The sequence below is a fragment of the Mercenaria mercenaria genome, chromosome 18 (assembly GCF_021730395.1).
Source record: "Mercenaria mercenaria strain notata chromosome 18, MADL_Memer_1, whole genome shotgun sequence".
Taxonomy (NCBI): domain Eukaryota; kingdom Metazoa; phylum Mollusca; class Bivalvia; order Venerida; family Veneridae; genus Mercenaria; species Mercenaria mercenaria.
In genome coordinates this window covers 14,161,759-14,233,847 of record NC_069378.1, presented here as the reverse complement: position 1 = coordinate 14,233,847, position 72,089 = coordinate 14,161,759, and the positions used below count along the sequence as shown (strand labels likewise).

The following is a 72,089-nucleotide window of genomic DNA, read 5'->3' as shown; positions in this document are numbered from 1 at the left end:
ATTGAAATAAAAGCTTTCTGCTCATTTCAGCCATGTCGCCAAGTATACTGAGACAAATAATAACTCTGTTGATAGCACTGGTGTACATCTGTGCGCCAAAACTACATGCAGTATTATGAAAGAGGGTTCATTATAATTGCGGAAGGACATTTTCATTAGCATAAACACAAACTGCATTCATCCCGGTCATAATTATTACTGTCGCCTAAAACAGTTCTCACCTACCGTAACAATATCTAATATATTAACAAAGTATTTTGAAAAAGGCATACATGTGACAAAAGTGACACAAACTGTCGTCAAATGATATAACTTTATTAAAATAACACCCTTGTTACTATCTCATAAGTAAATATTTCTGATATTATTGTTTCCAGTTCATTTTTATTGTGTCGCGATTTAAAATCTCTCCTCCGTAACGGGGACTTCTTCAAATGTACGTGATAACAATGCTGTTTTCCCTCTGTGTCTGTATCATTTACCTTGACTGCATCAGTAAGAAGGCTTGTTTTCAGTCTATGCCATCAAGGTATCGAACAGTTATCAAATATTGAAATAATTTTATCTCTTCCGTAACGTATCACTTCCGTAACATAGCATCTTAGCTGTTCTAACTGTCTACTGAAATGCGGAAAGCACAAGAAAGTTTTTCTCATGCGCCACTCGAAGGAAGCAGAGGCTGATCTGCAAAAGCTTTTAAGTGTAATTTTAAATTATTTGTGGAACAGTATTTCAAGTAAATGAGATAAGTTCATAGTTATATACAAAAAAAGCGTTATACTACATGACGTTTATGAGAATATGTTTAAGGTGTTTGAATGTGTTTTCTCTGCTTTTCCAATTGAGTTTGAACGTAAAACTATACATAAAATGTAGCGCTGAAATAAATATGCCTCTTTAAACATGTCCGTTACGGAGGCGATAACGTGTTCATAAATTACAGTGCGACATTCAAATCACATACATGAACATTTGGTCAAAGAGATATGTCAAAACGGACTCAGAATCAAGAAATATATATTTTTTCTGACTATTTTATCTGAAGAAAAGTGATATAGAGGTTGATTTATCCTACAATAGCGTTATGGAGGTGAGATAGTTTGTCTGACTGCATTGAACTTGCCCTTGTTTAGTCACTGCACCCAATATGATCTGGTTTCAGTAATGTTCTCGTCATTATGTAATATTTAATATCTTACTAACTTTTTTAAAAAGAAATGTGACTTCGGCGACCACATGTTTTATTTTGTTACCGAGAAGATATTATGTTACGGAGGTTACATAGAAATTTTGTTATTTATATTGTTGAAATAAGATATTCTTGGACTTGTTTTATTGTAATTAGGTTTCTCTGAATTTCCTTTTCTGACAAATTCCATGTGCAAAGAAGATGTAGTGGCACATATGACTTACAATGATTTGAACGGACTTAATCAAACCGAGTCTACTATTATTTTAGTTGACTGCATTCTTTGCTTTCGAAGAATCTTTACAGAATTTATTATCCAGTAGAAACTGTTGTATGTTGAACGTCCGAAACATCGATGTGACAGAATGAAAAACAGAAAATATTAGTAAGGAAACGTATATTAACATTATTTAGTGAGTTGGAAGTGTTCAGAGAATGGTAGACAAACACACTAATATCAGAAAGGTAACCGAAAAAATGCAAATTTAACTGTTGCTTTCAAATCACAGAAATTTGTGTGCGAGGAGATACATCTGGATGGCTGCGTAATTTAAGACATGGCTCCTGATAAAGTTCTGATTAATTTCCTTCCTGAATCTTGAAAATATTGTAACAAATGCAAAGTCCCATTCGTCCAAGATGTAAAATGAATAAAAGAAATCAGACGTATACAAAATAGCTGATTACACACGGCAGTTTGATTATAGGCTTAACTATACATGTAACACAATTTCCGTAACGCATTATCACTTCCGTTACTAGATGCTCCAATATTTGCTGTATATACAGATTTTGTATAAATGCCACACATGGTAGTTAAGTTTAGTTGATGTTTAGTCTTTTGCAGGTTATTGTTTGAAAATGTACATTTTCAATGGCTGTCTCTTTAATGAAATGTATTGTTTTTTTAAATTTATGTTAGGTGACAGGTTTCTAATACTTAAGCACTGCCAGAACTGTAATATGTCAACTTATTGTGTTGTGTTTTAACCAGTTCTTTAAAGCATTTGGTAAAGTTCCAAAACCATGTTCCCATGGTAGAAAAAAACAACAACAATATATTCTTTAGGCTTTTGTTTTCATTTCGTTGTAAATTCTATCACTTCCGTAACGGAGTTGTATGTTTTTAGAATCGCCATTCCAACACCGTGATATACGTAGCACATCCGCAAGTTTTTGTGTGGTGTTAAGGACATTCTAAATTGACAACGGGTTGCCAAATTTCTTCTATCCGATGCTAAATTTAATAATTATAATGAGTGTAAATATTCAAATTTTTGTTCTAAGAAATACAGCTTAAAATTGTCAATCATATACCTTTATTTTCTCTCGTTATTGACGGTAGAAAATGTCATATTGATTGGATTTGTGTCTGACGTGTTTATCAATTATGTTGCATTAAAGTGTTTCTTTTGAATAAGTAATTGCGTTATTGTTTAATTTCTTAATGTCCAAAAATATAAATGCTCACTAAAATCTACCCTCCGTAACATGAGTAAATGCACATATGTATCAACATTCGATATTGTTTAAACGCTATCAATGTTGTGGTAGAAATTTTTCAAAGACAACCAGGAGGTGTTGGACTTTTAAATAATACAAATTAAGAACTGTTATTTAACATTCACATTTTTAAGATTTTTCAGATTGTAAGTGGGTCGAATTTTTGGTTTTGGCTGTTGGGATCGCACTCACAACCCCTCGATCCGAAGTTCTATGCTATCCCTAGTGGGCTCTGATGTATATATTTGGCACTGTACCAAGGAAATATATTAGGTCTTGATAATAACAGTAGGGGCCTGTAACTTTACAAGGTGTGTATAATGCACAAGGCCATCGGTTGGAAAAATATGTACTAGATTAATACCTTATTTTATTACACCTTTCAAATTTGTTTAATTTGGTGATGAATATAGGTTTTCTTTAAAATTTAAAGAATTTTAGACATATATCTACTATCTAAAAGTGTATCAAAATTGATCAACTTTTACAGCATGATGTGTGTACAATTTTAGAAATTGAAATTAAAACATCGGAATTTATTCCTTATTATTTAGATAAAAGAGTACCTATTTATAATTTCAGTAAACAATAAATCATGTTGTTTTTGAAGGAAAGCAATCTCTATTAGCGAATATTAATATTTTACATTTTAGAGAAATTTTCCTGTAGTGTTAACGACAATTTATAGTCTGTTACAATTCTTAGACTATCAAAAATACACTGGCTTAAAATAATCGCAACAGGAGGTAAGTGACGTTAGTAATAATACGACGAATGCAGCCCCCCATGGCGGTAAAGCTGTCGACGTTTTAAGGTCATTAGGTTAAAACACCATTACAGTACTATAATAGAAAAAAAGTGGAAAACAACAGGTTGCAGGCTCGGTTTGATTGAGCCTGGTCATGGACGGTAGTGAAAATGAAAGCTACCATCTACGCCCTCTAGCCCCGGGTTGAGCAGGACTCAACATATTTTAGAGACACCCGCAGATGTATTCGTGCGAAAGAAATGTTATCCGCCCTTACAAAATCCAGGAGGTGCGGGTCCAGGTATTGTTTTAATGAGGCATGTTTTACATACTTCTACCTATATCTACTTGTATCTTATCAAAAATATTGACTTACTTTTAGGCAAATATGTCTAACACTCGTTTGAACATGTTGCAATGGTGTACATACTGACGCATAAAACTTTAAGACACTATCATTTCATCATTTCCGACGTCATATTTAAACTATGTAGTCGCATAGTCGTAGTAAAATCCGTTAGCAGCTACCATTCGGTTGTGAAATACATACAGTAAGCTGTACTTCAGACCGAACATTCATAGGCTTAAAATAAAACGAAATTATATATGAAATCATTTACATCATACTTTATTATCTCTCAAGAAAACGGCCTCTAGAAATACCTGTTTTCGTTACAAGTATGATCTCAATAAATAGCTAAACAAATACCTAAGGCCAGGAATAATACTAAGTACGTATACTTGTGCTTTGATTTGGATATCATTCAGCAAGGACAAGGTTATTGCCCTTGACTTAAGAAATATGCATAAAAAACATAAAAGCTTACGTCGAATGTATTTGACCTAGAGTTAATAAAAATTATAGGATTATTATTCACAGTGTAAAGTTATGCACCTTTCATCTCTCTGTAAGGCGTGAGTTATGACCCTTCATTTGCCTAAAATATACATCAATGGCCTAAAAGTTGTGCCTCGCGTATTGTAAAATGTTTTGATCCGGAGCCATGAATCTTAATAGGAAAGTTGTTCAGCATGTGAAGTTGTGGTTTTTTTTTATATAACTATTTCTCCTTCTCTCCCTGTCCCTAAAAGAAGTTCGTTTTCCTTTTCCTTTTATTTTATGTTTCCAAAAGATATTTTGTAGTATCCCTATCCCCTGATGACTCATTTTCCTAATCGAGGGTAATATAAAAGTGTTTGTCTTTCATTGTCAACAAGTAACACATGGCCGTACAGTGAACAAGTAACACATGACCGTACAGAGAGAGGAAGTTTGAGGCACCAGTATCCTATGGAGACACATTTAGATTAGAAATCCTGGGTAAGTAGAATACTATATCCCTTGCGATTTCGACAGGTTGTTGTTTTACTGTCCTTACAAATCTAATCTCATATTTTGACCAAAATGTCAACAGACTTAAAGACAGCATATGCCAGAGAACACAGTCAAAAAGATATGGTGTTGTATGAGTAAATATGTAATAAAGATGTCTAATACCAACCTTTCATTTAAATATTTTGACCTTCATATATTTACATCATAATATAGAAAATCCTTAGCAAATGTGTTTAACTTAACTAAATATATAAATTTATTGTGTATGTGGATATTCAATCGTTATTAATTAATTGTCATGCATGCACATATACTAAACAGAAAGTACAATTTTGTTCTGCGTTTAGCTAGCATGTATTGAATGTGTACCTTTTTATATATTTTACATCGTAAAGTCTAAAAATCAGCTTGAAATTTGCTGGTCTGTTTCATCGTGTGCAAATAATTCAAAATCAAGCACACGGACATATATACATTTTATTTCAGACACAATATCGTAGTATAAATGCAAGAATATTCAATGAAACCTAAACGGTAGATAAAATTATACCTGCGTACATGTTATCAAAACTGTGGTTTTCCCATAGACCCAAATAATGAAAACTTGTCCCAGTTCCAAATTTTTCATATCAGCCTAGCACAAAATCAAGTACACAATTATATCTTATTTATTTGCAGAATCCTAGAACTTTTTTATCCGAGCGTGCATAACTACTTTGCGAGGAAAAAAAAGTCAGATACCATCATTGAAATTAAAAATATACATTTTGAAATTATATCGATGTCATACGTCCTGGAGTATAAAACAGTTTCTTTCCTTTGTTATGACAAGTTGTATGGGGTTAGCTGTAACCTGATTTCACCTGACTATGTCTAAATAAAACACCTTTATTGTCAGTTTAGTTTGCCAAAGGGACCAGAGAGGCAATACCACTACATTTTCATTAATATATGAAATGATGCGGTAAAACTTTGGGGTGGTGGGCGGACTTGAGGAAAGGTTTATTGAATAAGTGTTTAATAGAAAAGGGTCAAGTATAAATCTTTAACAGTTATTTGACCTATCAAAATCAGGAATCTTTCGAGGTCAATTTCTCGACTCTAGAGGAATAGGCGCTCAAGTCTCGGGACGCAGTGCCAATGGACTACAGTGATAGTATAATGGGAATCCTTCAGAGAAAACTGAAGAAGTGCAATATATTCGAAATACAATTGTTTCCTTCAAATTACATTATAAACCATCTATAAAAAAATTTTCAGTAGATAATTAATACATTATAAAAGATAAAAAGGCTTTATGTTTACATGAATCGCAAATTTTAAACAGAAAAAAAAAAACAATCTTTGTCTTAGGCTTGTTCTTTAAAGTAACAGTACGTTTTATGTTTTATGTCAAATGTTAATTATACTCGCATATGAAGGGTTGTTTTCACATTCTCTGTATGCATTAGTGCAAAACGTCTGTTTAAATTTAATATTTAATGTGAATGTATTCAAAGTTCTACATCTCCCAAGTCCGTAATAAAGCATTACAAAAATTGAAAGAGGAGAAGCTTTCTCTGTTCTTTTCGTGCGAGACGTAATTCATTTCAACCTCTCTGTTGTTTTGTGCTGAGATTTGATTTACACTTTTGTAGACCTGGATTAGATAAATTAGATTTCAATTCCTTAATCATATTCAACAGAAGGTTCTTCGGAAGCACAAAACGCAAAAGATTGCGTCTGTGCATGAGTGGCAACGTCCCTCATTCAGCTAGCCCCGGTTTAAACTGAACTCTATTATTTCACAACATTGGATGGACTCAGTAATTCATAAGGGCCAAAAGATAACACTATTTCCATTCTCACAACTAAAATCGAGGTATAATGAAATAATCTAAATTGTTTTGTACAAAATATCGAACTTACAAAAGACGAAAAGTCGTTGAATGCAGAGCTGTACATAGAATCTAGGATATTAGAAAGGAGCATGTACAACTTTTAACTCATCCACTTTTAGCACTAAATTAAAATAGAAGTTTTGCACTGATGTAGAGAAACGACAGAGAACAACCCTTAATTGCCAAAATAAACATTCCAAACGTCGCAGTAATGTTCCTTTCAATGATCAACGAATGTTTTTCAATGGAGAGGTCTGTGTTGGCTTTCAAACTAGGAAAATTTAGACTAATCTACTAATTTAACGGCGTTAGATTTCACTATCTAGCGCAAATTTCGGTGAGCCAGTCTAAAATGACCCAATCCACTTGCGCACAAATAAGGTTTGAAATCCCCTTAGACGAAAATAATTGTTTTTTAAAATAAAGAAATATAGTGTAATACTACTGTTACAATTGTTGGAAACGGTTCAGTTATTAATAACAAAATATATACTAGTATACAGATATATATTTACTATCCTTTGTTCGCAGTATTCAAAGGTATGCATATGCATTGAATCGCGTTAAAATAATATTTCGTTCAATTAAATAAATTTATTGTTTAACTGGCGGTTCGTTTGCCCCGTTCGTTTGGGCTACGGGAGATATCTCTTCTTGTTTTGCAGATTCCTGTTTTAATCTGAATCTTTAGGCAAAATGGCTGTAGCATTCTTCAAACTGCCGGAATAAGAAAAGCTCTTCCAAGATGTTCGATTGTGCGTCTTCTGGTTTTAGAAGATTGTCTGTGTCTTCCACCCGATAGTCGGAACTGAAGTTATTACCGGGTAATGTTATTTAAAGTGAAGCGTACGTTTTTTTTTTAAAAAAAAAAAAATAAGATAATTTGAAAAATAAAGTTTTTACTGGTCTGGTAATCTAACCTCAGGCGAAAAATTATGACACGAATACCGTGTTTGTGTTTTCCAACCGATAGTCGGAAGAGGTAGCAGAGATGTTAATCACGTGATCAAAACAAGGCAGCATTTCGACATATAAAACTTACAAACTGAGTAATAAACTAAAACAAATAAAATGTTTATAATTTCGTTTTCAAAAAGCACATTAACATTAAAAAGAAAAGAATAATATATTTCTTTTTTATTTCCGGCAGACGTCCGTTCGATTGGGATTGAAAACATACCGCAATATTTTCAGAATTCATGTAAGTTAAACACTATTTCCTTTTACTTTTAAAACGTATTTCGGCAAAATTGTTTTAGTCTGGCCCCTAATTCATTAAAATCAAAGTATTGAAATGCTAAAACAGACTTCACGTATGCATTAATGGCAAGCCTTGATGATATCGCACTTTTCTCTTATTGTTTTGCAGATCCCTGTCTTTAAACTGAATTTTACCATTAATAACAATAGAAGTGTTTATAAGTATGATGGTGCATGCTATGGCCAATTTGCCATTTTGCTTTTCCAAGTTGTCTACAGTAAGGTACACAGTTTCAGTTTTGTTATCTTGCATGAGTTGCTACATTTACAACATGCTTTTAAAATTGAATGTATACCTGTTTTACAAATATTAGATTTACACCATATGCATGATCTATGTTTGCAACTGTTTCACTACCATACACAGAGGCAGAAAGCACAGACCGGTATGCCTTTTTTTCCCCGATTAAGGTACCTTGTACTTTTGTACTTGTAGGTGCGTCTGCGTCTGGCATAGTAGTGTTCAGTCTTATCCGCTGATTGTATGTACTTGTAAAAAGGATCATCGTAATTCACCGCTATGCCCATATTTTGTGCCATCTCGAGTAGTGACATTCCCTCGCCTATGTTCGCTCCCAGAGTTACCGAGTGACACAGACCGGGAAAGTTTCTACTCTAGACAGTGTTCTTAGGGGCGTACTGGAAAAGGCGGCTATGTAATGACTCGCATGCATCAGTTGAAAAAAAACCTACTAGTGTCCTTAATCTATTGCTTTCCAAAGTATTTATCAATTACTTTCTGTAAAGAGTTCTTCTCTGACAGTGACAGTTTTATGTACTTTTTTTTTGGTCTGTAATATTTTTCCGTTACAGCTTCTTTTTGTTGTGGGCCTACTTTGCATATGCGTTGCTCTTAGTGCTCCGTGCTTCCAAGAAATCGTGTTTATGAATATGACTTTCTTTCAGATGAGCTGTTCAGATCATTGGAGCACTTCTGTGCATTGAATGGTCATTGATACTGCAACTAAGAATATTTGCCATACACTATTGAGCCTGGTGCATACATATTGGTCCATATTTCTGCATGCAAGCTTGATGTTCTTCAGCTAAGCCCGAATTCTAGAGCGCATACTTGTAGCCATATGCTGGGTATACACAGTTTTATCCTTCCTAGTAGTTGACTTTAGTTTGACATCTTTCAAGTGTTTATGTAATTTGCGCATGATGTGCACAAAGCACTTGTAGTGAAGAAGCTTTGCTGAGGTTTTGGCATTGATTTCACGAACCGCTTTAGCAAGTTGTAAACTTCCGTCTTATGTAATTGTTCGTACATTTAATTTATTTTGGTCGGATATGCTTTTTATTAATTCTTTCAAAAGTGTTGTCTCCGCTTGATTTATAGATGTGTAAGTTGCATAGTTCCTTTGGCATTATTTGTTATTGTGAGAGCAGTTCCTAAATGAGCAGTTTATTTGCAATTTGGATGTCAACTGGTAAGTGTTTAACTGTTGCTTTTTTTTCTAGCAAACCACTGTTTAGCTGTGGTCTCGCAAGCTTTCGGACGACTGGTGTACGAAACATCATATTCAATGTTGGTTCCGCCTGATGACTCTGCCAGGTACTGTACCTTTTTAATATACCTCTGGTTTTAGACCAGTTGTTCTTCGTTAAGTGACTGTACTTGATCAGAGACATTGTTTTCTTTGCATCCTACGCTTGTTTGGAGCACGGATGTACAAGCAGGAGAGCACAAGCAGTCAGTAAGTCCATGTTTTGACTTCATTACTGGCATAAGTACTGTGTTATTGATCTTGCCAGATTCCTGGCCCTGTTTCGTTTTTATTGAATCAAACAGAGGTAAATGTCCGTCCGGTAGCGAAGTCACAATTCTGGCATTTCACCTCTAAAGAAATACATAATTCTTTTCTGTCTGCAACAGACGTCATTATATTTGGCTTTTCACACGCATGTTTAGATACCAGTTCGAAAGCACTTTTAAGTCTTTTTATGTCGACGATTGTGTTTTCGTTTGAATCCTGTGCTTTATTTATTCCTTCTTCTGTCTTGATTTCAGTTTGATTGCTGTGTCGTGCAGGTCTGTGTTTGTATAGTAAATTACCAGGTGTACAGGTGGCAGCATTGAGCACATCAGCAGCTACATAGTTTTCAAGCCTTGTAAAAGTGTTCACTTGTGAGACTATGCCATGTACACCATCTTGTGTTTCAACTTCAACATTTGAGGCAGTAGATGTGTCACTAACACACTGTCTGCTTACATTGACTTTATGGACCTTTTTGAACCAATTTTGTCTACTTCTTTTAGTACTTATTCTAGATTTTTCAGGATATCCCTTCATATTGCACTGTTCTTTCAACAAAGCTATCCAAAAAAATGGTCAATGTGTTGTTATCATGAAGTGTGGGCTTATCAGCAGGACAAAATGTCATATTTCAGTGGAGCTCATTAATTAGTGTTTTTTTTTTTATTTTTGATAGTCTCTGCAGGTAGAAATATTAGTTTAACATGGTTTAAGGATTTGCCTCCCTTGCTCTAAAGACTAATTTGCTGTGAAAGAATGGGGTTGAATTCTCTGCTATTGTTGTTGTTTGTACTTATATGGATTATTTATATTAAGTATTAAGGTTTTTGTTTACACTTCTTAGAGAAAATGATTTTGACCTTACTAATATATTTATGTATTATAGCATTTTTAAGAGGATATGTGTCTTTCCGAAGGGTCGGCTGTGTCGAACAAACATTGTAAAGTCACTTTTCATTCTGGTATAGGTTACTAATGAATGACTGGTATTTTTGTAAGGCTGCTATATAACGGCTTATAAACAGGAGAAGATTTTTGCCATTCATTCCTTTTCAGTTATTTTTTTTTCAAGAAATGGAGCTGTATCTAACATGTCTAAGCATTTTTAAATCACATTTTTTGTTACTTCCCTTGATTTGTAGTATACTTGAATATGATGAAATACACAACAAATTAGTAAGATTTACTGTTTTAGTCAGTTTTATGCTATTCATAACATATTCTTTTACCAAAATACAGAGGTATAGATATATGAACAAGAAGAACCTTAAAAAATTGCTAGGCCCCCATTCCATTCATACCCTCTAGTTCAGTAGGGCCTGTTTAAATGATAAATTAATTACGGCAGAGGAATCATGGCAGGCTGTCTGAAAAGTGCTAAATTGGTGATTTGGCGTGTTATTTTCAATGGATGGGGTATAACTTTTGTTTTGATAAGTTTCTGTATTCTTGTTTGAGAGTACTGATATTGTCATTTATTAAAAGCACAAAGCATGCACACAATTTATGAAATGGCCGCCCTGCTCCTGCACATTAGGGAAGTGCAATATTACGACTCGCTACATGTACGCCTGGTCGTTCCCAAAATCGAGGGGTAAGTGCCAAAACCCTCTTTGTGCATTTTCTGAAATTTTACAGGAGAGCGTTTTTTTCCTCTTCTCTTTAACAGTACGGGTTTTTGAGATATAGATGCCTTTTCTTTGCTGCAGAAATACGTAGCTTTCAAATTCATCATTAAAATCAAATTTGAAATATTCCTCCTTAGTATATCTAAACAATTTTTAAACAGAGTACCTTGGTTCCTGTTTCTGATTTTTTGTACCTTCATATTGCTACTCTGTTATTGTTTGAAGTCTACGAGGTCAGTGTAACTTAAACCGTTTTCTCATCTGGCCATTTCAATAACTATATCTCATTCTGACGGAACAAATATCCGTGTACTGAACTACATGGTCTATTTCTGGTGGAAATGACTGGTGATGTAACTACCTCTGATGCTCTTCTTTTTGCATCAACCTCAGACCAGGCAAAGCATGTAGTACATCAGGCTCACCAAACATGGAAGATTTAACACTGACTGGAGTTCATATCATACTACATGACTGTTACATTGAGATTCACATTTCTGTCTATCGTTAGCTTTCTGTTCTCTTGATCACTTCTTTCTTTGCTGAGGTTTGTCAAAAGCATTCTTTTGTTCATCAGTCATAGTTCCTTCTTGCTGCGCCATGTAATACTGATTACATACGTTGCACTGGTCCTTCGTAGGTACAACATTAATCTGTATCCTTCCAATAAAACTGGCTGTGTTTTAATTTTTCACTCCTCCAGATAGAGGTCATACATTTTTGACAGTGTAAGATGCAAACCAAGGAATTGTCCCTTTTTCTCTTCTCGTACATAATGTGCACCTATGGGTGGGAAAGATTCAAGATCCTTGCCAATTTATTTGAAAAAGCAGTTACCGTAAGGTTTGATTTTTTCTCTTACAAGATCATTTCCTGACAGTAGTAAATCTACTTTACCTTTAATAACTTCCACTCTTTCTTCTAAAACATTTAAACTGGATGAATGTTCAACATTCCATTGCAAAATACAATATCTGCCACACTCTCTGAACTTGATAGTCCGTTTTCATCACCTAATTCTTGAAAAAAAACAGTGAAAGTTGACACTGCTTAATAAACCTATCGTGGAATGTCTGTTTCTTGACATGAAAATGACATACAATCTTACTACCGGGCCTTCAACCAGAATCTTCTATCATGACATAGCGCAATATGGCTGTTGCACTACTGTATAACATCAGTAAGATTTACGTCCTATCTTTATATGACCTTTTCTGGCTCAGTTTGGTTAATGCATTATATGTTGTTAACTGCTCTGCTTAAACGTGCTATCTTCAGATATCATGTTTTGGATCTTTTAAAATCCTCCACAAGCCTTAAAATGCAGTTTGCCAAAAGCAGCTGTTTGTGTATAGATTGTTTTAGTTCGTTTTAAATAAGATGAACTTATAGGGAATCGATCCTACCGATTTTCGTCGCGAAGCGACGAAAATCGGGATCGATTCCCACTACGGTAACATACGAGGGTATCCAAACAACACATACTATCCAAATAAAAAAATATGGAGTTCCGGTTTAGACCATGGGCGTGCGACGACCCCGATGAAATTCGGGATATCACGGTCTTCGTTAATGTTAATAAGCGTCCGTCAGATCAGTAGGCGAAACGCAGTATCCGCACAATAAGATGTCTGCGACCCGAAAGAATATTCAAAGTAAGCTGTTAATTTTGTTGCGTCAGAAGCTAATCAGCCGGTAACGTGACTACACTGATATAATTTGCGATACAAACATGCTTTATTCAATACTGAGTAGCATTTTTAAACGGCGACATTTTGAATATCTTTATATTTAGAGTGAGAGTGGATACAGTTGTTCATGGCGGAATTTTGAAATTGAGAAACAAAAAAATTCCCAAGAGTTTTTCGCTGGGGAATGAGAGAATGATTCCTTTGTGTCGCTTTTCGATCGTTTTTATTCCTTTTCCGGTATTTAGTTTCTTTGAATTTTTGTTCTCCTAAGCTAGCCCTGAAAAATCTTTTTTTTTAAAAGTTCTTTTAATTGATTTTTACATTTTTTATTTTCCATGCGAAAAAAGGCTTTGAAGTAAAATGAAAAATGTCAGAAATTGACTGTTGAATGTCAAATGAAATTTTTCAGCAAATTATTTGGACTATCCTAGTTAATTTTTGAAATTTTAAAAAAAAAATGTTTTTTTACTTGAGGATGATGATAATGGAATTTTTTTTTTTTATATGTTGGACGGATCAGTCGATGTGCGGGTTTGGGGCCTGTTGCCCTTTTTTAGAAAGTGAGAAACTAACTTCTTTGGAAAATAAAAAATGTAAAAAACCCCACCTAAAAAGCATGAAATTTTATTGTCCCCTTTTGAAATATAGTTAACGGTGGCTTTAGAAAAAAATTTATTTTTTAAAAAGGGGGTACATTGCCGATAGGTTTCTCTTTTTTTGAAAAAACAGTAAAGATTTTTTTTTAAAAACTTGGTTCAATGCCGAGCTTAAAAAAAATGTTTGGAAACTTGAAAGGATATAGAGAAAAATCTCCCCCAACTCCGTGCAAAAAACGAGATTCGTTTCGGAAAGGGGCGCTTTCCCACGCGTTTGTAGGAAAGAATTATTCATCGGTAAAAAATTTCACCTATGACCACGTTTTTTCGATGGCAAAAAAAAAAAAACCGTGACTTCGTGTTTTAAAGGTAGTTCTGCAGTTTGAAAAACCCGGAAAGTGATGCATGTATTTATCCGGAAAAAAACGTAGAAAAAACCCGGATTCGGCGTGGGGAAAAGAAAATTAATTTTATAAATTATGGAAATGTGAGTTTTTATCACGTGGCATGTTGTGTATTTTAAATTAAAAATTTATGTTTTAAAACTCAAAACCGAAAAAAAATTAAAAAATGCGAAAATTAGGGGGAAATGTCGGTTCCTTTTTCGGGGGCGAATATCTCAAAAAAGACGGCCTTAAATTTTATTTCCCCAAATTTAGAATGTGTTTATTTAAATGTGGAAGTTTCTCATAATTCAGTGGAAATTAAAAGTGTCCGACACCCCGTGGCCCAAATTTCAGCTGGGTCCGATTTTCCACGGTAAACCCTGAGATACCGTTTTTTCCCCTCATTTTTTTAAAAAAAAAAATGAAATTAAAAACGGTATGCATTTGTTTATCCAGATGAGAAACGTTTAAAGGGAAATTTTGGTTTTTGCACTCTTCGTTTGTAACAACACGTGTCAAAGACGAAACCGCAGCGTAAGGTGAATCCCAATCAATCTAGCGACGGTAATTTGTTTAGCTTTCACACTTCTCGCGAAATTCAAAAGCCCCTGCAGTGGGGAGCTTAAAGTTCCCATCGCGGTGTGAAAAATGTGTATTCACCCCTTCAGTTTTACTCTTAAAAATTGCAACAGTCGAGTTGCAGAATTGGCGAGTGCGGCCCTAAAAATCGGGAAAAACATTTTAGTTTTCGTTTTGGAAGGAGTGTCGTCGATGCTTTAGGATTGATGATGCTTCTGGCGGGGTTTTTTGGGTTTTAAATAACAGGCAAACATGTTGTTGTTTTTTTTTTATTCAAACATGATAGAGTGTCTTAAAACAAAATGTTATATGGTGAAAAAATTATGTTTTTTTGGTGTTAAATTTTTAAATAAGTTCGGGCTGGGAAAATTGGTGTGGTTTGGAAATTTTTAATCTGGTGCCCGAACGGGCTATTGGTTCAAATCTGAATTTCGTCCTGTTTTTAAATTTGTAAAAAAAGTTTTTTTCGCAAAAATGTTTGGAATTTATGTTTTCCATGACTCCATTATGAAATATTGCGTCCAAATATTGAGGTCCAAATTTTCAACATTTTAGCAAAAAATCAAAACACACGCCCTATTTTTTTTTTTTTGCTCTTTTTTTAGGTTTTTTGGGTTTTAAAAAATCGGTTTAATTAAATCTACATTGCAGAAAAAATTTGAACCAAGTGCAGATACCTTAAGCCCATTTCAATAAAATTATTTGTTTTAAAAGCTAAATGTTTTTTAAAATGAAATTTTTAAGGGTAAAAAATTGTAACCCCCTGCTCGCCGTTTTTGTTTTTGTAAGTTTAAAGCGAATCACGCTCTGACACGAGCTGGCGAGTTCACCCAGTTGCCTTTCTTGTTTTTTTTACTTCTTTGATAGCAAAAATTGAAATAAAAAAAAATTGGTTGCCTTTTTTTGGTAAAATTTTCCCCCCTTTTCAGTTTTTATGCACAAAATTTTTTAAATTTCCCAAAAAAATTTTTGTTTAATGCATTACTTTTTCTATTTGCGTTTGTTTTTTTATTTTTTTTGCATCTTTTGACCCGTGCAGTTGAACTTAGATTTCCCAATAAGTGTGTCAGCCTAAATATGGGAAATAGATTGGTTTATAAAAAAAAATTAGATTTTAAAAGGTGGTAACTTGCCTTTTGGCTTTGACAAAAAAACTAAATTTTTTGAAAATAGTAAAGTATTTCTTTCAATTGGTTTATGACACAATTAAAAATTAAAAAATTGGTTCCCTTCAGTTTGTGGAATTTTTCCCTTTTCGATTTTTTGACGAAAATTTTTTGAAGTCCAAAAAAAAATTTGGTTATGCTTAAAAAATATTTCATTATGCTATTGGCGTTTTTTTTTCAAAATTTACAAAACTCTTTTGACCCCGTGAAATTTCAACATTGGGGATGGTTGATAAGGCAGTTGGGGAGACGCATTTCGTGTCTTTCTTGGTTTTATGTAATATGTTTACATGTCATACTGTACAACCCATTTTAAAAAAAACCCGTATTGATATGGCCACATTTTAAGATTAGTCCTTCTGATCCCTAACAAATTCATAATTACAAAAAACAGCCCTTATCTGGAGCTTGAAGATGCTTGATTAGTTGGTCGAATTATGAAGGAACTGAATTCAAATTTTCAAAAATGCAGGGGTTTTAAGAGTTAGTCGAACTAATCTGCAGAAGTTTAATTACTTTCAAAAATCAAGGGCCCCCCCAAATTTTGGGCCGCAAATGAAAAGTCGTTTAGGGAATGAATTTAAAGAAAAAAAATTTCACAAATTTTTTTTGCAATAAAAAATATAAAAATTGTTGCGGTTTTTTTTAAATGTTTGTAGTTCGTTTATTTGAGGAAAACGAAAAAAAACATTTTTTTGGTTACCCATTTTTTGTTTGAATGGATTATGTTTTATTTTAAAAGAAATGTAGAGGTTTATCTTTAATTAAATTAGAAGGGGCTATCTTTACTAATTTTCATGTATACTTTTTGAATGGTATTTAAAATTTAAGTACGAAAATTTGCTTTGCCGTAGTTTAGCCAGTAGTTAAGTTAGAAAAGTGCGTTCCGAATTACTTTGAGGGTCATTTTGAGTTTAAGAAAGGGAAAACGTAAAAAAATATTGATGTTTGATGTTTTTTAGGAATTTAACATTTTTTTTGAAAGTCAAAAATTTGCAAGTAGATTTCAGATTTAGCAACAGAAAAAAAAGTACGTGCAAAAATTTGCAGTATTTGGTAAAAAAGGGTTAAATTTTGAGTCTGCAAAGAAATGAAGGTACATTTTTGTTTTCCCGATGATTAAATTCCTTTTCTTCTAGGAATCCCAGTCGTATTCCCAAACTATGATGAATTTTTTTGAGGGTATGACCCAGCCCGTTGTTTTAGGGTTCAAATTAGCTTTAAGTTCGGCTGTGAAAAAATAATTTTGGTGTCAGGCTTGGAAAAATTTTATCGGGTTCCCAAAAATGGGTTATTAAAATTGGTTTTTTTACATGAAACATACCAAATTTTTTAAGTTTTTTTATACTTTTTGAATCATGACGTAAAATCCCAATAAAAATTGAGCTTTTTGTAGTCCTGTGTTCAATAAAAATGAGGAAAGGCAGAAAAGACTTCTAGCTGTTTAAAGTTTTTTTTTCCCTTTTTAAAAGATTCGAGAAAAGTGAAGGTAAGACCCAAAGTAAAAAGGTCCCGGGAATTCTGGGTTAAAGAATGTTTTGCTGTTGGTGGTAGTGGGTGTAAAAAAACTTAGCATCAGGACTTTTCTTTTTAAAAAACTGAATTTTTAACCGCTTTAATTTTTTACTTTGTTTCATTGTACTTTTGACAAAATTCTACTGTTTTATTTTCTTTAAAAAAAAGTTTTATTTCAAAAAATTTCTCCGCCTGCCAATAAATAATTGGGGTCTTTTATTGGCTAAAAATTGAAAAATGCAAAAAAGTTTTTCCCTTTTAACCTTTGAAATTTCAAAACTGCTGGTTGTCTGTTTTTTTAATTTGCTATTTTTCACAATTTTCGGCTTTATTATTATAAGAGTTTGTTGTATGCCCCGAAGTGTTTGTTGCAGATGAAAACCCACTTGCTTGAGCTCATAAGGTATTTTATTTTCTGTTTTTTATTGTTGCGCTTGGGAGAGTTTAAATTTTTTAAAAGATGATAATTATGTAAAAATTAGTATTTGTGTGGACGATTTTTGGTTTGAGTCATTGACAAAATCAAATCCAAGGACATTTGGGTAAAAATATTGTCTGTTTCTGTATCTGACCAAATTTTAAATTTTTTTTTTTGGCCCAGACCTAAATGTTTTTAGGGCCTTTTGAGAGATTTTTTTTTTAAAATTTTTGACAAAAAAGTTGAAAAAATGACTTTTTATGTTTAAAATGGACGGATGTTATAAATTAATTATAATGCTCTAGGGCATCACCCTATTTGTGTTTATTTTTTGACAAAAAAATTTTAATTTCCCAAAAAGTTCCCCAAAATAATTTTAAAAATCCAAAAAAAAAGTTATTTGATACTATCCTAAAAAAAAATTTTTTTTAGGCCTTAGTAAAGCCCCCCATTTCTTTTTGATGAAAAAATTTTCTGGAAAAACCCATAAAAATTTAATACTGTATGCAAATTTAAACAATTATTTAGCTCGTCACATGTAAGGGTGAAACAGGGTTTGTTGTTCTCATGTGTCAAAATTTGAAAAAAATTTTTCAAAAAACCTTGGCGATTTAACCAAATTACAGAATGTCATGGGGGGCCCTCTTTAAAATTCCCAAAAAATTTTAAATTTCCATATAAAAATACCAAAAAAAACTTTGAAAAGATTTTTGCGAAATTTTTTTGCGGGGGGCTTTTCTCCTTAATAAAGGGCTTTTTGGCCTTTTTCCCAATAAAAAAATTTTTCATTTTTTCCCAGCACCCCAAAATGAAGGGTAACATTTCCAAAATCAATCAAAAGGTTTAATTTTGTTTACAGCTTAGTTTCCCGGAGGAAGCTGTTCGATATGATTTTTAGTGGTTTTTGTGATGCGTGATCTTTGCCCGTGTTGCGTCCGTAAATTTTTGCTTGTAAATCTGCGGTACATTTTTCTGGGATCTTTAGAAAGTTGGTTGGGTTTTTTTATCAATTTACAATGTTTGTTTTTGTTTTAAGATTTCTTCTTGAGAGCAGGCAGTACAAAAAGGAAGGTCAACAAATATATATTTGAAAAGCAAGAAAGAACACCGAAAAATATGAAAAAAAAGAAAAACAAAGGGGAATTGAATAAAAAAAAACTTTTTAAGGAAGGAATTTGGTTTTCTTTGGGAATAAATTTATTTTTTAGGGCAGGATTGACTAAGCTTGTTACTTTAAGAGATAATGTTTTTTCAATGGGTTTTTTTATTGTCGGCCCCCTTGCGGAAGCAAAGACATAGTTGTCAAAGTCTGTTGGTGTATGTGCTGGCGTTATGGTTTTTTTTTCAGACCATAATTTGGGCAGTGGAGAATCTTGTTTATATTTGGTTTGAAAGTTAACCTCGTGAGAGGAGTGTTTGCACAAACCCCCGGTTTATCTCAAGGCCAGGTCACCTTACAGGTCAAAAGGGCAAAAATTTAAAAATGACTGTTGGGGCATTTTTCTTCATGCTGGAGGGATTTTGTGTACTTGGCACAAAAGTTCAATCATGAGATGGGGTGATACCAAGAAACCCCGGGCCTAGGTTAAGGTTAGGTACACTTAGTGTCAAAGGAACAAAAATGACAACTTTGTCCGGGTATTTCTTTTCATGCATGGAGGGATTTTGATGTAACTTGGGACAAATGTTCACCACGAGATGGTGTCTGCGGAAAAACCAGTTCCCTAGGTCTAGTCAAAAGGGAACTTTGGGTAAAAGTTGATACAAGAAAAACTTTTCTGGGTTTCTTTTTGATGATAGGGGTTTTGAGTAACTTGGCCCAAATTTTTTCATCATGCGACGAAGGGTCTGATAAGTTCCCTTTAATTTTTCCCTTTTTTTGTTATTTAAAATAGCTTACATTTGTAAAATTTTTTTTTATGGTCTAGGGAAAAAAAAGCCCCTTTTCTGTAGTACAAAAAGCATTTTTAAAAACCAATTTTCAGGGGTATTTTTGGCTTTCTTGGGGTGCGGATCTTTGTGTGGATTGGAATTTTTTTTTTTTTTTTTTTTTAAATTATTTACGTTCCTTTGTTGTTACTGTAAATAATTTTTTTTTTGTAATTTTTGCAACTCTTTTTTTGGAAAAAGTTTGCCTCAGTGAGACAAGGGGTCATGTACAACTCCCCGTCCCTTTTTACAGTGGCGGGTCGATATTGCCATGGGTTTTTAGTTTCATAAAACATACTAAGTTTCTTAATTTATTTTGATATTGTTTTTTTGGGTTTTTTTTGTAAAGAAGTTTTAAAATTGTAATTTAAATAGTTACAGTAAAATTATTTTTATGAGTTTTAAAAAAAAAATGTTTGTTTACCCCCATGTAGTAAGTTGTCTGTCTTTCAGTCGTAGGTTTTTTATGGCTTCCGTGATAAATCTGAAAAGCTTTACCCATTTAAATTTTTTGGTAAAAAGGACAGGGCAGACGATTTGGGGTCAGTAGGTCAAAGGTCAAAAATAATTGCAAAGCTTTGGCCTGGGTCATAGCTTTTGAAAAAAAGGGGTAACATGATAAAAAACAGGTTGTTTGAATTTGAGGCAATTGATCAAGGTCAAGGCACAGGACTTGAACAGTTGAAACCCTTCGAAAGATAATTGGACCTTTGGGTAGGATGATAAAGTTTGGTACACATGAAAAAACAGGGGCAAGTTTTACTCTGAGGTCTGTAGGTCAAGGGTCCCTAAGGCAAAAATAAATGTTTTTCAGATTATAACTTAAACTTGAGCCTAGGGGCATGAAAAATTTTAGGGAGGTTGATTTTGACCGCAGGGGGACCCCTAATGATGTTGGGTCGTAGGTTTTAGGGCAAGGTTACTGACCCCGGTTCTTTTAAATAATGCAGGGAGGGGGGCCCCGGGGGTTTTTTACCCTTAAAAAATGGAAAAAGGGCCCTTGCTTTTTGGTCAGGTGTGTTAAATTCAAAAAATAAGGTTCTTTAAAAAAAGTTTTTGGACAATAACTTGGATCTTGGGATGAGAAAACAAAATTTAGTACAAGGTTGGTTTGACCGCAGATAAAGATTATTTTTAAAAAGGGTTCAAAAGGGCAGGTGACGGGGAAAATTTAAAACCCCTTCTACAAAAAGGTGAGCTTTTTTTTGATGCCCCGGGCCCATGTCCCTTAGTCCGTCGTCAAATTTGATGTTTAAAATCTAGAGGCACAATTTGAAATTTTATGAAACTTGGGAGAATGTTAACCTTTAAAATATTGGAACCTTTTATATTGGGTACTGGGATAAAAAATAGGTCACAAAGTAAAAACAAAAGGGAAAAAATGGGGGAACATGTGAGGTCACAATTTAAGACTATTTTTCATGAAACTTGGTCAAATGTTTATTTGATGATCCAAGGCCCGTCTGAATGTGGGTTATGTAGGGTCAAAAAATAGGTCTGGTCAAAACAAAGAAAAAAAATAGTTTCACTCTAGAAGCCACATTTATGACCCTTTCTTAATGAAATTTGGGAAAATGTAATCTTAATGTCCAAAATCAGATTAAAATTGGCTTAAGTGGGGTCAAAAAATGGCCCGGTTAATCAAGGAAAAGCTTGTTAACATCTTGAGGTCACAATTTTGGGCCCAAACTTAATGAAATTTGTCAGAAAGTTACCTCAATAAAAAAATTGGACGAGGGTTTGAAAATTTGGGGCATTTGGATCAAAACTAGGTCCCAGGCCCAAAACAAAAGGAAAAAATTGTTAACACTGTAGTGGCCAATTTATGACCATTCTTAAAAAAAACTTGGTCGAATTTTAATTTGATGATTTAGGCCCAAATTAAAATTGGGTTTATGTGGGATTAAAAAATAGGTCGTAGGTCAATCAAAGGAAAAACTTGTTAAACTCTAGAGGCCACATTTTTGACTGCTTTTTCATGAAATTAAACAGAATGTTAAACTTGTGACTTTGTCGTTTGTCGGGCATGTGGGGGTCAAAAAATAGGTCATCAAGTCAAAAAAAGGAAAAGTAGTTAACTCTTTAGAGGTAATTTATGATCATATTAATGTAATTATCAGAAGTTTCTTGATTTTAGGTCAATATGTCAGGTGAGAATAAAGGGTCATGGCCTCTTGTTTTTTTGTTCTTGTTGTAAAAGAAATTGAAATTTTTTAATAAGTTAAACAAGTCCCTTTTTTTGTCACCTGGCACGAAGTGCCAAAAGGGTTTGTTTAGTGTCGCCCCGTGTCCCTTGTCAAAAATTTTGACTGTTAACTTAGAGGTAATTTTGGAAAACTTAATAAAAAATTGGTCAGAATTTTACCCCAAATAAAATTTTTGGACGAAATTTTATATTTGGGGCATCTGGGGGCAAAACTAGGTCACCCGGTCAAAAACAAGGAAAAAACTTGTTTTCACTTAGAGGTCACATTTTTGGCCAATTTAAAGAAATTGGTCAGAAGGGTTTCCCCTTTAATAAATCTAGGACGGTTCGATATTTGGGGAATCTGGGGTCAAAATTAGGTCCAGGTCAAAATTTAAAAGGGAAAAAAAATTTTTAACATCTGAGGTCCAATTTTTTCCAATCTTTGAAAAATTTATCGAGTATTTTCCTCAATAAAATATTGGGGTTCGTATTGGGTATTGGGGGCAAAAAAATAGGTCACCAGGTAAAACAAAGGAAAGTTGTTAAACGTAGGGCCGATTTAAGATGTATTTCTGAAATTGGCGAAGTTAATTTTGATGTCTTTAAAGGTTTTGTTTTATTGGGTATGGGGATCAAAAATAGGTACAGGTTTAATCAAAAGAAAAATTGTTTTCATGTGAGGACATTTTTAAAACCGTTCTTAATGAACTTGGTCAAAATGTTAAATTTTTGTTATAGCCAGTTCAATCTGAATAAAGTGGGGTCAGAAATAGGTCACAGGTAAATCAAGGAAAAGCTTTTTAAAACCCTTTGAGGCCTATTTATGACGGTTTTTCATGAAACTTAGAGAAAGTTTAATTGTGATCTTTAGGTCAAAATTTAAAAACTGGGTATGTCGGATAAAAAAATAGGTCAAGGTCAAATAAAAGGGAAAGTAGTTAACTTTTGAGGCCAATTTATGACTATCTTAATGAAATTTTTCAGAATGTTAAACTTGAGATCTTTTGGTAAATTAAAAAAATCTGGGGGCATGTGGGGTCAAAAAATAGGTCACTAGGTTTTATATCAAAGGGTTGTTAACATGTAGAGGACATTTATGATGTTTTATGAAACTTAGAAAGTTAAACGTGGTGTTTTTTAGGTAAATTCGTCTGGGTCATGTGGGGCAAAAATAGGTCCGGGGGCAAATCAAAAAGGGAAAAGCTAGTTAACCTAAGAGGCCCCAATTTATGACCAATTTAATGAACTTGGTCAGAATGTTAAATTTTATGATCTTTAGGTCAATGGGAGGTGAGCGGTACAGGGTTCTGGCTCTTTTTCTTTATTTTTACAATACTTACTTCAAAGCTGAAGAAATATCCATACTGTTTTTAAAAGTTGTTTTCACAGTTAGTTATTTCTTTAAGGATAAAAAAAATTAGTGATTGTGTCATTTAAATGTGAAACAGAAAAACCTTTGATGGAAAATTTTATTCAATAAACAAAATGTAATGCAAACTTTGTAATGGTTATAAAAGCAAAATTTTGGATTTGTTTACGAGTAATTTGAATTACTTGACACTAGAAAAAAATCAAGCCCGCAAAGAAAGGTAATATGTTCCTAGACTAAGTCTTAACTTGCCGGTGGTGCAAAAAGATTTTTGATGTTGTCTGTCTGTTAAGTCTTTTTTACAGTGAGTTGCATTAGAACTTTTCAGTTTGTATATTTTTTGCTACCCGGACAGTTGAGTATTTTTCACCTTAAGTCTGTCATTTTGCTTCTAACAATTTGCCCGTTAACACCCCAGTAGCATTTTTTTTTTTTAAAAGTTAAAAGGGGTGAGTTAAAGTTGATCGATCCCCATTAGGCGTGCCTTATTTAATTATTTTTAACTGTTGTAATGAAAATGCTTTTTGGCATAAAGTATTTATAGAAATTCTGACAGGGCTGGTTTTTATCCGATTGAATAAAGTGGGAAAAAAATTGATTTAAAGACGCAGATGGTGAAAATGTGCGCTTTAAAACTCTACCAGGGGAAAAACACAAAAGGAAAAACGTTATGAAATAAATGACTTTTAAAAAAGATTTTTAAATTTCAAGATGGTATTTTAACAAAATTTAAAAATTTTCTCGGATTTGTTTATAATCCTAGCCCTTCAAACTTAAATATTAGAACTTTTGTTTTTTATTTTCATCAAAACCCGAAAGATTTGTTTATAAAAACCCAAACAAGGAAAATGACTTTAAATGTTATAATTGTAGTATCACGCATCACGGGGATGCAAAGATAAAACCAGCAACTTGCGATTTCCCCTTGCAAATATGATATCGGGTATAATTTTTACATAAATTCAAAACTTTGGGTTTATTTAAAAATTTTTTTTCTTTGTCCAAAAAAACACCATAAGTTTTAAGATAAAGTTCATTTTGTTTTTTGATTTTTTTAATAAACCGGAGAAACAAAAGTATACTTTGATTTCTAGTTTATAAATTGGGTTTTTTTTGTTGTTTTTTTTGGGTTGCCTGCCCCGAAAAATGGGCCTTTACCTTCCCACCCTTTAAAAAAAAAAAATTTAGTTGCAAATAATTTTAAATCGAAAACGAAAATAAAAGAAACATGTTAGCCCCGGTTTAGAAATTTTTGTAAATTTGGGGCCTCGTTACTCTGCGACAAAAAAATTTTTCGGAAATCTTAAAACGGAACCGGAAGAGATCGGAATTTAAATTTTCCCTTTTAGACAAGGACGTCATCGTCCGTGGATTTTGATCCCCTTTTAAAGTATGTTTTTGTGCTTCATCATTCAATACAAGTAATATAGAAAAAAAAATATATCGAGAAGATGAGCGAAAGTAAAAAAAAAATCCTTCTTGTTAATATGTTAAGTTTTCATTTACTACGGAGCCTGTAAATGGCATTTAGATATTACATTCTTTTTTATTTCATTTGTATTCACGAAAGATTGTTGCGTGTTTTTAACAAACAAGAACTGTCTATAAAACAGATAGTCAGAGTATTTTATATCAATCCTTTAAACACGAAATGTTGTTAAAATTGATAAGAAGTATCATATATAGCAAACAACATTTTTACCAAGAAAAAACTCTGTTTGAGCATTACTTGCTTTATTTAAATGATCATTTCTTATCTGGCCGTCTGTGGGTTGTTTCCTATTATGAAACCACCACGCTGTGGCGTATTTTCATGGCAGTTATGTCTAAAATTCTATTTGTATAACCCCGATTTTTATTTCACTCTGTTTCATTACATCTCTTACGGCTTAATTAAGCCCCAAAAATCAATTTACCTAGTATTTGTTGAATGTTAGCCATACTAGCTTCTAAGGAGCATTTGGTGGTTGTCACGGATAACATAAATGTATTTATGTTTCATAAAATTCATTTATGTGCCGGACGACGAATATTTACTCGGCCGCAGACTCTTACTGTCCGGCCGCAAGTTAATATGTACATATAATTAGCTTGGATACTTATAGCAACCAATAGCGTTTAGTTTAACATTAATTCGGGCGAGAAAGGATCTGCAATATTTTTCTTTTACCCACCCAGCCTCACCTATTTTTTAAATTAAAAACAGAAATGTTTGTAATTTTTTATTCGTTTTTACCCTTTTATTTTGTTTGTCACTTATGGGTATTTTCATGGCCAGATATGTCTAAATTCTATTTGTATAAATCGATTTTTATTTCACTCTGTTTCATTTTAAACTCTTACGGCTTAATAAGCCAAATATCAATCTATACTAGTCTTGTGTTGAATTTTAACCATACTAGCTTCTAATGAGCATTTGGTGGTTGTCACGGAAAACATAAAAGAACAGTCTCAAACTGAAACTCAAAAATCAACCAAATACAATTGTTTAAAATTTGCTATTTGAAACTGTCAGGTAATGTAAAAATTCATATTTTTTTTAGTTATGTGAGGCATCGTGTTTCTTTTTCACCTGAGATCAAATGTGAGACAATGCATTTCTTGTTGACCTGTGATCAGGTATGCGAGGCAACGCATTTCTTGTTCTCCTGTAATCAGGTATGTTGGACATTGCGTATCTTGTTAACCTGAGATCAGGTATGTTAGGCAATATTTTTTGTGTTCACCTTAAATCAAGAATGTCAGGCATTGCGTTTCTTCCTGATCTATGATCAGGATTGTGAGGCGTTGTCTTTATTTATGAGTTTACAGATACACGTTGTAGACCTGTGATCAGGTTACAGAGGCACTGAGTTTCTTCCTGATCTATGATCAGTTATTTGAGGCAAAGCATTTCTTGTTTACCTATAATCGTTTATGTTAGGCGTTGCGTTTCTTGTTAATCTGTGTTCAGGTATGTGAGGCAATGCTTTTCTTGTTCACCTGTAGCCAGGTATGTACGGCACAATTTACAGATACACGTTGTAAACCTGTGATCAGGTTACAGAGGCATTGAGTTTCTTGTTGACCTGCGATCAGGTATGTGAAGCATGGCGTTTCTTGTTCACCTGTGACCAGGTATGTTAGGCATTGTGTTTTCCTTTTGATCTGTGATCAGGTATATGAGTCATTGCTTTTCTTGTTCACTTGTGATCAGTTTTGTGAGACAGTGCGTTTCTTGTTGACCAGTGATCAGGTATGTGAGGTATTGCGTTATTTTTTAGGGTTTTTGTAGACCTGTGGTCAGATATTTGAGGCATTCTATTTTTTGTTGTCTTGTGATCAATGTTTTGAGGCATTGCGTTTCTTGCTGACCTATGACCAAGTATGTTAGGAATTGTGTTTTTTGTTGACCTATGATCGGCTATATGAGTCATTGCATTTCTTGTTCACCTGTGACCAAGTTTGCGAGACATTGCGTTTCTTGTTGACCTGTGATCAGGTATGTGAGGCATTGTGTTGTTTTTGTTTTTTGTTGTTTTTTTTTTTTTTTTTTTTTGCTTTTTTTTGTTGACCTGTGGTCGGGTTTTTGAGGCACTCCATTTCTTGTTGTCTTGTGATCAATTTTGTGAAACATTTAAGGCATTCCGTTTCTTATCGACCTGTAATTAGGTATGTGAGGCATTGTGTTGCTTTGAGGTTATTTTTTGTTGACCTGTGGTCAGGTATTTGAGGCATTACACTTTCTTGTTGTCTTGTGATCAATTTTGTGAGGCATTGCGTTTCTAGTTGACCTTAGATCTTGTGTGTGAGGCATTGCGTTGCTTCTTGACCTGTAACCATTTATGTTAGGAGTTGTGTTTTCTTGTAGACATTTGATCGGGTTTATAAGTCATTGCTTTTCTTGGTCACCTGTGATCAGGTTTGTGAAACATTTCGTTTCTTGTTGAACTGTGATCAGGTATGTGAGGCATATGCATTGTGCTTTTTTTTTTTTTTTTTTCTTGACCTGTGGTCAGGTATTTGAGGCATTCCATTTCTTGTTGTCTTGTGATCAATTTTGTGGGGCACTGCGTTTCTTGTTGACATCAAATCTTGTGTGCGAGGCATTGCGTTTCTTGTTGACCTGTGATCTGATATGTGATATAATGCATTAATTCTTTACCTCTGATCAGGTATGTAAACCATTCTGTTTTTTCTTTGTTGACCTGTGCTCAGGTATTTGAGGCATTCCGTTTCTTGTTGACTTGTGATCAATTTTCTGAGGCATTGCGTTTCTTATTGACATAGGATCAGGTATATGATGCATTGATATTCTTGTTGACGTTAGATCAGTTATGTGAGGCATTTTATTTCTTGTTCACCTGTGATCAGGTATATGAGGCATTGCGTTTCTTGTAAACCTGTGATAAATTATGATGTGAGATCAGGTATGTGAGGCAATGCTTTAAATGTTCACAAGTAATCAAATATGTTGCGTTCCTTGTTGACCTGTAATATGTGTTTGTGAGGCGTCGTCTTTCTTTTTGAGTTCATAGATACACGTTATAGACTTGTGATAAGGTTACAGCGGCATTGAGTTTCTTGCTGACCTGTGATCAGTTATGTCAGTGAATGCATTTCTTGTTCATCTATAATCAGTTATGTGAGGCATTGCATTTCTTGTTAACCTGTGATCAAGTACGAGAGTCAATGCTTTTCTTGTTCGCCTTTGCGTTTCTTTGTGATTAGATATGTGAGGCACAGCGTTTCTTGTTTACCTTGGATCTTGTGTGTGAGACATTGCGTTTCTTGTTGAGATTTGAACAGATATGTGATATAATGCGTTAATTCTGGACCTGTCATCAGGTGTCATTCTTTTTGAGTTCACAAATGCGATACACGTTGTAGACATGTAATCATGTTACAGAGGCATTGTGTTTCTTGCTGACCCGTAAGCAGGTATGTGAATCATTGCGTTTCTTGTTGGCATGTAATCAGGTATGTAAGGAATTATGTTTTCTTGTTGACCTGTGATCAGGTATATAAGTCATTGCGTTACTTGTTCACTTGAGATCTGGTTTGTGAGGCATTGTGTTTCTTGTTGACATGTGAGCAGGCATGTGAGACATTGTGTTTTCCTTTGTTGGCCTATGGTCAGGTATTCGAAGCATTGCGTTTCTTGTTTACTTGTGATCATGTTTGTGAGGCATTGTGTTTCTTGTTGACCTAAGATCAGGTATGTGAGGCGTTGCTTTTCTTGTTGTCCTTAGATCAGTTATGTGATACATAGCGTTTCTTGTTGTTCTGTGATTAGGCAATGTGAGACATTGCATTTCTTCTTGACTTGTGATCTGGTTTGTTAGACATTTCATTTCTTGTTTACCTGTGATCAGGTATATGAGGTACTGCGTTTCTTGTAATCATGTGGTCAGTTATGTTAGGCATTACGTTTCTTGTTGGCATGCGATCAGGTAGTAAAATTTGTGTATCAGATGTGTAATAAAATTATAATGTTTTTCTGAATATTTTAGATAACATATTCATATTCTTAAATATAACTTTTATTTAACAATTCTAAAATAAAATATTATATACAGTTTCGACTTGTTCCACTTTTCACTTTCATATTAAAACTTCATTCAAGTCCATCGTTCGGTAATTTTGTGAATAAGAAATATATTCTGTTTTGTTGTATTTGACATTAGAATCAACTTCCAACTTCCTCGCCATTCCGTTTACTGCAGGAAGGCATGTTACTACTATGCAACGTTAGCCGTTCATTTTGCGATTATCATAATTCATAATTTTCAGTGGAATGAATAGAATGCGATATGCTCTCGGTTTCTCATATTACTGATATATAAAATGTCCGCCTCATAGATCACAAAAGGAATAGTCCAAAATAGCCATTAGATCTATTTCCAAGTGCTTAATCCAGAAATCCACGATCTTGTTAGAAAAACGACTGGTTATGAAATCGGAGTTATGTTAATAATCTGTTCAGTAATAGTCAATTAATTGAGGCAAAATAACAGTAAATTATTATTTAACAGGCCTATGAAAACTTACTTTAGTTTTGTATGACACACTTTGCTCAGAGAACCAGTGTTCCGGCATTCCTAATGAACATGTGCTGATTATGGGTAATTCCTTAACTAACCGGTCCAGTAATGTTATTTACGGTACGGCATAGTACGGTAAGAAGAATATCGCAGTGCAATAGGTGAGTCAATTACGTCAGATAAACATCCAAAAATAGAACACGGAAGTTGACAAAAACGATTAATGGAGTATACTTGTACAAGCTGTAGGTTTTAATCATTTTAATTTTACCCATAATTTGTTTTATATTACACTGTTTACCTGTATCGATATACCAAACAAGGTGTGCGAACACACCTGGATCTTTTTAAAAGAATTTTGCTGTTTGAACTGTTTGAAAAATTTGTTTTAACACATTTTTCTACTTTTATTGTTCATAAATAATTGTCAGTTTGGGTCCGAGGAGGCACAGCAACGTTGCATCAACCTTGAACTTTGACGTTGAATTTTGGTTGGATTTATATTTGATTTTGAATGGTGAAACAACGTTGAAGCTTCAACCATTAACAATCGTTGATTTAAGGTTGAAATAACGTTGATTCAACATTGTTTCAACGTTGATTTAACATTGAATTCAAGCTGAAGTCAACCAAGTATTATTTAATTTAGGCTGAAAAAAATTATTGCTGATTGTTGGATTCTGTATTGTCAATGGTTGATATCTATAGACTTGATGATTGCTAAACGACTTGAGTAACTACTAAATTGGGATTGGTTAGACGTTGATACATGGTTGAGGACTTATTCACTTCATATTTTCGTGATTTAATATAAAAACTGCATCAAGTCCAAATTTATGTTCAGTCATCCATCCTCAATTAAGATCATAATCGTGTGCAGCATTTTTCTGAAAGTATAAAGTAATCTGGCTAATAATTGGTAAATCATTACAACTGAAATTAAAGTCTTATTGAATTTGCGACTCAGAATAATAGTACTTACTAGTATAAAAATGCACCAACTGTCTTTCAATTTCCTTCTCACCAACTCTTATAAGTATTACATTGAAGATGTGTACAGCAATACCAACAGAAATGTGAGAGAAGCTTGTTTGCAAAAGTAATAATAATGTATATATAGATTTGAATATCAGGGGATAAATAACCAATAGGCACATAGGGCCTTTAAAAAGTTACACACTAATCCTGTTTGCTCCAAAAACCACGACTTGATTATATTAAACATGTATAGTGACCGATAGAAAAGAGAAATTGTTTGCAATCATTTTTGTCATTCTATTTAGACTATTTCCCGCACCTTCTTAAGTTGGAATTGTGTTTAAGTTCCAATTTACCTTTAATTTACGGGTGTTCTTTTGAACTTAGAAATTTGATAATATCTGAGACTTATTTTTTGAAAATCGGAGCAAGTGTTATAGAGTGACTACCGTAATTAAGTCGATGTATATGCCTGTTATTATGCATTGTATTAACAACTGTAAAAACAATTAGTATCACACACGTTAGATATGAAAAAAATATATCATGTCACATGTACATGCGTTAGATAAATACCATCTATTTAAATATATCACCGGCAATCTGAGAGTACGAGCTAGGCAAGTCAGGTTTGATCTTGAAACAATTTTCAAAGCACTTCTTTTTCTCTTAAACTTGCAGGAAGGTTGAAACATGACCAATATTCAACGTTGTTTCAACGTCAGATAGCAACCAAACAGCAACAGAGCATCTCCTACGGTTGCTGAAGATTGAAATAAGGTTGATGAACGTCAGAACCAAGTTTCAACGTAGATTCAACGTTTTGTGTTTGCTTGGGTAATACAATAGTCTTAATTGTGTAATTTACACATTTTTCTCCTTTTATTAGCTCACCTGCTCAGGTGAGTTTTTCTGATCACTCGATGTCCGGCGTCTGTCTGTCTGTCTGTCGTCTGTCCGTCAACATTTAGCTTGTGTGAACTTCATGAAATTTGGTCAGAATGATTACCTTGATGAAATCTAGGCCAAGTTTGAAAACGGGTCACCCAGGGTCAACAACTAGGTCACTAGGTCAAATCAAGGAAAAACATTGTGTATGCGATAGAGGCTGTATTTTTCATTTTTATCTTCATGAAATTTGGTCAGAATGATGACCTTGATGAAATCTAGGCTGGGTTCGAAAATGGGTTATCTGGGATCTAAAACTAGGTCACTAGGTCAAATCAAAGAAAAACCTTGTGTATGCGATAGAGGCTGTATTTTTCAATTGATCTTCATGAAATTTTGTCAGAATGATTACCTTGATGAAATCTAGGCCAAGTTCAAAAATGGATCACCCGGGGTCAAAAACTAGGTCACAAGGTCAAATCAAGGAAAATCCTTGTGTATGCGATAGAGGCTGTATTTTTCATTTTATCTTCATGCATTTTGGTCAGAATGATAACCTTGATAAAATCTAGGCTGAAAATGGGTTATCTGGGGTTAAAAAGTAGGTCACTAGGTCAAATCAAAGAAAAACATTGTGTATGCGACAGAGGCAGTATTTTTCAACTGATCTTCATGAAATTTGGTCAGAATGATAACCTTGATGAAATCTAGGCCATTTTCGAAAATGGGTTATCTGGGGTCAAAAACTAGGTCACAAGGTCAAATCAAAGAAAAACCTTGTGTATGCGATAGAGGCTGTATTTTTCAATTGATCTTCATGAATTTTGGTCAGAATGATTGCCTTGATGAAATAGAGGTCAAGTTTGAATATGGGTCACCTGGGGTCAAAAACTAGGTCGCTATGATATATCAAAAAAAAAATGTTTTGTATGCGATAGAGGCTGTATTTTTTATCGAGGTTGATGAAATTTAGTCAGAATGATTGTCTTGATCAAATCTAGATCAGATTCGAATGTAGGTCATCTTAGCTCAAAAACTAGGTCACTAGGTCAAATTGAAGAAAATGCTTGTTTACACTTAAGAGACCACATTTTTGATCCAATCTTAATGAAAATTGGTCAGAATATTTGTTTCCATGAAATCACTATGTCAAACATGTTTACACTGTTATGGTGTGTTTATCAGGTGAGCGACCAAGGGCCATCTTGGCCCTCTTGTTGTTTGTAAGTAATTGTCAGTTTTAGAGAAGAATTAACTGTATGATTTACAAAGATAAATTTGAACTTGTTAACAAATTGTACATCACAGGTCAAAATTATTATCTGAACCAAATGGGTCAGACACATGAGTGGATTGGGTTTAATGACTTATTTTTGTGTCCTAGAGCCATAATTGTCAAAAAAAGATATATATATATATAGTTGCACCATCCTATCTCGGAACAGCACGGCTGTAGTGACTATTGAGGCAATACCTTGGTTAATTTCTTTTACCACATATGCCTCTTTCTTACAAATATATTGAACAGCAAAAGAAACTATCCAGCTGTGTAACTGGGGTATTTTTTAATAAAAACCTTACATATATAAATTTGTTTTCTTCATACCACATTACATTTGAAGAACTTCACATGTTAATTTCAAAAAATCGATCAACCGTGAAGTCAGTAGTCCCACAATAGCCGTTTTACACGAAATTCTGGCTATATTTTCTGCGCGTCTGTTGCATTGTAACATCCTAATTGCGCGCTCACGCTGACTTTGATTCAGTAGTGCCATGCAACCAACAATATTTTTCTTTAACTTTATGCTGTTTTTCGATTTAGTCAATCATCCATGTTTCCAGTGACAATAAGATTTCACAAAGAAACTCTTTAACTACACGCGCACGTGAATTTCGTGTAAAGCGGCTTTTGCGGGACTACTGACTTCACGGTTGATCGATTTTTAAAATTTACCGGGTGAAGTTCTTTAAGTGTAATGTGGTATGAAGAAAACAAGTCAAATTTATAAATTTAAGTTTTTCATTAAAAAGTACCCCAGTTATACAACTGGATAGTTTCTTTTGCTGTTCAGTATAGTTTTAATAGCGTTTTTCAATAACCTAATTTTCTGAATATTTTTCAGGGGACGCACTCCACTCTCCCACACTTATCTTGTCAAAGCTTATACATTAAGCTCCAATGTAAATGTCTTCGTCATTCAAATTACCCTATGAACCAAACAATCCTTTCTTATTTGCCTCCCGTAAATATAGCATTGGTTTAGGATGCTCAACCCCAGGAACGTAGGAACAATTAAATTGTAACTTTTAATATAATATTTGTTTGTTCTAATTGTGTTTTCACAGGAAAGCATTATGTTAGCATTATCTGTGAGACATTACCATGAGAGGTAAAAACAGAAAAGTTATGGAAGGTTCAAGTATAATAGTAATATTCAGTATGCTGCTTGGAAATACAGTGGGGATAAGTAAAAGTGTTTGTAAGTAGAATTATAAAAAGCCCCAACAGAAATAGTGCTTATGCCAGCTACTGCGTCTTTGTAGTTATGAAATTGTAGTTATGTTATGTTATAGATATCACTACAATTATAATACGTTTCATGACTGTCAGAAAAAAGCTATATCAGTATATGACCATAGACATACATATCCAAAATTTAAACCTACATGTACTTATTAATAAATAACATGTTTTCTGGTTTTTGAAAGTAATTTAAGTACAGTTATTATTAGCCTTACCTGACTGGTATTAACATGTTCCAAGGAAATAACTGACAACTTCCCAATGTGAACCAATGGTAGAAGACCAGTAGACTTATAACCCTTGACATCCAGATTTAACTGACAGCTTGCTCTTAATTGCGATTATCACATCCTTATTGAACAGACAACTTGCTCAGTTTTGCGACCTAGGACATACTGATTAAACTGCCGCTTTGTTCAGTACTGCGACATCCTGATTGAACAGAGACCTTGCGAGGTATTGCAGCCTGTGACATCCTGACTGACTAAACAGACACCTTGCTAAGTATTGTAACCTATGACATTCTGATTAAAGAGAAATCTTGCTAGGTATTGCAACCTATGACGTTCTGATTGAAGAGACAGTTTGCTAAGTATATGCAACCTGTAACATCCTGACTGAGACACCTCCCTAGGTATTGCAACAAATGACATCCTCATTGAACTGACACTTTGCTAAGTGTTGCGGCCTACGAGATCTTAATTGAACAGACACTTTGCCAGGTATTGCAGCCTGTGACATCCTGATTGAACTTAAACTTTGCTAAGCATTGCAACCTATGACATCCTGATTCAACAGACTCCTTGTTAAGTATTGTAACCTGTAACACTTTGATTGAACAGATATCTTGCTAAGTTTTGCGACCTATGACATCTTGATTGAACAGTTAACTTGCTAGGTATTGCAACATAGGATACCCTGATTGAACAGACACGTTGCTAGGTATTGCAACCTGTAACTTCCTGATTGAACAGATACCTTGCTAAGTTTTGCGACCCATGACATCCTGATTGAACAGACACATTGCTAGGTGTTGCAGCCTATAACATTCCTGATTGAATTGACACTTTGCTAAGCATTGCAACAGACCGTTTGCTAAGTACTGCAACCTATGAAATCCTGATTCAATTGGCATCCTGAATGAACGGACTCCTTGTTAGGTATTGTAACCTATGATATCCTGATTGAACAGACACCTTGCAAGGTACTGCAGCCTAAAGCATCCTGATTGCTAGGTATTGCTACATGTGACATCCGAATTTTACAGACACCTTGCTTGGTATTATGCTATATCACATATTAAATGAAGACGTACTTTGCTTGGTACTGCAACCTAAAACATCTGGTTTGACTGACAACTTGCATGGTGTTGCTTATTATATGGTTGTTGACTTCTAATGACAGTATTGTATAACTGATGACTGTCTAATGGCAGTTAATGGCAATATTGTATGGTTGATGACTGTCGTCTGATGTCAGTAAATGCCAGTATTTTATATAATGCTTGATGACTGTCTAATGTCAATTAAAGGCAATATGTTAATATAGCTGGTGATTTCTGTCAATTAATAGAAATATTGCATGGCTGATGACTGCCTAATGTCAATTAATGGCACTATTGTATAGATGATGACTGTCGAAAGGCTAATATCAATTAATGCAAGTATTTTATCTGGTTTAGGACTGTCTAATGTCATTTAAAGGCAATATTGTATGGTTGATGACTGTGTATTTTAGATAATATGGACTCTGCCCTTTCATGTGGTTACATTGGTTCACAGACTTTAGAGAGTGGCCAGTCTGTAACTGTCAATGCTAAGGAGAATGATACATCATCATCCTCTGATGTAACTGCACAATTTAACGAATTTATAAGGCTCTCAAGTCTGGACAGATTATAATTGTATCATCAATAATATCTAAGACAAGTCAAAAAAATATATTTAAAAATTATATCTCCCAATATGTAGGGAGACACATTATATTTGGCTGTCAGTCTGTCTGTGACAAATGTCTGTCTAGGCTACTCCTCTTAGTGGTAGAGCGTCCGCTTCGAGTGCGGGTGGTCGTGGGTTCGATCCCTAGCCGCGTCATACCAAAGACGTAAAAATGGTACTAGTAGCTTCCTCGCTTTGCGTTCAGCATTTAGAGGATAGTGCTAGGACTGGTCAGCCAGGTGTCAGTATAATGTGACTGAATGGGGTATCATGTCACGTGTCTACGGCGTGAAATTCCATTGAGGCAGCACTAAACATTGTGCTCGCTGCTACAAGTAGACACCGTCGTTTATGACTGAAAAAAAGATGTTGAAAAAGACGAACACACCTACACACCTTTGAAAGTACTGTTTGGATATCAACCAAATTTTGCAAAGTGCTCAGTACCATAGCTTACTTTACAATTTAATGACTTTTTTGGTTTGAAAAGCATTTTTTGAAGTATTTACCTCTTAAATATCAGTTTTGCTGCATGTAATCTATTTTAGCTCCCCTGAGCAATCTATAAAATACCAGGCAGCCAACCAGTTCATATATTTCTATCTTTTCCTATTTTTTTAAATCATATATTTTGGAAAACCTCCTATATTTCCTTTATTTTCCTGTATTTCAAAGATTTTAGACCTAAATAATGCACATGAGGCCGCCATTGTATACCTATATTTTAAAATTTTCCGGGGAGAACACCCTCATCCCCTTACAGGTTCAACAGCAATGGGGTATGGTCTACCAGAATGATGTATGCCTTTGCAGTGATGTTGTTATATGCCTCAGTCTCGTCCTGTGTTCATATTAATGATATTTGGGTAGTCAGAATTGGAACCTCCGAAAATCCACCAGGGACCACCATGCCATAACTATATTTTAGAAATTTCTAGAGTGTCTTACGGAAGGGAGTATCCACTCAGGTACCACTAACCCCTTCTTTCAGGTGCCTATGTGTATGTATAATAAAGATTATTTCCAGTAAACGAGTAAGAAATGATTATACTTTTTTTCTGTGTTAAGATCCTATATTTTACCCTTCCCATTAAAAATCCGCTAAATTTTATATTTCCATCAAAACCTGGTTGTCAGCCTGAAACACGGGTTAGCGATCTAGGACCATCATTGTCCTCTTGCTGATTAGATATGATTGTATACAATTTCTTGTACAACTTTGGTCATTATCGTTATATTTTCAAAACAATAACTTGTATCACAAAATCTTCGTGATGTAGTGGATATTGCATATCAGTCCACGTTTCTGTTTAAATGAAGCAGTATGGGGATACATGTGCTTTTACTTAAAGCAGTCTTTAGTTTAATTTATGAATTTCTAATTCTGACGTCCATAAACCCATGAGTCACTTCCATCCCAAGCAGCTTAGCTGTGACCCCAGGGGAATAAGTGGTTAACACTTAAACATTTCACCAAATAAATGACTATTAAATGTGAGCTGTGAAATACTGTAATTTCATGTGACATGGGAGGTTTTATTTTTTCAGCTTGGATGTACGATAAATTTCCTTACATTAGACCATGATGCAACAATAAGGGTGGACTTTGTAAGCTTTGTTATCAATACTTCTGATGTGAAACTCTATCTTTCCGGGGACGCAAGTGGACATTTTGTATGTATTAGAATTTCTTTTTTCAAGGTCGAGAAACTTAAACTGATCTTATTTAATCCTAGTGACGGCTGTTCGTAATACAGATTCCTGGAATTCTATCCATAATACCCAAACAGCTGAAAACGGCCACCAATTTTAATTTGCCACGGACAATAATTGGCAAAAACGTCAAGTACTTCTACAAAGGCTTTGAACTTTAAAATGGTACTGAATGATAGCCCATATCTACCTTTTGGCAAGCAACAACTTTTATGATTCTAGTCTTATTATTTTAATAGATATAGCTATTACAATATTCTGTTTCCACACAAAAATGGCTTTCCTATGGGAACGGTGTTTTCCCATGGGAAACATTTGGTAAAATTTTCACATGGGAATTTCCCACGGGAAATACTTATTTTTATTTTCATTTAATCAGAAAAATATCATAGCTGTTTTATAAAAATACTTTTATGGCACCGGCTAGTTTATTTGTTTAAAGAAAAGATAATTTAGTTTTCCCATGGGAAAGAATTCCTATGGGAATCCCATAGGACATTGTTCCCTTGGGAAAAGTTTCCCATGGGAATACTTTCCTATAGGAAACTGTTCACATGGGAATGCGTTCCTATAGAAAATATTTCCTGTAGGAATTTTTTCCCTAGGAAAGAGTTATGCAAAAAAATGTAGTCCGCCTGCTTAGTTCAAAAGGGACAGCCTAAATCTACAGATGGCGTGGTCGTCTGATCGGTCCTCGGGCGAGGCGTCATCCGCACTATCTTCTCCATGACGATTTGATTCAAGACATTGTGTCTAAAAGCGGAAGTGTTACAAATTTAATCCTGGCGGAAAGATTTAAATGTAGAAATAAATTATCTGACGTGTTCCGTGAATGTTTTAACGTACTGAAACTACATTTATACGAAAATAACGCTAAATGATACAACATTTTTAAGCTCGCTAAATAAAACAAATCGTCGACGCTAAAAGATATAAATTTTCTATTGGGGTAAAAATACACTTTCACCTTCAAAAATGACCTTTAGGGCGAGTTCATATACTAAGGTGGATCTGGTAGTCGGATCGTCTCGGCTGATGATTAACTTTAGAAAATCTAACAGTGTATTGGTAAGAGCGTTTGACGCACATACACAGAATGTGCATAATGTGTAGGTTCGAACCCAAGATGATTTTTTATTGTATAAGCAATTATAATTCAATTAGTACGTATCATATTCTATTGTTTTGAATTCTATATTAGAACCCATACCTACAACAAAGACATGGTGTTCGACGTTCAGTCTAACCCACTGCGACAATTTTAGTACATTAGATTGGTTAATGTCATTTTAAGTATAAAACATGTATACAGTAAACTACAGCACCCTTTATTACACGAACTAAATAAAATAATAAAGTGAAAGGCTCTATGGGAAGAATTTTTTATCACATGCAAGATTTGTTATGCTGAAACATCAAAACGTCTTCTTTCTTTGTAGGGATAACGCATGTTTTTCGTATTATAACATATGCAGAATCCTGAAGGGTTCTAAAGATGTTATAACACGAAATGGACATGCGTTAAACCTATTAAAGCATATAAAGCGCATAAAACGAATGCAGAATAAATAAATATACTCTACCTCAACGTCATTTAATTTAAATGAAATACGCAGGGATATCTGTTTTTTTTTTTTGTTTGGTTTTTAGTTGTTGTTTTTTTTTTTCACGTAGACGTCATTTCCATTGAATTATCCGTTTTTGGGCCGTAATACCTTAACGCTTTACCACGGAACGTTCATATATTAAAATGTGTTATAACAGCACGTGAACACATGTTTTCTCTCTTCTTAAAATAAAAGATAACTAGCCTATATACATGTAAAAAAAGTGCTAAACTTAACCAGTCAGGCTTTATGAACATTATTAAATTGTTATTAAATTGTTTGTTTGACTTGACAAGTACTTTTATTCTTGTTTCTTAATCTTTTAAATATAGACCTACTACACTTTTGGTGACAATCCCATCACTTACACTTCTGTTGGACGAACAGTGACTATCACTTTACACAGACAGAGTGTATCAGCTAACCAGTATGATTTCCAGCTTAAAGTTACAGCTATAAGAGGTAAGGTTATTTACATATTTTCCTACGTGGGATAAATGATGTAAGGGAACCAAAGAAAACATGTTAATTTCCCCTTGAAATGGCTGGGACTACTTCCCATTAATTTGGGAAAAAATACCTTAGTGCATAATATAAAGCTGCCAGTAAAAAAAACTTAAGACTACAAGTTCACTGTTTCTAGTTTTGAAATCACTTCTTAGTTTGCTATACCATACTTGTGAGAATTTTATTATAATTAGATAAAACTTTATTTACATGCAAATTGTTAAAAGTTCTATTGTGTTAAACTTACCGCTATATAGACATCCTTTGTCATCCTATATTTAATCCTGACTAAAAACTTGAGGAAAATATGCTGCATACTTTTGTAGATACTATCAATCTCCATTCAAATTTTACCATAGTTTAATATGCTGCCTGTTGTTAAAATGCATATATTGTGGATAGGAATATTTAATTATGACACTTTTGAGCCCGCTAAAATGTTTATTTTGACAATTTTCCTTAGGAATTAGAACCATTAGACAACAATTTTTAAATTGCTTTCAGCTATTTGCCTACAAAAATTTAATGGAAGACACTGGGCATATATATGTTCATTCGGAAAATAGTTAACAAAGCTTTAGATACATAGATTGCATGCAGTAAATGACAGAAAGGCAAGCCTTTAATATTAGTATTAAAACATGTTGCATGTACATTTCTAAATATATTGTATGCTAGGAAACCTATGGTGCTTAATAAGGTCATGTATTAGTTCTAGCGGTTCTGTCCTAATCAGGTACTTGTTTTCATTTCAGATGATAGGTATTCACGATCCAGTTGCAGTAGGACTTGTGATAGGTATTATTGGATCTATTTTTGGAGTCATGTTTATTGCATCGTGTGTTGGAATCTGTTGCTTTCGAAAGTACCGAGCTAGGCGCCGGTCATTTGTTTTTGAACACAATACTAAAAAAAATACTTTGTTTCAGGATGTTTTCTATGTTGCCTTTTATCATCAAATGTTAATCGTATGATACAAAATTATAGTAACTGTACTTCCTAGTAATTTCTTCACTTTTGTCAAAATATTGTTTGTTAGCAAAAGTTATATTTCACTACAAAATTAAAGTTGATATGAATACTAGATTACAAAATGCAATATTCATTGTGACTTTAAAATTTACTTGTACCTTTAAATTGTTGTTTAATAACATATCCAACGAGATTATGTATAGTATATGTTTTTGGTATTGCAAAGCCTGTTTCAAGCTGTCAATTTTTAAAATTGTTTGATAGAACATTATATACGCTGTATATCCTATTAAGATCTTCACCTTTGTCTTTTTGTTTTGTTCGCAAAAGCTATATTTCATTACGAAATTAAGGTTTAAATAATTACTAGATTTACATAAAGAAATATTCTCTGTAACTCGAAAAACTTTGACTTCCAGCATACATTACTAGGTCATGTATCGTATGTTTTTACCGTGGCTCATTCTGCTTTTTCATGCAGTTTCTTTTTATTATCAAAAGTTTATGATATGATCTAACATAATAGGAGCAATAATTTCTATTCAGTATTTTAACTTCACAACTTATACTTAAACACCATACATTCTAGGCTCTATATCGTCTTTTTTCTTTCTCTCGGAAATTGTTACACTCATTTCATTAATCCTATGATCGTAGGAAGAATCAGTAAAAACTATTACACAGCTTTAGAGTTAACAGTGATAAATAATCATCATGGACTTGTCCATCTATGATTTTAGATTATACCAATTAAATATTATTATAATAGTGTTGTTCCCTAACTACTTACTGAGTGAATAGCGAACAGAAAAGATCCTGGTCTGCATTGGTCGCAAGGCCATAAGAGTTTGCCGTCAGTTTAATTCACGATTCGTGTTTTGTGTAAAACATTATTTGAGTGGTGCTGTGTAATATATGTAATTCCTGTTTTAAATGTTTATTTACAGACACTGTTTCTTGTGCGTAAATATTTCTCTTGTGTACATAGATATACGTTCAGGATTATGTTTCTTGTATTAACAAGTGTTAAATCGTGAAGCTGAATATATAGACAGTCCTCTTTGTGTAGGCTTAACGGAGGAATTAACTTATTTTATAGCTTTTATAAAATCTTAGCTATCATATTTTTTTTTCATTTTTTACGTGCTAGAATACAGCTGCAAGATAATTGTAGTATTCTAATTTCAAGCACAAATTTATGTATTAGATGTGTAATATGTAATGTATTTCTGTATATTTTAGATGACGTATTCATATTCTTGAATAATACTTTTATTTGACAATTCTAAAATAAAGTATTATATACATTTTCAACTGGTCCGCTTTTCACTTTCATATTAAAATTTCATTCTAAGTCATCGTTCGTTGAACCGCCGGCCTGTAAATATTATTAGTTACACTGCTTGTTGGTGCGAAGCTCTCGCCTGATATGGATTTCCTCGACAGCGTATATCCCGTATCCTGTCACCAACAAGCAGTGTAACGATTTTATCTTGCCGAATACCTTTTACATCTTCGCTGTAATAGACATAATTTTTATATTTAATAAAGCTACTTACAGTTACAGTGCAGACTGGAATTCTGCAATCTTCTCTGGTTATCATGCTTTGATTATAGTTAATTAACGCCAGCCATAAAATGCAAAATGAACTGTATTTTGACTGAATCACAAAACACAGAAGCTCATTTATACAGGTTATGAACTGGTTTTGAAAAACTTCTATGTTCCATCCTTCCGAAATATCATCAGATTACACGATGTCAGAAATGTCTTAAAACTTCAGCTTACGTCCCGTTTCCAGTTAACTCCTTTATCTTGCAGGTAAATTAAATGATCCTTCAACAAACTGCTGTCTTACAAATGTGTTAATTCCTTTGCTTAATTTAACTATAACAAAATTTCAACCTGTTAGTCGCGGCCATGCCATACAGAGTTACTGTTCTTCTATTTCCACTAACTTCAGTAACCTAATTAAGATAGGAAAAAATGAGAAAGACAAGAAAACATTAATTTTTAAACTCGGAAATGATATTTAAAGCTGGGGCTTATAATCTGACTTGATTCAATCACGCTAGCAATGCGGCAGCCATTTTGATTTTAATCAAACTTCATATCTGTAATGTACTAGCAGGATATGGAATATATCCTGTCTCCACGTGACGTCTATTGGCCAATAGAAATGCAAGAATATTGAGGGAGGCGATAAATAAATATGTCTAGTCAGATAATGACCAAAGCTGTTAATTATCGATTTTGTCCCTGTGTAACTACAACAACAACAATTAGTACGGAAATCATCGGATCGGTCCATTAGCAGTTATATTGGATTACTGATTTTTGTGGTAGTTAAAGCTGTCCCGCGTTAACGGTTAAGAAATGATACTAAGTTGGAAATGTTTATTATGACGTCGCGTCACTCACAGTCATTCGTTAAGCCGTTGCCAATATTACGGTAAAGATGCAGTCCGCATAAAAGAACAGTTCGAGTACTTTCAAAGCCCAGTCTTGGGCGCAGTGTTGAGGCCAATTTTGAAGAAAATGAAAAGAAAGTGGAGTGTCAGACGATTAACACGCAGGAGACTGCGCATGATATTGGAATAAGTCACGAGTCCGTACAATATACATACGATTGTTACGAGTAGGACGGGCATGACGTATTGCCGCTGCATTGGTACGTCATAGTCTGCCGTATGTTCAACTCAGACACGTCTGAAAACTGGCGTAATCATTTGTGATCCCTACCAGAATATACATTGTAAGCCCAAGAATACAATAAAAGAATAAACCTTTTAATTTGCTATAGGAAATATATTTATCTTGCGAAAAGTGTTACAGGCTATTCTGCATTTAAGATGGAGGAAAAAACGGCTATTAATTATATGCACAACATACAACATTTAGCACAGTGTGGAATAAAAAAATTAAAGTGGAAACTCCGGAGGTCGCTCAACACGACAAAAACGAAAATGTTGCAGGCTCGGTTTGATTGAGTCTGGTGAAAAGACATGCTACCGTCCACGCCTTCGAGCCCCGGGTTTTGAAGTCGTGCTCAATGTATCCGTTGCGTTCATAAAATAACTTGCAATGAAAATGATAAGATACTATGGTGTTCCGTTTAGGACCAGTGCCTGCTCCCTAGAAGCGCAAAGAAACGTTTCAGAAGCGCCACAGTACGATAGCAATAACACGACAGTACGATGACAAAGCACGATAGTACGATGGTGACAGTACGTTTGGACTTCGCCTTCATACTGTCGCGCTTCAACATCATACTGTTAGGCTTCACCATCGTCCTGTCGCGCTTTGCAATTGTACTGTCGCGCTACGTCGTCGTAGTGTCACCATTGTCGCGCTTCACCATTTGCCATAGTACGGTCGCGCTATACCATCGCGGTGTCACCATCGTACTGTCGCTTTCTGATTGATTTTTCTTGTAGTATTTATTTTATGATTATGATTTCTTTATTTCTTCTACTGATAGCAGTTGCTTGAATTGTCAGTTGAATAAACGAATCCTTTTTCACTTCTAGACTTTTCTGAAAAATTCTTGGAAACGCTGATGAAAAGTATTTAATTTGATTATTTTTACAACGGTTGACTTGAATAAAAGTGTATTTCTTTCAATAAATGAACCGTCAAGATAATGTTAACAGGATTTTCCAAAACAAAAAGAAAATATGGTCAGACGTAGGACTTCAAACCACTACCCCGAGATTTGCAGATAAACGTTTTCTCCGCACAGCTACCTGCACTTGCGACATAATGTCAAATATAAATTCAATTATTTGATTTATTTACTTATCTTCTTATCTCTGGTAGTAAGAGGATCATATTTAATTAATGAGTAGTTACTTTTTAATTTGTGGTAAGTGAAAATCAAAATGAACAAAGCAGTTATTAATGGTCTATTTTATATACACCATCAAAACATGTCAATTGTCAGTTTTTCAATACTAAGGGTTCGAAGCGTTCCCTCCTGCTGTAAGCGCTATAACGAAAGATACGTTCATAACGACTGTCATCATAGAAAATATCATAAAACAAAATCTGTCCAATATGGCGGCGACTTTCTTCCAGTCGGCTTCGTAGACTGTATCAACAGATTCCTCACTTTTGCCATTCTCACCTTCCACCGGTTGTACTCTGCTAATTTTACGCTTTCGCAGAACGCTAAATGAACACATGTATGCCGCAAAACACGTGATGCACATAGCCACAGATTGCGATTCCGGACTTTGTCTCTGTGAAACAAGATGAGAACGATAACCGTAAAAAATATTCAAAATGCATCTAGAACGGTGACTCTAGCAAGATATAGCCCTGTAATGAAATTAAAGTTGATTTATTAGGTTCATTTAATACATTCTATAGGTGAAAGAATAGTCTAGTAAGCTTTCAAAAAATATAAGAAAAAATGTACAAGCCCTATATTTACAAATATGTTTAATTTAGAAAAGTATGAGAATAAAAACAGAACAAGTGACATTTGGTGCGGCCTGTTCTTCATTTACCTAAAACTGAATCAGCCACAAGTGTCAGGAGCACGGCAATGGCCAGGGAAACGGTCTATTGGTACAACAGCTTTTCTCTGGAATCTAACGGCACTATAAACGACAGTGCCACCAGAAGTGACGTCAGAAATACGCGTTGGGATTTATTCATTAGGAACTTTCATCTACCTCACCATTAAATAATAATTTTGACCAAATTAACTCTATAACTCCTGTGTGCTTTTCTTACTTGTATTAATACTTCACATTAAAATTTGTTTTTTCAGAGTTACCTTACAGTGAGTCACAAACAACATTGGTGGCTCCCATTCCACGTCGCCTGTATATTTCACACTGAGGTAAAAATCTTTGTTAGATATCACCCCTACATCTTCCAGTCTTGAGACAAAGAAAAACAAACATTAGCCAATTGGTGTATATTTTCGTGTAACATGTGGTTGCAATTGCCTTCTTATTTAATAGATTCTAATAAAATAAAAAGACCGAGTCCTTTCCTGGGCACAAAATGCATCTATGCAACTCTTACATGTAATCAAAACTGCTTTCAAACTCTTCGCCTAAAGTCAAGTGTGTTCTTTATGTACACATTTTGGTTAGTGAAGAAAACATTTGGACGAAGTGTTTGAGAAAAGTATCAGGAATTTTGTGGAAGGCGCTTTATGGCGAGGAAAGCAGCCATTTTCCTGTCTCCGACGCTTTTTCTATCAAGTAATAAGGAAATTATATGACGATCGAGCGATTTTTGCAGTGTATACGATACCGAAAACTCCCTTTTTTTTTGGTTTTCCTCTACAACCTGTCAAGTACCAGAGAGAATCCTCCTGTTTATTGCTACTCCTTTCAAGAATTATAGTATCATTAGTATAATAAAGGTATACAGACACTAAGTAGGGCAAAGATGGTATAATTATGGTGGATTCAAATTATTCTCAGTTTTGTTTTTATCATTTTTTCTCTGTTGAGCATTTTTCCTTAACGTCATTGTGTTGTTTTACTGAAATCACGTGACAGGTCTGTGCTTGATATTTCTGTAATACATCCCCATTACAATTTGTTTTTCCAATTTTATTTCACTTCAGTACATTGACATTATGGTAATACATACATGATCATTATATGGATATATTACTTATTAGCATTATATTTTAACATTACATATTTATCTATGTAATTTAACATAGTAAGAGGAAAAAGTATACTTTTAGTACAGAATGTCAATCCCTGAAATGTTTTTCAAATATTGATGAGTGGATGGAAAAAGATAAATGAATAATGAGATGATGGAGTGTCTTTTATAGAAACAAGAGTTGTCTGAAAGACTTTCAAATGCTCGACTATTCGAAATATTGTCCCAAAAGCTGGAAAGTGCTACTTTGAGTGTCAGAATATCTATAGAGTTTCAATCCAGTACCTGCAGGTGTGAAGTTTCAATTTAAAATCTGCATTTGTTCTGCAGGTGTGACTTGCCCACAAAACCTTAATAACCAGAATTCAGAAGTCATAAAGGGGGGCATAATCTGCCAAATATACATGTCAGAGTTGTGAAATCTGACCCAGTGTGTTTAGTTATTGATCCAGAGAATTAAACAAAAATAAGTTTAAAATATAGATATAAGTTGTGACTTTGATGTTTGGGTGAGTAGAATAGCTGAACTATTCTTCGAATAGTCGAGCCAAAAAAAAAGTAGTAATAAGTAGTAAGTAATAAAGAAAAATAAAAGAAAAAAAGTTTGTAAGAAGGAAGAAGAATTCAAAAAAGAAGAACTGCTCTGCTCAATCAAAAAGTCTCTGTTGATCTACATCACCATGAAATTCAGTCCATTTTGAATGGTATACATCTAACTTATCCTTCAAACAAGCAACAATGTATTCGATATTAATTCTTTTCTCAAGATAAAGCTTAAATAAATTAAAAGTCGGAGGTGTTTTACTATATTTACTTCTAAAAATGAAGTATTTTGCAAGAATAAGAATATAATTAATAACACTTTTCCTATTTTTCCTAGTATTTCCAAAAAAAAATCAATGATACAGTTTGAAAGTCTAGTGGGGTGTTTAATAGATTTTCCATACTAAGATAACTTCCTATATCGCTCCAGAACTTTTGGATCAATTGACATTCCCAGAACATGTGAATATATGTTTCTGAAGACATGGAACAAAAGTCGCATAAATTTGATGGGGCTAGTTTGCACTTAAATAGAAAAGCATTGTTGGGTACTATTTTCATCAGATATTTATATTGAAATGCTCTAAGCTTAGTATCAATTGTACAAAATATATAGTTAGTAAAAATTTTCTTCCAATTAACACTATTTGTGTGAAATAATATTTCCCACTTTTCCTTTTGATTTATTGGTTGTATTTTGTTTTTAAGTTCCAACTTATACAGCATTTTATTTACTTTTGAAACTTCGTAAATTTTTTCGATAAGGTAATTTGGTTCTTTTACTTCATTTAAATTTTCTAATATAAGCTTGTTTTTCCAACCCTTTTTCAATGACTTTACTATTTGATAGTACCGTAAATAATCGCCATTAGGAATATCATAAACAAATTGCAAGAAATTAAACGTATAGAATTCTTTTAATCTATAGTCAAAAATATGTTTTAAATACATAACTCCTTTCTCAAGCCAGTTTTTATAGAAAAATTTGTTGCCATTATTATCTAATATATGACTATTGTACCATAATATTTGTGTTGAAATACAATTAATATCCTCTTTATAATTGACCTTGCACCATGCTTTTAAGATTTCTTCAAGAAAAGTATACTTCAAATCAGGAACTTGTTTTTGGTCACAATTGAATTTGAGAAAGGAAAGACCTCCACGTTTTTAGAGTTCTTGTCTATACATCTGTTGCCATTTTGCATTATTTTCCTGTGCTAATCTTTTATCCAACTAGCTTTTAAGGCGGTTACAAATGCATCTATATCTATCATTTTTAAGCCCCCATTTTCATATTCTTGAATAATTATATTTCTTGCTATTTTATCTGGTTTTGACTCCCACAAGAAATCGAACATACAGTTTTTTATTTTCTTGATAATATTTTGTGACGGGTTTGGCAGAACTGTCAATGGATATACTAATTTTGGAAATGCAAACGTTTTTAGTACTGTTATTTTTCCTATTAATGACAAATTCCATTATCTCCATGTAAGAAGTGTATGCTTAAATTCTGTTATTTTTGGTTCCAAGTTTAGTTCATGAATTTGTTGTTGTTCATTTGTAAAAGTTATACCTAGAGTTGATGTTTGCTCCGAAGACCATTTGAAGTTTTTACTTTTGCAGAAAATTATATTTCTGTGTTTTAGTGATCCTATTCTTAGGGCTGTACATTTAGATATACTTAGTTCTAGACCAGAAGGTTTACCAAACTCTTCTAATGTTTTTATTAGTGTTTCAAATGATTTCCTGCTACCATCTAGAAAGAAGCTTCATCATTAGCAAACAAAGTTTGTTTTACCTCTACATTTGAAACCTTTATTCCTTTGATATCATCATTTTTGTAACTGCTATAGAAAGAATTTCAATACATATAATAAAAAGGTAAGGGAACAGGGGACAACCTTGACGAACTCCTTTATGTACATTAAAAAAGTCAGACATATGTCCATTATTTGAAATGCAGCTTTTTGCATCTTTATAGAACAATTTGACCCATTTCAAAAGTGATTCTCCAAAATTAAAATGTTTTAAACATTTGAACATGTACGAATGGTCTAAATTATCAAATGCTTTTTGAAAATCTGTAAAAAAAAATAATACCTTCTTCATCCATTTTATTTACTTGTTCAATAACATCAAGCAATATTCTCACATTTTCTCCAATGTAACGTACTTTTATGAATCCAGTTTGGTTGTTATTATTTATTTTGGTTAACACTTTCTTGATCCTATTTGCTATAGCCTTTGTTGCAATTTTATAATCGACATTTAGCAATGAAATTGGCCTCCAATTATTAATATTTAACAAATCTTTTCCTTTTTTAGGTAAGAGAGTTATTACACCTTGTTTTTGTAATTCTGTTAAGTTACTATGTTGAAAAGAGTAATTGACTGACTTAACAAAAAAACTTTTATATCTTTCCAAAATAACTTATAAAACTCTGTTGTTAAACCATCAGAGTCTGGGCTTTTCATGTTCTTCATTTCCATTAGTGCAAGAAAGCATTCATATTCATTCAACTGACCTTCACAGGACTGTTTTTCATCTGAATTTAGTTTTACATTAACATGTTCAAAGAACGTTTCATTTTCATTTACTGCTTGATCTATTTTATACAAATTTTCGTAGAAGAGTTTGATATGCCTGATTATGTCTTTGTTTTCATGTATTTCTTGACCATTTGTTTCTAATTTGTTTGTTATTTTACTTTCTGCTCGTTTCTTCTCTAAATGCAAAGTATTTTGTTGCTTTTTTCTGCTCCTTCTATCCATTCAGCTTCAGCTCTCAAAAGAATACCTTTCAATTTTTCATCCAATAATTTTTCTAATTTACCTTTATCTGTTTTCAGTTCTGCCAAAAGTACTTCATCGGACGGGTTTTGAGAAATTCTAGTTTCTAGTCTTTAATGTTTTTCTCTAGTCTTTGTTGTTCCTCATTTTTTCCTTTTTATTTATAACAGAGTATTTTATTGATACATCTCTTACTGTTCCTTTAATTAATTCCCATAATGTATTTGGATTTGCTTCTTTATTAAAATTTGCAGTTTCAGTAATTGACTTTCTTAATTCGTTTTGGTACTCTTTTGGTAAAATGATACTATTATTTAATTTGAAGAAACCAGGGCCTTTTTCTAACTTTTTACTTTCTAACTTAAAGTGTACAATAGAATGGTCAGATTTATAACCAACAGATATATTACATTTTGAAACAGTGTTTAATAGATTATCAGAGACTAAAACGTAGTCTAACCTGCAGAATATAGGTGGTTCCATGTAAATCTTTTTATATTTGGGTGAGAATTTCGCCATATATCACACAAGTCATTATTCAACAATATGTCATTTAATTTCTTAGAACATTTAATGTTTGTATTTTGTCTGCCATTCATTTTGTCAAGATTATAATCTAGGACCACATTAAAGTCTCCTCCAACAACAAGAGTTTCACTGTTGTGTTCTATTATTATTTCTTCTAGCTTATTGAAGATATTTACGTCATCATTATTTGACCCGTACACATTTATTAAAACGTATGTTTTATCGTTTACTTTGATATATATATATATAAGCATTTGTAGTCTATCTTTAATGACCTCTTTGTATCCAATAAGCTGATACTGGAAATTTTCTTTTAGAAGAATGCCTACCCCCTTACTACTGCTGCTATTGCCACTTAAGTATACATCATTTTTTCCATTGCTTTTTCCATTTTTCTAGGTCATTTTCCATACAATGGAGTTATTGAAGGAAAATGATATCAAACTTTTGCTCTCTAAGGTATTCAAAAACTTGCACTCTTTTCTCTTTTGATGCAAGCCCCTTTACATTGAAAGTTGAAAAAAATGTATACTATCCATAAGACTTTAAAACTGTACCCAGATAAAACCAGAGACATTGAGACAGAGCAGTTTGAGAAAAATGTATATAGGAACAAATTGTTTCCATGACTTAGTAAGTACAGATCTTTGTGTATTGATTGGCCTTTGCATGTCCAATCGCACTGTTTCCAAATTAGAAATTGAAAATTGACTTATAACATTAATAAGGTATACTACATAAAATAAATGAGGAAACTCACTTCGCAATATACAGTGTTTTAAGGCAAACCGGGGAGACTACTGTTTAAGCAAAGAAGTATTATGAGTGAAAAACACAACAGAGATAATTTAAACGAGTTTTTAAATGAAAAAGGGGGATCAAAAATTATTATGTTTAAATATTAATTGTATGTAAAAAAAATTACTTTACATTAAGATAATGTCAGAAATCAGGTATTCATATATGGAAAAATAAGTGTTTCAAGTCTTGTACAAACTACGATATAAATGCTGTAATTAAAATTTGACTTGTCAGAGTATACACCTGCACTAATAGCTCAACCTGAGCTTTTGGCTCTGGTGTGCTTAATAGCAATTCCTATTGTCAATAATGTCTTGAACTATAAATATAGGTCATTTTTTCTCATTATACACCAGTTCCTTAAAAATATTAAACTAACACTAACATTAACTTACTTTAAACTGTTAGGTACTAATACAAGTTTTCATTTGTTAGGAAGACATGTATTATAAAAAGAATTTCTTTACATGTATAAGCTATAATACAAGTATTATCAGGTGAAAGGGTTTTAAAAAATTTCAGGTAGAACCGTAACTTTTTCCTCAAAAAATGATTTCTATTTATTAGACTAAAATATCGTTTAAATTAAAGCCAAGACATATCATATTATATACATGTACAAAACTACAAAACAAAAATTTCAAGGTTCTTTTTTTTTAACTAAACAACCGCTAGTAGTGAAGAAGACTTAAGAACCACCAGGTAGAACCATGCTTTTATAGTATATACATGCAAAAACATAAAAAGTCTCAGTGTTCTTTTTAACTAAACAACTGCTAGTAATAGAAAAATCTTAAAAAACCACAAGTAGAACCATATTTTGCTTTTACAATGTATACATGTTTAAGACATACAAAAGTCTCAAGGTTCTTTTTACAGGTAGAACCGTAATTTTGCTTCTACAATGTATTCATGTATAAAACATACAAAGTCTCAAGGTTCTTTTTAACGTTTAAGGTCTCAAGGTTCTTTTTAACTAAACAACCGCTAGTAATGGAAAAGTCTTAAAAAGAACCCACCAGGTAGAACCCTATTTTTGCTTCTACAATGTATACATGTATAAACCATGAAGTAGAACCATAATTTTGCTTTTACAATGTATACATGTATAGAACATATAAAATTCTCAAGGTTCTTTTTAACTAAACAACCGCTGGTAGTGGAAACGTCTTAAAAACCACAAGTAGAACCATCTTTTGCTCTTATAATGTTATGTATAAAAATACAAAAGTTTCAAGGTTTTTTCCACTAAACTAAACAACTGCTAGTAATGGAAAAGTGTTAAAAACCACCAGATAGAACCATAATTTTGCTTTTACAATGTATACATGAATAAAACATACAAAGTCACAAGGTTCTTTTTAACTAAACAACTGCTTATAATGAAAAAGTCTTTAAAAAAACACCAGGTAGAACCATAATTTTGCTTTTATAATATACACATGTATAAAACATAGAAAGTATCAAGGTTCTTTTTAACTAAACAACTGCTAATAACTAAAGTCTTAAAAAAACACCAGGTAGAACCATAATTTTGCCTTTATAGTGCATACATGTATAAAACATACAAAGTCTCACGGTTCTTTATAACTAAAAAACTGTTAATAATGAAAAAGTCTTAAAAAACACAGGGTAGAACCATATTTTTTTAAAAGCGCCTACTAGTAGGTGGGAAAGGCTTTTTAAAAAAAAAATCACCCGGTAGAACCATGATTTATTTTAACTAATGGCTAAACCAAAATATTACATATATGAAGCTTTCAGTGGAACACAATATGTATGTGTACAAATACTATAGTATTATCTATTTTCCTAAATATAAATGTTCTAAAAAACATGATTTATATGTCAAAACACATAGACCATACAGAAATTACACAAAGGTCTATTTTGTCTTTTGACAATTTGTAACACCTGTGCAAACCCATATAAATGTTGTATGTTGTATTATATTATTATCTATTCCTATTTTCCATACAAAAAGAAGTAGATGTACATGTCAAAACATACATATAAGTATAGCTCATACAAGAATCACACTTGTAACACCCATGTAATGAAGTACGTTGTAGTCTTAAATAAAATACACTGTTCTTCTTCTTTTTAATATTTATATAAGTTCAGTTTTTATTTAACCCAGCTTATTTCCCGTACTAAAATCTAAAGTCTATTTTCTCTTTTTGACAGTTCGTAACAAAGGCACGTTATAGACTTAAATTAAAAACACTGTTGGGATTTATTCATTAGGAACTTTTATCTGCCTCACCATTAAATAATAGTTTTGACCAAATTAACTCTATAACTCTTGTGTGCTTGTCTTACTAGTATAAATACTTCACCTTAAAATTTGTTTTTTTTAAGAGTTACCTTACAGTGAGTCACAAACAACATTGGTAGCTCCCATTCCACTACGCCTGTATATTTCACACTGAAGTAAAAATCTTTGTTAGATATAACCCCAACATCTTCTAGTCTGGAGACAAAGAAAAACATACATTAGCCAATTGGTGTATATTTTCGTGTAACATTTGGTTGTAATTGTCTTCTTATTTAATAGATTCTAATAAAATAAAAAGTGTCGAAGACAGAAGAGCGAGTCCTTTCCTGGGCACAAAATGCATCTATGCAACTCTTACATGTAATCAAAACTGCTTTCAAACTCTTAAATTCGCCTCAAGTCATGTGTGTTCTTTATCTACACATTCTGGTTAGTGAAGAAAACATTTGGACGAAGTGTTTGAGAAAAGTATCAGGAATTTTGTGGAAGGCGCTTTATGGCGAGGAAAGCAGCCATTTTCCTGTCTCCGACGCTTTTTCTATCAAGTAATAAGGAAATTATATGCAGATCGAGCGAGTTTTGCCGTGTATACGATACCGAAAACTCCCTTTCTTTTTGTTTCCCTCTACAACCTGTCAAGTACCAGAGAGAATCCTCCTGTTTATTGCTACTCCTTTCAAGAATTATAGTAGCGTCATTAGTATAATAAAGGTATACAGACACTAAGTAGGGAAAAGATGGTATAATTATGATGGATTCAAATTATTCTCAGTTTTGTTTTTATTATTTTTTCTCTGTTGAGCATTTTTCCTTAACGTCATTGTGTTGTTTTACTGAAATCACGTGACAGGTCTGTGCTTGATATTTCTATAATACATCCCCATTACAATTTGGGGAAATGTAAGTTTCAAATATTTAAAAGGGTCCTGCTTGGTGTCGCAGCAACTGGCACTATCTCAATTCTGGTTCTGGTGTATAATAATAAGGACTGCCAATTATTTAGTGTTTTTAAACCAAAAAACAGCAGTTTACACGAATACTACCAAATTTTAGAATGTTGTTATAAGCCAAATATGCATGCAGTTCCACGCCTTTTCGTAATTATTTTGAAAGAAAAGTTTATATCTATCAACGTTTGTTAAATTGCCCCTTACAGATATCCTAAGTAATTTAAACCATACAGTGTCACGTTTCTACTCCAGTCAGATTTCAAGTAAATTAATAAATCTTTTTATAAAGTTAATTTAATCAATTATTCATTCACAACGTAAGGGAAACAAGCTATTCTCATGGAACTAAATGTTAAGTGTTTTAAAACTTTGACTATCTATTACCTCTATTTAATAAGATAGCCTTCGCTTTGAAATAGAATTATTACGCTTTCAACTCTACTGAAAAGCACTTTATTTCTTGGACTCGGTGCTCTTAAATTCTCTTGTCCTTTATTTTCTTGGAGTCTATACAAATTTGAATGTTTCTTAATGTATGATAGAGTTCCACTTAAAACAATACACGTAGGCGTGAACTTTATCTCTCATTTAAAATTATATAACACAGTAAGTACAGCCCGAATGATTTTGATAATTTATATTGGACATAGTCATTAGAGTATTATAACTATAACATATACATTGTATATTTATATCCATAATGTAATTTAAAGAGATCTTGATCATATTTCAATCATGAAGTCTGATAAAAAGCACAGCCTATTGTTTAACGTTTCTTATCGGTGCACGAATATAAGACGGAAATTATAAATGCTAAAAAAGGAAGCGAGCAATAGGAATGGTCTCCACATTATGTAGAAGTTTATCAAACGTCTTTTTTTTTCCGGACAGAGAACACTAACGTTAATGAATTATATATGTTCAGCGCGTTATATTTACATGACTATACAAAAATGCTAATCTCCTTAAATGCAGCTGGAAAATAATATGTGGTCATCTGATATGATACTTTTAACAGTGTTACTATGGTAGTAGTTGTTTTTATGCACTTTATTTCTATAACCGTCTTCCTTCTATTCGTATACTGCAATGGTGTGAACTACGATGAAACTTAATGACAAATATTCCTCAAAAATCGCAAGCATATTGAATTAATAGTCAAACTTAAGTACCAAACGTTTAGCTTTCATTAGTCATGTGAATGGTTCACTAAGGTAATTTGATTAGAAATAGCATTATTCATACAGCAAAGAGTAACCTTAGCAAACAATGCATCTTCATACAAGAAATGCATCAGCCTTATGACACAACCTTATGGGCACAGTCATACTTATGTAGAAAACGTATGACTTCTAGGTCCTGTTTGATTACCAGCCAGTTTGGAGAACTATCTCTAGATCGACAGCCATTGAATTAATCGAAACTGAAAAAAGGTTGAGAATTTGTCTGCACAATAACTACAGTATTTTTAAATTCAAATGTAATTTGCTGTGACGGGTTTATATTGTGTCTGAAAGTCTGAAACACTTGTTTGATTTTGTCAACCTCTTGCAGTTTGCTCTGGAATAGAATCTGATTTATCGGCTGAAACTTAGTTTAAAATGTCGCTGTGCTGTACCACAATGAATAAATGAATAGTGATGCTTGTCTAAATAGAGTTGACTTTAAATAATTAAAAGATTTTTCAGATTGAGATATTTAATTCAATAAGGTTTATCTCAATAAAATAAAGTAATATATATATATTTCACCCAAATTCATATTTTAAATGTAAAATGGTATTTCAATGAATCTCAGACTGTAAAAATAACATAAGCTTGTTTGTGTGTATAAACAGGGCTGTATGTAAGGTTTAAAACCTTGTCTACAAAAAACATATTTAGCTAAGCACAGAGTAGTAATGTCCACTTCCGGTAAAATGGATTTTTTAGCAAATGACTGTTGCACATAGAATTTAATCGAGAAATGTCAATGTATTTCTGCAATTACATGTAGTTTATATATTTAGTCAAGTTAAAATATTTTTAGGGATTTTCTACATTAGGTCATTTGATATTTATGAATATCTAGGTAATCATCAGTTCCCTACCCAAACTTTTGTTTTTGTACATAATTATCATATCTACTGCAATCTGTCATCTAGTAATCATTTCAATTAACTTCTATATTACAGATGTCGCATTTTTGTCGATTTTAGGGAAATGGGTGTAACATGCGTAACAGGTTTACTACAAGTATACAAACCCATATATCCTTGTAACCTTATTTCGGTCTCGTGTCAAACCGATGTCGTATTTTGGCCATTTTTAAGGAATGGGGTGTGACGTTATTTATAATGTATATAATTTATGAAGAATTATACACATGTGGGAAATCTTCCAGGAAAACGTCAGTTAAATCTTGAGGTAATGACTTCCAAAATTACCTCATTGTTTAAAATACAAACTAACTCATTGCTTTTGCAGTGTTTTTAAACCACAGTTCAGTAAAGTGAAAGTTGAGTTTTTCTGTGTCCTTTTACAGCAGTAATTTGTTCTCTGCAAATAATTTTCGGAGTCAGCGACCTTAACCACTCAACCACGGAGGTCCTTAAAGAAAATACTAGCATTTGAACTGAACTCACGACCTTTAACTTTGTAGCAATGTAGACATAGTCAGAACAGAACGGTCGATATAGTTATTCAATTGTATAAAGTTGTTAAAGATTGATGTTTTGAATTGAACCTTATATGATCAGGATATTCGACTTTGAAACATTGACCAATTATTTTCTTTTCCATGCTCAAAACTGAGAAAGTCCATTTTAAGCGAAGACAGTGAAGTGTAACGTAACAGTATTCTTGAAAATGCTGTGTAGGATGCTTTGACTTTACATTTATGTTGTTGAGGTGTTTGAACTGGTTTCTTTTAATTATTTATCTAAAGAACGACAAGTAAAGTTTTGTCATGTTCTTACATAAGTATGTACAAAATAACTGAAACGCTCCTATACTGTGATCATATAAATCGAAATGTAAAGCTGACAAAACACCAGTTTATTTCAAACAGAGAAAATTTGATACCCTGTCCTAAGGACCGAAATGTATCAATAGTTCAAAGTCTGTATAATTTTTGTTTTATTTTAATGATACAATAATAATATCATTGCCTTAATTCCAGAGTGACTAAGTAAAGTTTTGGCAAAACTGAGATTTTAGTGTCTTTAGGTATGTCTCTATGACCTCTGTATGATTGTAAATTTGTGGCCTTGTAGAACTAACAGAAACAGCCTAAAGTTTAGCTCAACAAGGCTGTACGTAGTGTATAGTCATTGACACTCAAATCTCCAACTCAAGTCTCCAAAACTATCAAAAAAGCTAGTTACGGCATTGTGGAAATAAGACGATTTTTGAAGAAGCAAATTGAACATATAACGTTTTGAAAGTATGGTGAACTAGGATTCAAGTCCCATAATTGGAATGTATTTATCACATTTCACGGCTTCTGTTTCGCAAAGGTTTGCATTTCCGGCAGCAGATAGTTCCAGAACACAACTTGTTCAGCTCTAAGACGTTGTTTGATCTTCGACTGCTTGGACGCTATTTCAAGATACATTTCACCATTTCCGTCATACGCCGGCCAAGTTTCACCGTTAAGTGTATTAAGTTTCTTAGGTATGTTGGGGTTCCTGAAAGTATAACAGAATTGTTATAAAACCGTTATATCTCAATCATATCAAAAACACTTGCACGAGAAGTATATGTTCTGTAGGCTTCGAAAATGCATGAATATTCAGCAAAATCTAATTAATAACAGGTAGTGACAGGGAGTTGTTAATTTTGCATACTGGAGTGAAAAACTAGGATAAGATGTGCAGAAGGCTTGGAAATGATTAACACCTTTAAAAATATGGCTTATAAAATAAAATTGACTATTTATAAAGCACACATATGAAATCGAAATGTAAAAAAAAACATTCAAAATGTCAACTAAAGTAGCAAAACAATGTTTAAAATCCAAATTCATTGATTGTCACGGTGACTGAGAAACTAGAAACTTGCAGAGCACAATGTAAACTTGTTTAAAATCTGAAGATACTGGAATGTGTTATTATCGCCCTTTAACAACTGAAATACTGTTTTGCCCTTAATCAGTATAAGAATATTCGATGTTTTATTATACATATATATCTCTTAAAACATATCACAGTAGTGGATTTCGCACTTTAAGGTTAAACAAAATATGAAGTAGGAAAACATTAAAAGGAGGTTTCCTGAGCCTAGCTTTTTAATGGAGAACCCACCATTTCTTACCCGGATTTCGCGAAGTTCGTCCACATAGTTATTATTTCCAATGACAACTGATAATCCTTTGGTTCAATACTATTTTCAGAAAAGTTCCAGTACTTCCGGATATTTTCTGTAAAACCGAATAGGAAGGGCATTTCGTCCGAATGACGGGCAACATCTGGTCCTTCAAGTTCAGGTGGAATCGCTATAAGACGTTTTGGAGGTGCTGCCGAAAACTGATAGACGTATGTGGATGACACGGCACTTGAATGTGCATTTGCAGTGGATATCATAGGAGCATTTACTGTATATTCGGACCAAATATCAATAGCATTTTGCAAACGCTTTGTGGTGTTATGTGGATCGTTCAAATCCGTGTACTCCAGGATTGTTAGATCTGACGCCAGTTCAGTTGGAGTTTTGCCTTCAATTGCTCTGGGCACAATGATATTATCAAACTGTTGCACAGAAATGTTGTAACTGAGGTTGGTGTAGTATTGTTAATTAAAATCATCAACAAATATAGGTAACTAACACCGTCATAATTGTTTGCACTTATCATTAGATCAAAATCCCAAAAATGCGAATATTTTGAACGTAAATTTGGATCGGACAGCTCAGATAATATATCAGGAGTCTTTGCAAGTACAAATTCATCATCAAAGACGGGGGCCCAACTTTTGTTTACTTCACTGTATTTCAGACTTTCAAGCGTTACAGTCGCAGAAATCATGTCGGCCTCTGATTTACTTTTTAAACACGCAGAAATATTAGACAAGTCACTACATCCCACGTATTGAGCAAATTCTTTAGATGATTCCTAATTTGCATTTCCATGAGAAACAGCCCAGGCAGCAATAGATCCACTTTCTGCTATTGCTCGTTTAAATAATCTTTTATTGCCAGGGTAGAGCATCTGGTATATAACGCTACTTGAACCGGCTGAATCTCCAAATATGGTTATATTTGTGGTGTCTCCACCGAAGTCAGCAATGTTTTCGTATACCCAGCGAATAGCTAGATGTTGGCCTCATAAACCATAATTGCCTTTTGCGAGAGAGTCATGAGTACTGAAAAATCCTAACGCCCCAAGTCGGTAATTAAGTGTAACAATAATGACGTCAGCAAGGACACTGATTACATCACCGTCATAGATTTTGCTATATCCTGTAATAAATCCTCCTCCATGAATCCAAATCATTACCGGCTTTGTTTCTGCATTTGTGCTGGATATTTCAGGTGCAAATATGTTGAGATAAAGACAGTCTTCAGAAATGGTCTCATTTACAAGTTGCGGTTGAGGGCATTTCGGTGAGTATTTATGCGTTTTAATGGGCGTCATAAATCGTGTCTTCATGACAGGCTTTTCAAAACGCAGATCTCCTACTGGTGGTTCAGCATACGGAATTCCGAGAAATTTTCTTACTTGAAAATTCTGGTTGCCAAACTTTACTCGATCAGTAAAACCAATGATATCTCCTAAATTAGTAGTCACCATCTGTATTCCATCTCGAATAAGAAATCCTTTTATTATACAAATTTGAGCTAAAATCAACTGGACATATAGTATGTGATACATCTTGTTTAACTCATGTACTGTAATATTAAATACTTGATTTTGTGCATATAGATAATTTTGAATTGGGTATGTTCTCAAATATTTAGATAACTGTGCAGCCAAAGAATTTAACTGCAATACGTATATAGTAATCAGTTGTGCTAGAATTTGACCTTTCTTTGCGAGAGTTGTGGTCAAAATTTCTCATGTAGAGTACTTCAATGGAGTTAGGAAGACGAGCGAAATTTAAATTTATGCGATCTTTTAAAATCCTTCGTGTTTATAGTCCTGGGATAATACTAGGTGTAGATAGGATAATTTATCAAAGTAAGATAATTTTTCCTATGCTGATCTAAGGTGTTACACCGTACGGATCACCGAAAATGGCGGACAGGCAGAAGACGCCAAAGAAATAGAAAATACCGATAAACCGGTGACACCACGTGATATTTATGGCCTTCAGGTGAAATTTTGCTGGTCTTTGAATTTCTCTAGTCCAATGCGAAAATTATAGCTTGTCCTTAAATTTCACCGAAGTATTTTCCGCTACTATCAAACTTGAAAAATACTCGTTTGGTTTTAGCGTTATGAACCTCGTGAGAACTCTTAAATTTCGCAACTAGATTTGTCGTTTTAATAGTGAAATGTAAAGTAACTTGGGTTTGGTATGACCCTTTACAACAGTCGATGTGAAAAATGGAACACAAACAACAAAGTACTAAGTCTTATTATTTCTACGAATAACAGGAAGACATTAAAAGTAAGGACACAATTTCATCTTTGTAGATTTACATCTCTTGATTATTAAACGGACTACACATACTTATGTACATTCAAGTAACACGTAACAGATTAAGGTAGTTCTGCACCTTCGAGTCAAATTTTTTTCTACAATGTAGATTTACTCACGGGTTGCCATTAATTCATAAAATGATTTTCATTTCCGTAAGCCGAATCCAGGCTTTATTCTACGATATCCGGATGAATTACGTCACGCCACCACTTCTGGTTTATCAAACGTGCAGAACTACTTTAAATACATTAAAGAATCACCGTGCGTCACATTACTATTCTGTAAGTTTTCAGATAAAGGGTTTGTTGTTTATATGCTCGCTAGTGTGACAATTTGAAATGAATTTTTCAGATAAACCATAAAAACAACCTAATAAATTGGTTAATGGAAAAGAAAGAAACAATAAACTTAACATTCAAGCGCAATCAATGTTACTTAATATCGGCAATAACACTTTCTGTATCTAAGTGGTACTGATCTTTAAATTAAAGTTGGTGGTTGTATAGTCGGAAAAAGCATATGAGTAAATATGTTGTCTATTTTACTTTCGGAAATGATGATAAATGATCATGGATGATAATGCGCTCATCATTCGATTGATATTTGATTGGTTCTCATTTCCTTCAAAGTCCTAAAACAGATCGGATGGTTTCAACTACCGGTATCTCTAGTACAAATTTTGTAGGTATGACTTAAAAAAATAATTCTGCAATTGACGTCCACATAAACAAAATATAGCAATTAATATTTATTTGTATGGGTTTTTATTTACAGCGACATAATGCGGATCGTATGGTGACTTCTAAGGGCGCCTATCAGTGCACACTATCGGGAATAGACAGATGCTCGGGTAGAGCCACCGACTTTCATTAAGGAGAATGGAAGTACTTCACAGACATATAACAAACAAATATGTGCTAGATTCTCTCGACCACTGAACAAACCTATAACTGTTGACAAACAATTTCTAAATGTAATTTTTTCTACGTGTGTGAATTCATGAAGATATGAGCCGTGCCATGAGAAAACCAACATAGTGGGTATGCGACCAGCATGGATCCAGACCAGCCTGCGCATCCGCGCAGTCTGGTCAGGCTCCATGCTGTTCGCTTTTAAAGCCTATTGGAATTGGAGAAACTATTAGCGAACAGCATGGATCCTGACCAGACTGCGCGGATGCGCAGGCTGGCCTGGATCCATGCTGGTCGCATACCCACTATGTTGGTTTTCCCATGGCACGGCTCATATGTTTCTTTTCGTACAGAATGTGAATCAAGATCACAATAAAGTCCAGCAACACTATAATTATCCTGCGGTTTAGTGACGTCAACGATCTATCAATCGTCGACTTCAATTCCAAATTCCCGCTGAGCTATCTCTGAATTCGTGACAAGTTATAATTAACATCAGAGACAAATACATTTTAAATTATCTTCTGGTCTGCGTCTAAAGTTCCTGTTCAAAGCGCCATTTAACATGGATTAACATATTTTCGTTTCCTTAAAAAATAACAGGGAGGTGTAAGATAACTAAAGAAATAATGGTTACAATTAGATGTATGTAGTGTTTGTTTTGTATATGTTGTCAAAACAATGCAGTACTCTAGCTAAGAACTGCAGAAATTTTTTGAGGGTGAGAGGGACTTCCCTTTCTGCTGGATGGATAATAAATTTATGATACAATCACTTACATCAGAATACGTAATATGACATTGTCAATACTTAAACATGCGTTACTATTCCTTGTGAATTCTAGGCTATGAAATAGTTTGGTGTGATATTTTATTTTCCTTATACATTGTGTATTTCGCATGAACATCACACACTTTGAATAAAATGTCCATTGTGCTGATTACGCAATAACTTGTTACAATTATCGTTTATATGGCTACCAAATACTAAACCTATAAGTTATAACTGTCAAAACTATTTTGGCAAGTTTATGAACGTAAAGCAATATGTTTCTATGAAATTGCTAAAACTTTTGAAAATAAATCTTACAAGAAAAGCACTCCATATTTGTTATGCAAAAATGTTACTGGATGTACTGAAAATATTAATGATCATTTTTGGGGTTAAGATGTACCTCTCAACTTATTTGATGATAAATTAGTACATGTATATATCATATTTTTAAGATGTCACATTCTTTTGACTCCTTATGAAATCACTGAACACTGCAAAATACGTTTCTGCATTAAATGATATCTTACAATTTTTAGGACATGTCTAATTAACCACTTTTTATGGCATGCATAAGTTATCTTTTCCATTCAATCACGAAAACGTTATCGACAATGAGATTAACATTATTTGAATCTCACTTTACGTCTCTTTCTAAGGTTACTTCTCATAAGAAGTACATGTCAAAAGCAATAGCACATTTACCTTTAAAACATCACAGACAGCTTTCTATAAACGAAATACGAGACACACGAGATACAGTGTGTTACTGTCTTAGATACGATGTTTGTGTTTCTAAGCTTAATAAAAATTTTGTTTGGGCACATAAAGGACAGACTGACAGAAAACGAGCAAACGTATATTCCCTACTGGACTAGCGTACTAAATTGATGTAACCACGTTACACTTTTTGTTATGTAGAATTATGCTCATAAAATTGAAAAGCAATATTGAGTCAGAATTGACAGGACACACAATTTGGCGGGAGAGATGGTTAATCAAAATACACATTTCTCAACTTTCATTAAGTCAATAACAATTGTTAAATTTTAAAGTATTCAAACAGGTTCTCAATGCTTGATGTTTATTCTTTCTCTCTAATCCTTCATATTTTTTCTCTCAAATTTTCCAAATTTGTGTCTGGCAATATGATTTCATATCTTGTATGATCCGCCAAAGAAGGTTTTGTTGACCATTTCTTCAAACACTAGTGATCCTTTGGACGAGAATCTGAAAGAAGAAGTTTTCGTCATTGTTTCATTAACATTAATTTTTATACACAGTAATAAATTTTGCAGGTTTCATTCATTTAAACTACAAATTTTAGAATACAAAATATAAAAATGTTATTTCTTGCAAATAAAATATTAATCTGACATATATTATTAGGAAAAGATGTCATGTCTTAAGAACTCACATAATTAATAAAGACAAAGACCTATGAATTTCAGCATTATGATAAATATTTGTCTACATCGTTTTCATACATCTACATTTTCAACTACACTATACGCATTTTCACTTCTTGTTGATGATGTGTACACAGTTTCGTTTAAATTTAATTAAAACTGTGACTACACAATTTACAAGTGTATTTTTGATATTTCAAAATAAAGGACATTGCTTTAAGAAAAAATAATCAGACATGGAAGTCCCAGCAATATGCGCATGACCACTTCATGTTGACAATTTGCAAACAAACATACTGGCACTGAATGAAAACTGTAGGAGGAAATGAGTACATTAGGTAAAATTGTAATTGTAATATTTTAAAAATGGGCATAACGCCAGAATGAAATAGACATTATGGCCCTGACGTTTATGGTAATGATGTTTTATGGGAACTAGTAGAAAATGAGGGAGAAGCTGAATGCAATAAGTACAAAAGGAACTGTAATATTAAATCTATAAAGCCTAAAACAGGCAATATCTCAAGAAAAGAAACACTAGATATAAAATCCACGACAATGTGTGTATGTCTGCTGTATGATGTATACCATGATTTATTCGAACATGATGGAAAGTACAGGAGGAGTTTTGATACACAAGGTACCGACTGTGATATTAAAAAGTCAAAAGTGGCATACTAATTAAAGAAGACAAAAATCAAACTTGACAGTCCCGACAATATGTGCATGTTCATTTCAAATTTGAATTTAAGTATTTTAGAACTATTTATGTCTCTATACTTCTTTAGTTAATGAAGTTTTGATTATTACAAAAGTATATCTGTAGACCTACTGCACAGGTTGCTTTACAAATGAGCCGTGCCATGGGAAAACCAACATAGTGGGTATGCGACCAGCATGGATCAAGACCAGCCTGCGCATCCGCGCAGTCTGGTCAGGATCCATGCTGTTCGCTAACAGTTTCTCCAATTCCAATAGGCTTTAAAAGCGAACAGCATGGAGCCTGACCAGACTGCGCGGATGCGCAGGCTGGTCTGGATCCATGCTGGTCGCATACCTACTATGTTGGTTTTCTCATGGCACGTCTCAAATGTAGTTGAAACATTCATGCATGACATGAACGATGATTATTATACCATTTATTGTCACTCAAGGTAAAGCTGATGACATTTAGTGCATGGCCAGGTTTTTCATTCTGACCCCTGTCTGTTATTACAAGTATACTTTATTCTTCGATTACTTAGAGAACATTCTTTTTTTTTTCAGATGGTAATATTGTTTAACTTTATGAAATATTGACATTTACCTTTCTGGTCGCCACCATATATTCCTTGCTTAATAAGAAATATTCAAGCACTGGAATACGCCGAACACAGCCTCTAACACATCAACGATCTAAACCATTATTTCCATGGTGCCTGTTTATATTCATTCTGAAACAAAGACAAGATTTGTTTTTGTACAAATGAATAAGATGCACATTAACTAACATTACTTTGAAAGTTATTATGACAACATTTATCAGTGCTAACCAGCTGATTCATTCAGACCCTCAGACAAATATACATGTATGCAGCGGTTTTATGGCTCTCTATTTCCCTCGAAAATGCTGCTTTTTCTATTGTAGCCGTTTTCATTCATTCTGAAACAAAGACAAGATTTGTTTTTGTAAAAATGAATTAGATACACATTATAACATTACTTTAAGTTATTATGGCAACATTTATCAGTGCTGACCAGCTGATTCATTCAGATTCTCAGACAAACATACATGTATGCAGAGGTTTTATGGCCCTTTTCTTCCCTTGAAAATACTGCTTTTTCTAATGTGCATGAATAAACTTTACATGTCCTGAACAATAACGATCTTTTTGCTCAGACAGTGACCCATTCTGACCAATTTACTATCTACAATGTTACAAATGCGGCTAGTTTGCATCTAAATCTCCGGCGATACATGCATATAACATATTTTCTCTAACCGGGAAATGCTTTTAAATGGTCACGACTGGGTAGTTCGTTTCCAAGTCGTGAAAAACAGACGACGTGTTAACATCATTGTTCTAGCTCGTTACAGCCCTGCTTTGCAAAAGAATTTATTCATTTATAAACTTGCACTTACCTTCGTTCTTAGCAAAGAAACGTGAATTGACAAATATGTTTCACGCATACAAGACGTCGGGTAAACATCCGAGGAAAAAAAGTACAATTTTGTTTTACTTTATTCGGTTTGCAATACTGTCGTGATTTATATTCATATACATAATGATTCGCATGTACATTCAAGCATATATTTAGCATTTTCTTATCCTGTCCTTTAACAGTTTATATGTTGAACACCGAAAATTACGTAATCTGAAATCACTTTAAAAGAAGAAAATATGACTAATATGATAATGATAATAATGGATTATTTTTTAATAAACTCTTACTTGGATCCAAAACATTTTTTTCAGTGCTTGGCGGCTTGGAAATCTCTTTTTTAAGTTGCTGAAGCTAAAATATTTGTTTAAGCAAATCTATTTTTTAATAAATCCCCCCAAGCCCCCTCTCCTCTGACCCAACCCAGGAATATCAAACTGGTCTTTCTCACGACATTATTTGAGGGATTTTCTCTTTTATTTAAGCTTAAAACAAAGACAAAAACTCAATACTATTTTATACATAATATTTTTGCAGCTATATATAATAATGATAATCGTCATTGAAGATGCTCTATATACCGCCGTATGGAAACTTATATTAAATGTCTTTGAAGTGTATTTTATAGTTGTAACTTGTGCTAATACTGAGTGCTGTCCAACCCGGTGCTTCAAGGCATTAATGGTAGGATGTTTTTCCACTTCCTTCTCTTAACAGAGCAATGAAACCAAGCCTGTAACGTTTTCAGTTTTTCTGTCTTGGGCAACATGTGTAGTTTCACTTTTTATAGTTTATGTTTTATTCTTTTAAAGTGACAACATATACGGCTTGTCTGTTTTCACTGTTAAACAACACATGGTATATGGACTAATAAGTGTGCCAGAAAAATGTTTAAACCGGCTATATACTTAGGGTCAATTTGACCTCACAAGTCTGGATCAGGGTTAAACAACAAAATATAGAGGAAACTTACGTGTCAATCGTAATATAAAGACATAAACATGCAATTGGCCTATCATTTATGTTTCAGTTTATGCATTAAAAGGCTCCACCATTACAACGCGTTGCTGTATGAGTGGTAACCAGTCTACGTTGAATAAGACTTTGTGAAAATCCATTACCTAGTGAAACCATGCTTAGTATGATTAATGATCTGTGACAGCAAAGTAGATTCCACTGCACTGAATGGTGAGGAATTTCATCTGTTTAGGACAGACAAGATGTTAACACCACTAGAATCCACTTGTTATCATATATCGACATAGTGTTTGCGTCAAAAGGACATGAACTGGATAATTTGATACAGCAAAAAGTGTATGTTTACAAGTTCTGTCTACCAATAATATATCAACATTTTAATCGGAGAAACATCTACGTTAATCAGTTTAACGATCATTTATACAGCATACTCAGTCAGTCGATTATTTGAGTTGAAAACTTACTGACATTTTGCGTAAGACATATGGTGGCGACAGTGCTTCAGTGTCTATATATTGCAGTACAAGTCATATATTTTCACGTTAACAAAAACTAATATCTTCACGTATGAAATGAATAAACTTATTCTTCAAAACGTCACTGTTTTGACATATGAAGACGTCTTTGATGTGAGCTGCAATACATACCACTTACATAAATGAAGGACTACAAAACAAAATTAATGCAAGGGCATACTATTAGGCATGTTTAGAGCATATTCGCTATTTTATTTAAATGATACAAATTTATAGCTTAATTTTTGTAATTTTTTGAAGTCATGCAATAACTTCTCGTATTTGATTTGAATAAAATACACTAACAGTGGAAATACATCAATATTTTATCAGTTTAATACAGTGATGATGTTTGTGTAATGTATGTGTCAATTTAATGTCATACATAAATGCATGAAGAATACATATTACTTCGTACATGTTCCATTACCGTGACGTTATGTTAGCAATTCACGTCACATTTGTATAATTTAACATTGGCCATTTGTGGACAATGGTCAGCTTTATTCAGTTGACAATACTGTTGTTCTCAATGTCTGAACAATACTCTAAATAACCCCACTTATGAATATGACATTTAGTACCTTCAATGCGAGTTACATTTCCTTCGATCATAGACACTTGGAAACACCGGAACTGATCATAAACTAGGCGGTTTTGTTTATCTGAATGTCCAGTAGATCCATATGTGTGGGTTTCATAGTTATGATTCTCAATACAAGCTTTAGCTTTTTTGTCGCTGGTAAAGATCACGTAAACCAGATATTTCTTGTAAAGAATACATGTACATAAGTTAACAGGGACAGATTACATAATAAGAATAGTACATAATTATGTATAAACATTTAGGAACTTAACCTTTTAAAGTATTACCCTATCTGGTAATGGTAGGATGTTTTTCCAAAATGACTATGGGATATTACGTACCTACAATGAATAATTACATTTTATAATGGCCCTGAATAGCTATCAATGTTAATGAACGGATAAAAGAAAATTGAAGAAAATGTGCAGTCTGTCTACTTTCAAATGATAGTAAGAGCAACTCAATTCAATTCAAATTCAAATTTATTCAGGCATAAGATCATAAAACATTATATATAACTAATGCAATAAAAAACATGTATACAATAGCTAATATAGATTAACATGAGTTGATTGTAATGTTATAAACATCTTAAAATAGATATGTTAAGTAATACATGAAAGATTACGTCAAGTATACTTTATGATCTATCAAATAGAACAAAGATATGATCTTAATACCTGGGATGTTCCATCAAAGTAAAATTAATCACTTATTTCCGATGGGATCCCATTAGGTAGATATAATTTTCAATCATTACCTTCACAAGTATACTGTGTGACCAGTACAATGAATTGGTAAAAAATAGTGTATATTATTAAGTAAAACACATACATGTAGCGTTATCTAAAAAAAATATGTCCTGAATATCATCACAGTGGTTCTATATTTAAAATTAAGACAGAAGAAAATACAAATATTCATTTTCATTTTTAGGAATGTCTCAGTACAAAATAGTATCCGAGGTTTCTCTTAGAAGTGCACACTTGAAAAATGTTTAAAGCTATGCTTATTTGTTTTCGACTTAATAAACTCGGGAAGATTATTCCAATCTTTAATTGCATTGATATAAAAGAATCAGCACCAAAACTTTTGACTTTTGGAACAACAAAGTTAAACTTAATAAATCTAGTGCGGTTTGACTAAGATATTGTGGTGCAATGCCGTGAAAAATATATTATATACATGATTAAGTCGTAATTGTTTAGCCCTATCTTCGACCCTTAAGAGTTTGACTTCTTCCAATATATCACAGGTTATACTGGTCCTGGATGGTATATTAAGGATGAATCGGATAACCCTGTTCTGGGTTACTTGTAAACGGCTTTTCAGAGATTAAGTGAGACCAGCATACCACGCCGAACAGGAGTAGTCAAAGTGACATTGTATAAATGCACTTGTCAACGTTTCCTTTGTTTGAATACTGAAATTACTACAGTGTCTGTATAAAAATTTTACCCGTGCATTGACCTTACTCACTATTGAGTCTACTATCTGCTCACCATGTAAAAACTTGTCGATACGTAAACCAAGATATTTTACATTACTTTGACAAGGTATTATATGACCGTTACAGACAACTTTAAAGGAAGAAATTTTCTTGAGCTTCCTAACAGAACAAAACAACATACACTCCGTTTTACCAAGATGTAGGGACAATTTATTATCAATTAACCATGTTGAACAATTTTCCATAACTCTGCTTAATTTTTCTGAAATAATATGGGGATCTTATTGGCAAACGATATCGCACTGTCATCGGCGTATAATATAGGCTTGCAGTCCGAATCTATACACGTTCGCATGTCATTTACGTAGCAAAGAAAGAGTAAAGGCCCGAGGATACTTCCTTTGGGGACTCTACATGTGACCTCGTCAGATTTGGATGAAACTTTGTTCAAATTGACTATCTGAGTTCGGTCAGTATGATAAGATTTAAACCAATTTATTGACTGAACCCCCATAACTGTAAGCTTGTTACAAAGGATAGTATGATCGACGGTGTCAAACGCCTTTTGTAGATCAAGTAAAATCATGCCAGTGTATGAACTTTCAGAATTATTCTGTTTTTTTTTTATAATCTAACAGATGTATAAGGCAGGTATCGGTAGAGTAATTGGATCTGAAACCTGACTGGAACTGGTATAATAGGGAATTCTTATGCAAGTATTCTGAAAACTGATTATATACAGAACGCTCGAGAATTTTAGAAACAACACTGAGAATGCTTACAGGTCTATAGTTACCTACTTCAAGTGGGGAAGACTTTTCATATATATGTCAAACCCTAGCTGTTTTCATGCCGTCGGGAACAATTCCTGAATCAATAGACATATTTATGGTGAAAGTAATAGGAATCTTAAGGGCGTCTGCCCCATCTCTAATAAACTTAGCCGGAATACCATCTAAACCCGTGCTTTTCAGGGCATTAAGCTTAGTTAATTCTTTATGGACAAATTTCTGTGAGACATGATTAATTTTAAAGTAAATAGGTTTATCCTTATTTCCATAAAATGATTTAAAAATCTGCAAGGATGTATTGTACAAATTTGTAGGACTTGGAAGCTTACTCATTAAGTTTGACGCAACAGTAGTGAAAAAAAAAAAGTTAAAATGATTTGCTATCTTGACAGAATCATGACATACTTTATTGTCAATTTTTAAAACAATGTTTGAACTATTTCTCGGATTGGATTTGTGACCTAGCTTTTTCAAATGATGCCATAAACCCTTTGAGTAAAATTTATGTTTTTCAACTTTATTTGCAAAATAATTGGATTTGGCAGATCTAATTGAGTACTGTACTTTATTACGATATTTACAGAATTCTTTGTAGCATTCAGTAGAGTTATGTTTCCTAAATTTATACAAAGCAATATCTCTTAATTTGATAAGTTCAAGTATTTCTGATGTCATCCATGGTTCTGTTCTATTTTTCATTCGCACCTCTTTGATAGGTGCAATGTTATTCATTACTTTTAGAAAAAACATTCTGAAAACCCAACCATGCGTCATTAACGTTTGTTGCAAAAAAAAAAAACAAGTACTCCAGTCAGCTTCAGTCAAATTTTGTATAAATTCCTGTTGGTGTAATTTCGCATCGACCTGACTTTAACAGTTTTATGTTTATTAAAAAATCCTTTCGACACTTTCCTAGTGCGAAAAGTCATAAAATGGTCACTTACTACTATAGGTATAACACCAGACTGAATGTTGTTACATAGAATATGATCGATAAGTGATGAAGAATTCTGTGAGACCTGAGTGGCATCGCAAATAATTTGATCTAGATTAAAAATTTTCAAAATATTGGAATATGTTTTATTAAAAATACTTCGTCTCTGGTAAAAACAAATGTTGAAGTCACCTAAAATTATTGTTTCACAATCTGAGCGGAGATTTAACAAGTTTTCCTCAAATCTTTCTGGAAAATTATTTTGATCTTTTAAATCATAATTCTTTCAAAACAGTTGCGGAAACATGCTAATAGTTTACATTAGCTATTTATTAAGTCAAAGGCATTAATGTAAATGAATTCCATTAAATAAGAGCGCCAAAAACAACACATCTCTATGTAAGGATAAACAACAACAGCGGAATAGTTTTAGCAAATAACACTGATACGCATGTTTGGCAAGATATCTACAGTATATAACCTTAATATGAGCCATGCCATGGAAAAACCAACATAGTGGGTATGCGACCAGCATGGATCCAGACCAGCCTGCGCATCCGCGCAGTCTGGTCAGGATCCATGCTGTTCGCTAATAGTTTCTCCAATTCCAATAGGCTTTAAAAGCGAACAGCATGGAGCCTGACCAGACTGCGCGGATGCGCAGGCTGGTCTGGATCCATGCTGGTCGCATACCCACTACGTTGGTTTTCTCATGGCACGGCTCATATATATTCCATTGCACTATGTAAGATTTTACATGTATCCACGTATGTTTGCATTTTTGTCTGATCATTGGTATTAACTCTATGAAACTTAATGTCAACTAAATTGATGAAAGATGATATTACATTTAAACGTTGCTCTACATCTAACGCACACCTAACGATTTCGATAAATCATTTATAAGGAAATATGAGGAAAGGTATCAGGAGCAAGAACTGTTCTTCAAAACCTGCCTCAAGAATTTGACCAAGATGTTGATACTGAGAATATTCTGTTCCAGTCATCGCTAGTGGTAAGTACACAAAAAAAACTTTCTTCTTTTTTGCATCATTATGATATTTTTGCGTGTATAACAAGATAAATTTCTCAGCGTTTGCAAAAATGTGCTATTGCACACAAAAGAACAATTATTCAAGACATTAATCCAAAAAAA

General features: G+C 33.5%; 2 protein-coding genes and 1 pseudogene across 3 annotated transcripts; 1 reads left to right on the top strand and 2 right to left on the bottom strand.

Annotated features, from left to right (window-relative positions):
• Positions 1–29,352: 29,352 nt before the first annotated feature.
• Positions 29,353–41,603, top strand: LOC128550447 (uncharacterized). 2 transcript variants are annotated; one of them, XM_053529519.1, is made up of 7 exons: positions 29,353–29,409; positions 30,824–30,979; positions 33,380–33,513; positions 35,295–35,404; positions 37,043–37,168; positions 39,147–39,276; positions 40,077–41,603. In XM_053529519.1, exons 3-7 carry the CDS (start codon positions 33,417–33,419, stop codon positions 40,196–40,198), a joined length of 585 nt encoding a protein of 194 aa, XP_053385494.1. In that variant the 5' UTR covers positions 29,353–29,409; positions 30,824–30,979; positions 33,380–33,416; the 3' UTR covers positions 40,199–41,603. The 2 variants fall into 2 exon arrangements, with proteins under 2 accessions (XP_053385494.1, XP_053385495.1); XM_053529520.1 differs by lacking the exon at positions 30,824–30,979 and having other exon boundaries at positions 29,355–29,409.
• A 15,394-nt stretch (positions 41,604–56,997) lies between these two features.
• Positions 56,998–59,677, bottom strand: LOC128550848 (fatty acyl-CoA hydrolase precursor, medium chain-like; annotated as a pseudogene).
• On the bottom strand, positions 57,302–58,828 carry LOC128550483 (acetylcholinesterase-like). The gene is made up of 3 exons (XM_053529669.1): positions 58,784–58,828; positions 58,120–58,553; positions 57,302–57,494 (listed from the first exon to the last, which is right to left on the bottom strand). Exons 1-3 carry the CDS (start codon positions 58,826–58,828, stop codon positions 57,302–57,304), a joined length of 672 nt encoding a protein of 223 aa, XP_053385644.1.
• Positions 59,678–72,089: the final 12,412 nt, after the last annotated feature.

Coding starts and splice junctions, on each gene's coding strand:
- LOC128550447 (XM_053529519.1), top strand. CDS start 33,417: ATGAGAGGTAAAAACAGAAAAGTTATGGAAGGTTCAAGTATAATAGTA. Junction 33,514..35,294: donor GGGGATAAGTAAAAGTGTTT/GTAAGTAGAATT, acceptor TGTGTATTTTAG/ATAATATGGACTCTGCCCTT. Junction 35,405..37,042: donor ATACATCATCATCCTCTGAT/GTAACTGCACAA, acceptor TTATTTTTTCAG/CTTGGATGTACGATAAATTT.
- LOC128550483 (XM_053529669.1), bottom strand. CDS start 58,828: ATGATTTCTGCGACTGTAACGCTTGAAAGTCTGAAATACAGTGAA. Junction 58,554..58,783: donor AAAGTCTGAAATACAGTGAA/GTAAACAAAAGT, acceptor TCTGTGCAACAG/TTTGATAATATCATTGTGCC. Junction 57,495..58,119: donor ACGAACTTCGCGAAATCCGG/GTAAGAAATGGT, acceptor TTATACTTTCAG/GAACCCCAACATACCTAAGA.